The sequence below is a fragment of the Nicotiana attenuata genome, unplaced genomic scaffold (genome assembly GCF_001879085.1).
Source record: "Nicotiana attenuata strain UT unplaced genomic scaffold, NIATTr2, whole genome shotgun sequence".
In the NCBI taxonomy this organism is placed as follows: domain Eukaryota; kingdom Viridiplantae; phylum Streptophyta; class Magnoliopsida; order Solanales; family Solanaceae; genus Nicotiana; species Nicotiana attenuata.
The window spans coordinates 547,188-619,276 of NW_017670287.1; the positions used below are offsets into that span (position 1 = coordinate 547,188).

The 72,089-nt window shown below is 38.5% G+C and overlaps 2 protein-coding genes across 6 annotated transcripts; one reads left to right on the forward strand and one right to left on the reverse strand.

The window, feature by feature from the left end:
• The first annotated feature begins 18,412 nt into the window (after positions 1-18,412).
• On the forward strand, positions 18,413-19,042 carry LOC109237255. The gene is made up of 2 exons (XM_019403539.1): positions 18,413-18,634; positions 18,722-19,042. Exons 1-2 carry the CDS (start codon positions 18,413-18,415, stop codon positions 19,040-19,042), a joined length of 543 nt encoding a protein of 180 aa, XP_019259084.1.
• Positions 19,043-39,864: 20,822 nt separating this feature from the next.
• LOC109237265 (pentatricopeptide repeat-containing protein At4g19440, chloroplastic) lies at positions 39,865-51,608 on the reverse strand. 5 transcript variants are annotated; one of them, XM_019403552.1, is made up of 5 exons: positions 48,686-51,608; positions 47,950-48,027; positions 47,767-47,818; positions 40,854-41,189; positions 39,865-40,670 (listed from the first exon to the last, which is right to left on the reverse strand). In XM_019403552.1, exon 1 carries the CDS (start codon positions 51,404-51,406, stop codon positions 48,887-48,889), a length of 2,520 nt encoding a protein of 839 aa, XP_019259097.1. In that variant the 5' UTR covers positions 51,407-51,608; the 3' UTR covers positions 39,865-40,670; positions 40,854-41,189; positions 47,767-47,818; positions 47,950-48,027; positions 48,686-48,886. The 5 variants fall into 5 exon arrangements, with proteins under 5 accessions (XP_019259097.1, XP_019259099.1, XP_019259095.1 ...); XM_019403554.1 differs by lacking the exon at positions 47,767-47,818 and having other exon boundaries at positions 48,712-51,608; XM_019403550.1 differs by lacking the exon at positions 47,767-47,818.
• Between the last annotated feature and the right edge of the window lie 20,481 nt (positions 51,609-72,089).

Below are 72,089 nucleotides of genomic sequence, written 5' to 3' on the forward strand. Positions count from 1 at the left end.
TATCTATAATGGATTAATAAATGGACATCCACAATATAACATGTTCATAACACTCCCCTTTGGATGATCATTAAAAGATAATATGTCTCGTTAAAACTATACTAGGAAAAACCCAGTGGAAAAATTTTTAGTGAAGGAAAAAGAGTACACATATTTAGTAATACACATTTCTAGCTGCCTCATTGAAAACCTTACAAGAAAAATCTCATGGGAAAAACCTTAGCAAGGAAAAAAGAGTACAACGCGTATTTCACTCCTCCTGATGAAAACCTGATTTCAAATATTTGAAGTCTCCGTATTTCAATCTTGTATACCATCTTCTCAAAAGTTGGCGAAGATTTAGTAAATAAATCTGCCGGATTGTCACTTAAACGGATTTATTGCACATAAATGTCACCATTTTTCTGAAGATCATGTGTGTAGAATAATTTTGGTGAAATGTGCTTCGTTCTATCTTATTTTATAAATCCTCCCTTCAATTGGGCTATGCATGTTGCATTATCTTCGTATAAAATTGTGGATCTTTTATCACATTTCCAAACCATATTTTTTCCGAATAAAATGAATCACTGATCTCAACCATACACATTCCCTACTTGCTTCATGAATAGCTATTATCTCAGCATGATTTGAAGAACTAGCAACAATAGATTGCTTTGTGGAGCGTCATGATATGACAGTACCTCCACATGTAAACACATACCCGGTTTGAGATCGAGCTTTACGGGATCAGATAATAACCTGCATCTGCATAACTAACAAGATCAGCACTACGTTTGTTATCATAAAACAAACCCATATCAAGAGTTCCCTTCAAATATCGAAAAATATGCTTAATCCCATTTTAATGTCTCTATGTAGGAGAAGAGCTATATCTTGCTTGTAAATTAACAAAAAATGCTATGTCAGGCCTTGTAGCATTAGCAAGATACATAAGTGCACCAATTGCAGTGAGATAGGGTGTTTCAGGACCAAGGAGTTCCTCATCCTCTTCTGGAGGTCGGAACGAGTCCTTATTCACTTCAAGTGATCGAACAATCATTGATGTACTCAATGGGTGCGCTTTGTCCATGTAAAAGCATTTTAAGACCCTTTCTGTATAGGGAGATTGATACATAAAGATCACGTCTGCTAAATGTTCAGTTTGCGGACCAAGATAAAGTTTTATCTTTCCAATCTCAAATTCTTTCTTAAGATGTTCAATTGCCTTTTGGAGCTCTTCTGGAGTTCCAACAAGATTTATGTCATCAACATATACAACAAGTATAACAAGTTATGATGCTATTTTCTTTATAAAAATACATGGACAAATAAAAAAAAATTATGTAACCTTCTTTCAGTAAATATTCACTGAGGCGATTATACCACATGCGCCCAGATTACTTTAAACCGTACAACGATCTTTTTAATTTAATTGAACACATTTTTCGAGATTTTGAATTTGCTTCAGGCATTTTAAATCCTTCAGAAATTTTTATATAAATTTCATTATCAAGTGAACCGTACAAATAAATTGTAACTACATCCATTAGATGTATTTCAAGACTTTTATGTAGGGCTAAACTGATGAGATATCGAAATCTTATGGCATCCATAACATGTGAATATGTTTCATCAAAATCGACTCCAGGTAGTTGTCAGAATCCTTGTGCGACAAGGCGATCTTTGTATCTTTCAATTTTATTTTTGTCATTCCTTTTTCGCACAAAAACCTATTTATGACCAACTGATTTTATACGAGCAGGTGTTTGGACTACTGGTCCAAAGACCTCTCTTTTAGCAAGTGCATTCAATTCTGATTGAATTGCCTCTTGCCATTCTGGTCAATCATATCTTTGTCGATATTCTTCGATAGATCGGGGTTCAAGATCCTCACTATCTTGAATAATATTAAGTGCAACATTATATGCAAAAATATTATCCGCCACTATTTTAGATCAATTTAAATTAATCCCATCACTAGTAGAACTTATTATAAGTTTCGCTCACTTGAGTCTGGGGTTCATTTATTTCTTCAGGAATCTCATAACTAATTAGATCTTGGGTCTCTTCAGGAGATCCCTTCATAGTATCATTTTGATAATTTGTTGATTTTTTTTTCCTAGGATTTCTATCCTTAGAACCTAAGGGCCTATCATGCTTCAGGTGTGCTTTAGGTTCACTTGCTCTCATACTAGTAGATGGTCTTGCTGGGACATTATTCGGATACGCACATCCTCCACAGGGATATGTGACTTAGTTATCCTTTTCAAATCAATAAACGCGTCTGGAATTTGATTTGTTATATTCTGAAAATGGATGATCTTCTGGACCTCCTAATTACATATAGGGGTACGTGGATCAAAATGAGATAATGGTGAAGCTTTCCACACAATTTCTCTTTTGATTTCCTTTTTCTCTCCCTCTAATTGTGGGAAATTTATTTTATCAAATCGACAATCTACAAATCGAGAAATAAATAAATCTCCCGTCAATGGTTCAAGATAGTGAATAATAGAGCGCGATTCAAACGCAACATATATATTTTTAACCTTCTTTGGGGGCATATCTTATTGCGCTGTGGTGGTGCTACTGGCACATATACAACACATCCGAAAATTCGTAGATGAGCAATGTTCGATTCATGACCAAAAATTAATTCTGACGGATAATGTTTATTATAATGTGTTAGTCTGAGACAAATAAGTGATGCTGCATGCAAGATAGCATTGCCGCAAACAACAGTGGGCAATTTTGTTTTTCATAAGTAGTGGTCTTGCTATCAATTGCAGGCATTTAATAGATAACTCTGCAAGGCCATTTTGAGTATGACATAAGCTACAGGATATTCAACTTTTATCCCAACTGATAGACAAAAATCATCAAGAACTTGAGATGAGAATTCTCCAGCATTATCAACGCGAATAGACTTTATATAATAATCTGTTGTGCCCTTAATCGAATTATTTGGGCTAATAGCTTTGCAAATGCCAAGTTTCAAGATGATAGTAGGCACATATGAGACCATCTTAAAGATGCATCTATTAGGACCATAAAATATCTAAATAATCCACTTGGTGGGTGAATAGGTCCACATATATCCCCATGTATACGCTCTGAAAAGGCATGGGATTCCGTGCCAACCTTCATTGGAGAAGGTCTAGTGATCATTTTGCCTTGATAACAAGCATCACAAGAAAATTCATCATTTGTAAGAATATTCAGGTTCTTTAATGGATGCCCACTCGAATTTTCAATAATTCATCTCATCATTATTGATCCAAGCGGCCATGACAAAGTACAAAAGTATTTGAATAAGTAAACTTCTGGTTTACGATAGAGTGTGCTTCAATTGTACTGATCTTTGAATAGTATAAGCCAGAAGATAAAGTTGGTAAATTTTCTAAAAATGCACTTCTGGCAAGAAATATTCTTTGTAATACAAAGATATTCCATATTCATTTCATCTATCACCTCAATAGATTCCCATTTCAGCGGATATCTATAGAACTCAACAAGTTTCTTCAGGACTTGGAGGAGAATAATGATTTGTCTATAATAAATTTGTTCCCTTAGACAGAGATATAGTGACTCTTTCGGAGCCTTCAATCAAACTTATATTACCAGAAATTGTAGAAATATTTGCGTTTTCCATATGCAAAGAAAAGTATTTCTGATCTTTGAATATGGCATAAGTTGTTCCGCTATCAATTACACAAATATCTTCATGATTGGTCTTTGATCCCAAACATAATTTGAGGATTCTTCAAAATGACATAAACAAAATATATTATAGTAAACATCATTATCAAAGCATAACTTTTATTTATGTATAACATTTACATAACCATACTATCTACTACAAACAATATAAATTAAAATATTTATATTTCTATATATTCATCACCGATCACATGACTTGTTTCTCCTTCTGGGAGTGCAAAGTAATCAGCTACATACAAATGCATGAAGTCTAAATTATCTTTAGAAATAAAATTTGCTTAAGCATTTTTCTCTGTCTTCTTTAGGGAGGCTTGATAAATCTCCCCAGGTGCTTTGGCGTACGACAAGTACGTGACCAGTGCCTTTTTCCTCCACATCTATAGAATGCATTTTCTGCATTTGTTGCTTGCACCGCTTCATGCTTTTGTTCCTTCCTTTTCCACTGATGGGGATTAGGAGGGTTCTTTGGTGCATTACAATTACCATGATTAGAGTTTCTTCCCCGACCACAGCTGGGGCCACGACCTCTTTCACGCTTAGCTTGGTGGAAGTTTGTCTCATTCGCTTCAGGGAATGGACAAGAACCAGTATGTCGACTTTCATGGTTTTTCATTAATAACCCATTATGTTGCTCGATCGCAAGAAGATGGAAAATATGTTCAGAATACTTTTTGAATCTTATCTCTCGATATTACTGACGCAGGAGCACATTCGAGGCATGAGAAGTGGTGAAAGTTTTCTCCAACATATCATGATCAGTAATATTATCACCACATAATTTCAATTGGGAACTAATTCTGAACATAGCAGAATTATACTCATTGATAGATTCAAAATCTTGTAGCCTTAAATGAGTCCAGTCATAACGCGTGCCTGTGGAAGAACGACCATCTTCAGGTGGTCATATCTATCTTTCAAATTATTTCTCAATATAAGTGGATCTTTAACAGCGAGATATTCCATTTTCAAGCCTTCATCAAGGTGATGACGTAGGAATATCATTGCTGTGGCACAGTCTTGGTTTGATGCTTGATTTTGTCCTTGATGGTGTCTGCCAGACCCGTCGCATTAAGATGAATTACAGCATCAAGCACCCAAGACATGTAGCTTTTGCCCGATATATCCAGGGCTACAAATTCAAGTTTAGAAAAATTTGACATTATTTAGAAAAAGAAAGTTCGTACCTATGATACTTTCAAAGTATTTGCTCGAGACGGTAGAGTCTCATGCTGATAACGTGTTATAAAATAAAGACTGTAAAGTAAATAGACTGAAAACAAGTATATAGAGAGATTGATATATTATTTAACTTCAAACTGATGGACCTAATGAACTGAAAACTCATCTATTTATAGAAGAAAGGAAGCTGCTGCGAGGCTTTTCTTGAAACCTGCATGTTTAATAAGAAGCTCTGCAAGAGCTACTCGAAACCTGCATGTTTAATAAGAAGCTCCCACAAAATCATTTCATTGAGTTGCTTGCAACCTGCGTGCATCAGCTGCTTGTAAATAAACTTCAATAGAGTTCTAAACAGATAATCTTCTTCAGGAAGATTATTTATAGTGGAGTAATAAATGGACATCCACAGTATAGTATTTTCGTAACAATATCTTATTAAAAGTTAAAACTAGTGACGTATACAAAATTTTGCATAAGAAGTATTCTTATATTTTCTTCTGAAAATTAAGAGACATCAATAGTATTAAAGTTTTACTCATAGGTTACTTTTGAATTTACTTATATGAGAAATTTTTAACGAGATAATATATGTAATTACGTAAAACCTCTTAGCAAAGAATATTTCTGGCGCCACTAATTCTAGTTTTATGTCAAATTGTCTTTGATTAGAATGTCTAATATGCATGTAAATCAAGCCTATCATTGACCCCCGAAAGAAACATTGTTTTAATAGGTTTGTTTTGGGACTTGTCGCGGGGCTCGTCCATAACAGGCACTATCAAAATGCCTTGAAATTTACGTATAAGATTTAATTTTGTGAGGCGTACATCCAAACGCTCGTTATGCGTCCGAGACACGCCTAAGTGCTTACCATCCGGAACTTACTACTAAAAATTCGGCCAAAATCGATCGCGGTCGACCGACAGACTTCGGTCGTTTTCTTTAGGCGCAAAAATGCGGAAAACTATTTTTGTATCCCGCAAAATTTATTTTTTAGGAAACCGACCAACTTTGGTCGGTCTTTTATCTAAAATAAATTAAAATTAATATTGAAAAACCGACTGAAATCGATCGGTTATTTCGACTGGTCATTCTAAAAAACCAACCGATTTCGGTCAGTAATTTTATTTTTCAGTTATTTTCGCACGAAAATACAATTAAAAAGTATAAATAAAATAAAAGAGAGTTTTAAAATAAAATGCACTAATGGTCTAGTGGTAGAATAGTATCTTGCTACAATACAGACCTCGGTTCTATTCCCAGATGATGTATTTTTAATTTCATAATTAAAAATACCGACCAACTACGGTCGAATTTTTCGGCAAACTTTCTTTTTTGGAATTTAATTGATCGATCGAAGTTGGTCGGCTACTAACCGCCACGAATCGGTCGATTTTTGCCTATTACCGATAACATTTGTCGATTTTCAATTAGACATGTAAGTAAAATACCTTAAAATACCTCGCCTCCAGTGACGGAGGCAGGATCTTCACGAAGGGGGTTCAAAAAATATTTTTTGTAGCTAGTGGGAATTGAACCCATGACCCTATGTAGATTTTGAATCCCATTGACCACTAAACTACACTTTTGGATTGTGTTAAGAGTGTTCAAAACTTAATATATAGAGATAAAAAATAGATTTTGCCTTATCGCCCCCCAAATCCGCCCCTGCTCGCCTCACTTTCCCACCTTTTAAAAACACTTGAAAGAAAAAGAGCATATGAAGGAAACTAATGTAATTTAAGATTCTATGGAGGACCTTATCGTAACAAGGACAAACTACAGGCTTCATTAATGTAAAGGATTACGAATCAATGTGTTTTGCTTTTTCTTTTTCCTCTTCTTCCCCCCTCCCCCCCCCACCCCGGGGGTGCGAGGGGTCGGCTTTGGTGGGAACTTACTATATAAAGGGCATCTACGGATAACGAAAAGCTATCAGAATAAACATCAAATAGTACTCTTTCAGAACTTTGGAATATATTCTTGTTTGTTGACGATATATCAGTTTTCTTCTCTCTCTATATATATAGGCAAATGGCAGGGGTATCGGTGGTTCGATTAGATAGGACGTCATCAATAGAGAATGAACCTAGAACTCTCAATCTTCATCAAATTCAACTTGCTAGGGCAAGCCCCTCTTCCCTTATTAATTTTTTTCTCCTCTCGTTTCATTTTGTTTGCGCGCGAAATGATAGTTTTCTTATATTAATGTATAGTATTGGCATAAGAAAGTGAGAATTAATATAATAGATCTGCTTAAGATATAATGTAGTTCTTGTTTTTTTTCACCTATTATTTCCAACTGACAAATTCTTAATGATTCTTGTATTTGGATGCAGGATGCAACACTTTACGTAATAAATACAAGAGGTTTAGAAGAAGCTATGAGAATTTTCACATCACAGGAATAGGCTTAGTCTTACGTATTTGCATGAAAAAATCTAGCTACCTTAAATGGCGAGGAATAGGATTTGATTTAAAAGAGAAAGGGAAAAGGTATTTGAGAGGAGAATATTAAAAGGGGGTGAGAGAAAAATAATATTGGTGAATACAAGACTAGGTTTACGTGTTCTATTTTTAGTTTTCCATACGTGTACTATTTTATTGCTTATTATTTACGTAGTGTAGCTACATGGCGCGACTGGAATGCTCAGGTTATATTAGTTGTTAACCGCATTTTGAGTTTGCCAATTAATAAAAAGTTGATAAAGAGAGAGAATGAGTGCCCCGAACAACTTTATTTTAAGCTAGGAATTAATATTTGCTGCATTTACAACTTATACTATATTATTTTATAACAACTTTATTTTAAGCTAAGAATTAATGCTACATTTGGCAGTGCGTATAGTGACGTTTGTTTTACATTGCGTTGACAGGGATTGGAACCAGTAGTTCGTTGTGTACACGACAAAGAGGAAGATATAATGATGGATGAGGAGTTGGAGGATTCAACGAATTATTTCCCAGGAATTAAAGAGATTGCCACTGCTCCTTTCTAATGTAAATTAGCTTCTTTTAGTGATTGTATCTCAAAGTTGAGTAGAAAAGAGTGGTTTTTGTGCCAGATCGAGGCCTTTAATTTTGGAGTTCTTTTATTCTTTTTAGTCCTCTTGCTCGAAAGCGTTTAGGAAAATGGCTATACTTGCATTTATATTACCAATTCCGTTTCAATTTATGTAAAATTATTTCGCTAAGTACGAAGTTTAAAAAAGAAGAATACACTTTTAAACTTGTGATGTAAAATAAATTACGTAGATTTTGTGTGATTGTAAATTGTTGCATAAAATTAAATGGTTTTCAAATATGAAAAGGATTTGTTTTTTTAACACGAATTAAAAAGGAAATAATCACAAACGGAGGGAGTATTAAAAATCCACTAATTTCTAACTTTGCATATTCCTTTAATCTTGGTCTACGTGGAGTGAAACTTCTTTATCTTACGGTGATGCTTGTTAGTATTGTTTGGTTAAATCGGTCATAAATATTCTTTATGCCTGTTGCATCCCTAATGTATTTTTCTTTTTTGGGATTTGTCTTTTGTCCTTTTTTTTTTTTAACAATTTGCACCCTAACTTCTTTATTCCCTTGTAAAATAATAAATTATATTTTTTGATTTCTACTAGGGAAAATTAGAAAATACAATAAGAAAATAAAGGGGGCAATTTATGAAAAGAAAATTCTAACAGAAAATGGCAAAGTCGGTGTAGAAGGGATAAAAAAAAAAAGAAAAGGAACAAAGAAAAATAAAGTGATGGAAAAAGCTTAGTGCACTAATACTACTAGGTTACTACTGGAGGACTTAAAGTTCAGAATCTATCAATGATAACATCTCTTCTAAGTATGATGAATCAGATCAGATGGCACGTGGAGCATTATTAGTGATGATGATTTTTGTTTACCCTAAAATCGGATAACAATTGAATTTATATAATTGAATTTATATGCGGTTTTAAGGATACGTGATATAATTTGGTACAAATTGAGGAGAATAAATTCAGTATTGAAATAGACGTTAAAAGAATAAATGCAGACCACACGAATTGAACAGCCTTGGCCCTCGAGTTCAGTCACCCTTGAACCAAATATGTTTCACTTTCTTATGAACAGAATAACAAGATAATGAAAGCTAGAAAATGACAGTATATTGCTTAGTATTGCGTGAATATGATATGTTTACAAATGATCAGACCCCCCTTTATATAGTAGGGGAGTCCTACTCTAGGTACAATTCTATATGAGGTAAGAAATTCCATGATTAGCTAATTAATCGGCCTCTTCTTGATACGTGCTAGGATTCGCGCCGTGATCCTCGCCCGATTGCGGATATTTTAGCTTTCCGTTATTCAGCTCGGTAAGCTTCCCTCGATCTCTATCTTGTTCGGTCTTGATCTTGATCATCTTGATCAATCTCGATCTTGATCGGTCTCAGGGCCACGAGCTCGGCAACCTGACTTTGCATCATGATTCGATATAATACGAAGCTGAACCTTGGCTTATCGCGTTCCAGTCACAGTCAGTCATACAAGAAGGGCAAGCCCGATTTTGACCGTATACAGATAGCCCCATCATTTCTCGGAGAGAAGATGACGAGAAACGATATGAACTTTTCCAATCCCGTCTCGATATGCCATGACGTAATCGACGATCCCGACTATGATGTCAGTGATAGATCGATACTGAAACATCCCGTCGGTTCGATTACCGAGGCATTAAATACCTATCAGTTGCTGGTCGGCCACCACCGGTTCTGAACCGCCACCAGCAAGCTATAAGTACCGCCACCTTCTTCTACTCAAACTTTACGCTCAAATTTCCCTCATTGTTGCTTCTCTTCAAAATCTCTTTGCTTTGCAACTCTCGCTCCCAAATCTCTTGAATCGTAAGAAAATCGCTTATCATCCTAATTCCCTTCTCTTCTACTTTACAATGGCAAAAGCTTCTAAAATCATATTGCAAAAGGAGGCCGCCTGTTCTTCACGGCCCGCCGTCGACTGAGCTACGGCGGAACCTCCCTTTGAGGATTTCGTTCCGGGAGGGTGCCCTACTGTCGCCGATTTTAGGATTGAAAAAACCTCCTCAGTACCTGGTCGATGTGAACCGGTCTCGAGGTACATATATATGATAATCAATGATCTCCTTGACAAAGTTAAAGATGAGTGCCACTGGGTCGATAAACATGTTGTGATACCTTCGCCCGAGGAGTCGATCACTACCCATGTGGAGAGTTTCCTAAGTGTTTACACTTACCCTTTCACGTTGGGTCCCTTAGACCCCATCATCTTCGCCTTCTGTAAGAGGTATGACGTGACCCTTGGCCTGATCCATCCTTCCTTCTGGAGAATAGTGATTCTCCTCCGATTCTTCGTGAACAAAATCGAGGGATGTCCTTTCACCCTCGACCACCTTATGCGCCTTTACTGTCCCCGACTTTATCGAGGAGGGTTGATTAAGCTTGCTCGCCGGGCCGTCAAGGACCCATTCTCGAGCATATATGAGGCTCGCGATCGAGGTTGGATGGGCCGATTTTTCCGAATAAGGACTTCGGACCTAATCCCAACTGAAGACATGCCGTTTTCGGAGAAATGGAACATGAATCGTGAGTAGTACTTTGCCTTTTTAGTTTTGCTATTTTACCTCTTATCTTCTTTCCTCATCTATATTTTTTGGTGTTGCAACTGTGACCTAGGTGCCGGAGGTAGTCCCCGATCTCAAGAAATGGGTTGAGGGCCTGGTGTTGCAGAGACCATACTCCGAGCGTCCTTGGATGTAGTTATCAAAGGGTCGATGGGAGGCCCGTAATCATGGTATTTGTCTTTATCAGAACGGTTATCGTTTGGGGATTCTTTTCGAGCTTATTCATCTTTTTTCCTTTGTAGTCCTCGGGAAGGATGTAGCAATGAGGCCCCCATTTGACGAAGAATAAGTCCTTCCCCAACCAACTGCTCCGAAGTAGGCCAAAGAGAAGAAGAGAAAAGGGGCTCCAAGTTCCCCGAACTCGGAAAAGCAAAAGCCAAAGAAAAAGCAAGCTCGTAAACACAAGGGGAGCACCATCACTCTATCCTTGGACTCAGTCCGTCAGCTAAGGGATGAGTCCGAAGAAGAAGAAGAAGAAGGATCCAATCTGGTAGCCCGTGTGCGGGATGGTGCTTCGATACAAAAGCCCTCCGTACCGGAGGAGGTTAACGAGGGAGCTTCGGTCGAGGTTCCCGAGCCAAAAAGAGTTGAGGCCACTACATCCTGGGCTGAGATGGTCGAGAGAGAGACCGGGGGCGAGGCTTCCCGAGTGGCGGAAGATGTTCCAAGGGACGAGCTCGGTGTGATTGATATTTCTGGGTCCCCCCAGATATCGGACGCCACGATCCGTGAGGACAATATGTTGGAAGGTCGCTCTTGCGAGGGTCCTCAGGGGACGGTCGATATCCACAACTTCTTGGATGGGGTTGAGTTCGATGCTTTGGAAGATGTCACCGGGCTCGGTGACTTACCGATGCCGAAGAAAGCACTGTCCCTGGGCACTCCTGGGTCTTCGTCGAGCCCAAAACTGGTGGACCGATTCCCAGCCCAAGTATTAACCCCGACCGTAGGCAGAATATAGTGTTTTCTGTACCGGAGGATGCCCGGGTCTTCTCCCCCCCCGTGGGGATTTCCAGCTATCTTAGATGCTTGGTAACCGAGGAAGATCAAGCCATGATGAATGCGGTGGGAGCCGCTTGCCTGTTCAATGAGGCCTAACATGCTCTGAATCGGGCAACTTCGAGGGCCATTCCATTTTCTCTTTCAAACTTGGAGTTGTAGGTAATTCTAACATCTTCTTCCTTGCTTGTAGGCTTCGGTGTTGCATCACGAGGCTTTCCTACGAATCCGGGAGGAGCGCGAGGCTGAGGTTCGGGACCTCACTGAGAACAATGACACCTAAAATCTTCTCAGTGAGAAGCTTCGGGCAGATTTAGTGACGGCTCGGGATGAGCATGCTGAGATGGCCGAACAGGTATTCCGAGTGCTTCACGATAGTGAAGACAAATTGGAGATAACGACTAACGATCTGTTTAAGCAGGTCCGGCAGAGGCTCGAATAGATTGAGGATCTTCAGAAATAAATAGATGCAATATGAGCCGAGGCTGAAGAGTTTAAGAAGAAGATGGACATCTTAGCCTCGAAAAAGGAGGCCGTCCAAGCAGAGTTGGAGTCGGCCGGGTCCCAGCTCCGGGCTGCAAGAGAGAAGGCCTCGGTGCAAGCTAAGAAAAATGAGGAGCTTCAGTCCCAATTAGCAAACTTGGCCAGTGAGCTCGAGGCGGCCAAATCTAAGGTGGCCGTGGCCAACACCAAAGCCAACGATAATACGACCCAATATAAGGTCGACGTTCAAGCCATCCAGGCACAGGCCAAAAACATGATGGATCATGCAAAGTGGAAAGCTCGAAGGGACGCTCTTGAGGAAGTCCATGCTCAGGGCTTCGATATACAGGATGCACTCTAGAACGCCAAAGCAGAGGAAGCTAGGGCTCGAAAGCTGGCCTTTCTCGAGGAAGACTTAGATAGTTTAAGTGAGTCTGAAGGCGGGGAAGATATCGAGGTTGGAGATGCTGCCTCTGATGAAGACCAAGCCATTTAGGCCTTTGTATTTTTCTTCTTTCCCTTTGCATCTCTTTGAGGCCATTTCGGCCATTGTAATTTTTTTGTTGAATTAAGGCACTTTGGCTTTCGTACAGATCATTGTGTAAATACAAGACTTTTTCCCTTTTGGCTTTCGAATTTTTTTCTTTGCTTTATTAATTGAATTCACAAAGGTCGGGATGCCTTAGCATAAAATAGCTTGGGTTGTGTAACTTCGAACAACCTTGCATGTACATTATTTTTGTTTTTGAGTCATCTTGGAGGTTCAGGGTTATCGGGAACCTTCTCTAAAGTAAGTAAATCAAACCATAGTTTGCCGAGGGTAGCCTTTAAAACCGGTTATGAAAATTTTGAAGGCCTATTTTATTACGGTTCTCGGACGTCTCCGGGCTATGTAAATGCGGACGTAGCCTTTTAATTCGGGCATAGCCCAGTGAGCTTACTTTCCTAAGTTATCCAGGCTTGCCTAAGATAACAGTCCCCGAGTGGGTATGGCCGTGGCCTTTAAAATTCGGGGGCTACCTAAGAGGTCTTATGCCCCCAAAGCTCAATAGTTCGATTTGTTCGAGTTTATTTATCGGACGACAGTCCCCGAATGTGGGAGTGATCATCCGAACTATGGTTGTAATTGGCCCTAGAGCTCGTTTCTATAAGAGATCGAAAGTACGAAATTGCAAAGTAAATTTTTTTTCTATGGAATAAGATAATTGCAAGGAAAATACTTCTCTTTATTCTTTGTGAAAAATGGTTACACATGCGTACATGTTTTATGCCAGGGCTCGAGCAACCTATGTGGGCACAATTCGTTTGACCGTTTGGACCTTACAACAAATCTCACATATCAAAACCCTGCTATTATGAAGTAATTTCCTCGCAAAAAGTTGACATCCGAGGGCAATGCCCTCCAGTATTCTAGGTTGATTGTAGAGGAACCTCAGATACTGTTAGTGCTGTCTTTGACATCGATTCGTGATCGGCCTCTGATTTTAAGTTAGCAGGATCCACTGTTGCCTCGTTAAAAACCTTGCCGAAAAACCCAATTGGGACAAAAACGGTTCAAGGGAAAAAGAGTGCAACGCCTGCTTTTAGACCTAACTGCTTCCTGCCGCTCCTTGTCGATCACCTGCAAGTGTTAGTCAAAAATTAGATAGAGTTGAAATGAGGTCGTACCATAGCAGTAATATCGTTTAAGATGAGTTACATTCCAATTGTTCGGTAGTTGTTCTCCGCCCATCGTTTCGAGCTTATAGGATCCTCTCCTTGTGATCTCGAGAATCTTGTATGGCCTTTCGCAGTTTGGACCCAATTTCCTTTCGTTTGGATTTTGGGTGTTTAATGTGACCTTCCTCAACACTAAGTCCCCGACATTAAAATATTGAAGCTTGGCCCTTTGATTGTAATAACTTTTGATCCATTGCTTTTGGGCGGCCAATCGAACAAAGGTAGCTTCGCGCCGTTCATCCAATAGCTCCAGGCTTGTATTCATGGCCTCGTCATTCGATTCCTTCGTTGCATATCGGAATTTGATACTCGGCTCCCCGACTTCGACTGGTATTAAAGCTTTGGCGCCATAAACCAATGAGAACTGGGTGTCCCCTGTACTGGCTTCGAAGTTGTGCGATACGCCCAAAGAACTTCAGGCAGGATCTCTCTCCATTTCCCTTTGGCGTCAGTCAACCTTTTCTTGAAATTTTTGATTATGGTTTTGTTGGTTGATTCGGCTTGTCCATTCCCACTAGGGTGATAAGGTGTTGATAAGATCCTTTTGCTCTTATGGTCTTCGAGAAATTTGGCCACTTTGCTGCCGATAAACTGTTTTCCGTTATGCAATTTCAGATGGTATTCCAAATAGACATATGATGTGGTCCCAAATGAAGTCGATGACTTCCTTCTCCCTGATCTTCTGGTATGCCTGTGCTTCAACCCACTTAGAGAAATAGTTAGTCATAAACAAAACAAATTGAGCTTTAGCTGGTGCCGACTGAAGTGGGCTGATGATGTCCATCCCCAACTTCATGAGCGGCCACGGAGATAAAACAGAATGCAGCAGCACCCTGGGTTGATGAATCCATCGAAGCATGTCTTTGGAACTTATCACATTTTTGCACAAACTCCTTTGCATCTTTTTCCATATCGACCTGGTAATAGCCGGCTTTGATTACCTTTCGAACCAATGATCCGGCACCTGAGTGGTTCCCGGATGTGCCTTTGTGGACTTCGCTCAAAACGTACTCGGTATCCCCCGGTCCCAAACATGTTGCTAGCGGACCGTGGAACATCCTCCTGAGCAAGGTTCCGTCCTCGGACAAGCTAAATTAGGCAGCCTTTATGCGCAGGGCCCTCGATTTCATTGGATATGAGGGAAGTTTTCCGGTCTTCAAATACTCTATGTTTTTATTTCTCCAATCCCAAGTCAAGCTCGTGGAGTTTATTTCGGCGTGACCTTCTTCTGCTACCGACCTCATGAGCTGTACAACCGCCCCCGAGTTGAGCTCGTCGTCTTCGACCGATGATCCTGAGTTCGCGAGGGCGTCAGCCTCACTATTCGAGGCACGTGCTGCAAGGTCCACTCTTTGATCCGATGTAATGTTACCTGTAACTTGTCCAGGTATCTTTGCATTCGTTCTTCTCTCACTTCGAACGTTCCGTTAACTTTGTTCAATACAAGGAGGGAGTCACACTTAGCTTTGATCACCTCCGCCCCCAAGCCTTTGGCCAGTTCGAGTCCTGCAATCATGGCCTCATATTCGGCCTCATTGTTAGTCAATTTTACAGTTCTAATACATTGTCTAACTATATTGCATGTGGGCAGCTTCGGTACGATGCTAAGCCCGGACCCTTTTACGTTCGAGGCACCGTCCGTAAAGAGGGTCAAATTCCCAAATATGTTCCCCAGTTTATCAACAACTCTCTTTCGACTTCGGGCATTAGGGCCAGCGTAAAGTCAGCCACGAAATCTGCCAAAATTTGAGATTTGATGGTTGTTTAGGGTTGATATTCGATATCGTACCCGCTGATTTCTACGGTCCATTTGGCCAGTCATCCCGAGAATTCGGGTTTATGCATTATATTTTGTAAATGGTAGGTTGTCACAACACATATAGGATGGCACTAAAAATATAATTTCAGTTTCCTAGAGGCACTTAGCAAGGCAAATGCCAACTTTTCTAGGTTAGGATATCTAGTTTCGGCCTCACCTAAGGTCTTACTAACATAATAAATATGAAATTGAGTACCTTGTTCTTCTCGGACTAGGACTCCACTTACCGCTACTTCTGATACCGCTAGGTACAAGTACAGTCGTTCGTCCGCCCTCGGCGTGTGAAGAAATGGTTGGCTCGATAAGTATTGCTTAAGTTCCTCTAAAGCCCGTTGGCATTCTGGGGTCTATGTGAAGATGTTTCTCTTTTTCAGCAACGAGAAAAATTGATGAATTTTATCGAAAGACCTCGAGATGAATCGCCCTAGGGCTGCAAGCGCCCAGTTAGCCTTTCTACAGCCTTCAGATTATCCACTACCGTGATATCCTCGATAGCTTTAATCTTGTCGGGGTTGATCTCGTTCCCTCGATTGGATACCATGAATCTGAGAAAATTTATCGGACCCGACTCCGGATGCACATTTTTTTGGATTCAGCTTCATGTTGTACTTCTTCAATATACTGAAGGTTTCCTACAAATGCTTTAAATGGTCCTCTGCTCGCATGGACTTAACTAACATATCGTCAATATAAACTTCCATGGTTTTTCCTATTAATTCTTCGAACATTCGGTTTACTAGTCGTTGGTATGTGGCACCGATTTTAATCTGAATGGCATTACGTTATAGCAGTATGTGCCATACTTAGTGATGAAAGAGGTTTTTCTTGGTCGCCCGAGTTCATCCGTATTTGGTTGTACCCGGAATAGGCATCGAGAAAATTGAGAGTCTCGTGGCCGGCCGTGGCATCGATCATACGATCATGTTAGGCAAAGGGAAAGAATCCTTGGGGCATGCTTTATTTAGATCCTTATAATCTACACACATTCCTAGTTTGTTCCTTTCCTTAGGAACCACTACTACGTTTGCTAACTATTTTGGGTATTTGACCTCCCGGATGAACCCCATTTTAAGGGGCTTAGTTACCTCGTCCTTGATGAAGGTATGCTTGATCTCGACAGATTCTTACTCGACAGATTCTTATGAGTAACACCAACCCTTTCAATCAACAATCCAGATAAATTAATTAGTCGTTTTAAGCCAAGAACGCAACACGATTGTTAGCTAACCCGTGACCCTGGAATATCATCTCCTATTGATTGTTATCCGAAATTGCTTTAAGTGTTGTGGTTAATTTCTAGTTATTTTGTTGCTTGATAGTTCTAGGTAGTAAATTAGTCACCTATATATTTTGTGGGAAATCTCTTGAATCGAAAAGTGGTTTGAGTTTGAATCAGTCAAAAGTTAATCATAAGTATACTCTACTCACTACTCTATTACTTGACGACCACGTGTACTTGCGTGAGTGTTTTTGGTCGCAACAAGTTTTTGGCGCCGTTGCCGGGGACTTAAAAATTAGCTAATTCACTGAGTTAAGCTTTTATTAGTTCAAGTTTTAATTTTTAGTTTGCCTTGTTTGTGTTAATGCAGGCTCTTCTCTTGAATGCGGACGAGTAGGAGCGCATACAACCTCCTTCCTCTTGAACCTGAAATTGAACGAACACTTCATAGAGTCAGGAAGGAAATTGAAGCTAGAACTAGAATATAAAGAGAGTTGTACATCGTAGTTCAACCACAACCAATAGAGATGGCCGGTAATGAAGAGAGTGCGGTGATAGAAGCCCTAAGGCCCAATCTTGCTAATATGATGCAGGCTATTGTGAAGCCTGATATCACAGGGCATTTTGAACTCAAACAGTACATGGTACAACTGATTTAGTACACTGGGAAATATGTGGGTCTATCTCATGAAGGCCCGCAGAGGCACATTCAGAATTTTTTGGAAATTACGGACACTTACAATTATCCGAACGTTTCCAAGGATTATGTCAGGCTGACACTATTTCCCTTTTCACTGCTTGGGGAAGCTAAGGAATGGTTGCAAAAGGAGCCTGTGAACTCAATCCATACTTGGGATGATCTAGCAAGGAAATTCTTAATCAAGTTTTTCCCCACTAAGAAGGCAAAGTCGTCGAGGAGTCAGATTCTTGGGTTCCAACAACGGGATGGAGAGACACTTCGTCAATCTTGGGAAAGATCCAAGAAGCTACTCAGAGACTGCCCACATCATTGTCAGACTAATGAGGTGTTGGGTCACACTTTTGTTGATGGGCTAGATGAGGCATCAAAGATGAATCTTGATTCAGCTTGTGGGGGTAGTTGCATGGCGAGGCCGTATAGTGAAATCCAACTCTTGCTAAATAACTTCACTGCTAATGATCATAATTGGCAAGGAGATGGGGACTCACGAAGAGCAATTAAACAGAAAGCAGGCGGGGTGACTGAGCTTGATGACTTCTCAACCATGAGAGCCGATATAGCAAAATTGGCAAATCAGATGAATAGGATGATAATGCAACAAACACAAAAGATGCAACATGTACAACAGATGTCTATTTGCTGCGAACTATGTGGTGACAGTCATACGAGTGACATGTGCCCCACAAATCATGAATTTATATACTATGTGAGGCAACAGAGTAGAGGTCCGATGAATCAGCATGCACAATATGGGAACACTTACAATCCAAATTGGAAGAATCATCATAACTTCTCATTGGGTGGAAACCAACTGACTCAGAATCATTATAGGCCCCAAGGAAATTTCAATCAACCTTAGAAGCCACCCCAACAAATAGAAGAGAGTACAAATCACTTGTTGAAGAAGTTGTTGCTTGACAATCAATAGCTCAGGACCGATTTCAGAAATCTTAGGCAAATGGGGCAATTAGCAGCAAATCAAAATACTAGACTTGCAGGAGCTCTTCCTAGTGATATAGAGAAGAACCCTCAAGTTAATGTAGTTACACTCAGAAATGGGAGGGAACTAGAGGAAGTGCCAAAGAAGAGAAAGGACAAGCCTATACCTGAGGAGGAGTTGATTCCTAAAGCAACACACGAGTCAAAGAAAGATGAAGCAAGTTCAGAACCAGTGGAGGCTGCAAGGCCACCACCGCCTTTCCCCCAGAGATAGCAGAAAAAGAATGATGATCGCATGTTCAACAAATTTATCTCTATGTTGATCCAGGTTCAACTGAATATTCCATTAGTGGATGTACTTCGTGAAATTCCAAAGTATGCTAAGTACATAAAAGATATAGTGGATCACAAGAGGAGATTGACTGAATTCAAGACAGTTGCACTTACTGAGGAGTGCACTTCAAGGGTCCAAAACAAGCTTCATCAAAAGCTTAAGGATCTTGGCAGATTCACCATCCCTGTGCGAATGGGTAATATTAATGTGGGTCGATCTCTTTGTGATTTGGGGGCGAGCATAAATCTGATGCCCTTGTCCTTGTTCAAGCAATTGGGTCTGGGAGCTCCAAGACCAACCACTGTGATGTTGTAGCTAGTTGATAGGTCCATAGCATACCCTATGGGAGTGATTGAAGATGTGTTGCTGCAAATTGGGAAATTCATCTTGCCTGCGGACTTCATTATCCTCTCTTGGCTACTGGTGATGCAATTACTAAAGTGAGAGAGGGAAAAATGATTTTGAGGGTGGATAACGAGGAAGCAGTCTTTAATGTCTACAAGGAAATCCAACTTCCCCGCCACTATGCGGAGCTCTCAATGATATCTGTAGTGGAGGTGGATGAGCAACTTCTTGACACGAGTGTATATCTAGACGATTCTCTAGAGAAAGAAATCATGTTGTTCGATAGCTTGGAGATTGATGATGAGGTTAAGGAGATGATGCATCATGTGCTTACATGCAGGGAATACACCCCTTTGAGCCCCTAAATAGGCCAAGTGGGCCTCCTCCAAAGCCGTCGATTGAAGAAGCTCCAAAATTGGAGCTTAAACCCCTGTCTCCTCACCTTCAATATGCTTATTTGGGTGGTTCTGACACTTTACCTATTATTGTTTCTTCTGACTTGTCTAAATTGCAGGAAGAAAAGCTGTTGACAGTGCTACGTGAGCACACGCGAGCAATTGGGTGGATAATGTCTGACATTAAAGGCATTAGTCCAGCTTTCTGCATGCATAAAATCCTCATGGAGGACAAACACAAGCCAAGTTTAGAGCAACAATGCCCACTAAATCCAATCATGAAAGAGGTGGTTCGAAAAGAAGTGATTAAGTGGCTTGATGCAGGTATTGTATTTCCAAACTCTGATAGCAAATGGGTAAGTCCCGTCCAATGTGTGCCTAAGAAAGGGAGGATGACCGTAGCGGTCAATAAAAATAATGGCTTGATTCCCAAAAGAACTGTCACTAGGTGGAGAATTTGCATAGATTATAGAAAATTGAACAATGCCACCCGAAAGGACCACTTTCCCCTCCCCTTTATTGACCAAATGCTTGATAGATTAGCTGGCTAGGAATGCTACTATTTCCTAGATGGTTATTCGGGGTATAATCAGATTGCTATAGCCCCAGAGGACCAAGAGAAAATCATATTTACGTGTCCCTATGGCACGTATGCGTTCTAGAGAATGCCCTTTGGTCTCTATAATGCACCTGCGACTTTTCAAAGGTATATGATGGCTATTTTTATTGACATGGCTGAAAGATTTGTAGAAGTGTTCATGGATGATTTTTCTGTTTTTGGGTGCTCTTTTGATAATTGTTAAATGAACCTTGATAAAGTGCTTGCTAGGTGAGAAGAGACAAACTTGGTACTAAATTGCGAAAGGTGCAATTTTATGGTAAGTGACGGTATAGTCCTGGGGAACAAGGTGTCCAAAAATGGTTTGTAGGTGGACAAACCAAAGGTGGAAGCGATTGAAAAGTTGCCCGACATCCGTCAAAGGCATTCGCGGTTTCTTGGGCAATGCAGGTTTTTATCGTAGTTTCAATAAAGATTTCTCGAAAATTTCTTCTCCTTTGTGCAGGCTTCTTGAGAAAGATGTCCCCTTCAAGTTTGATGATGTCTGTCTGAAAGCATTTGAGGAGCTGAAGGGAAGGTTGGTGACTGCACCAATTATCATTGCCCCGGAATGGGCGCAACCATTTGAGTTGATATGCGATGCGAGTACATAACAATCGGAGCTGTTTTGGGCAAAGGAGAAATAAAATCTTACACTCCATTTATTATGCGAGCAAAACGCTGAATCCAGCCCAGATGAATTACACTGTTGCTGAAAAAGAGTTGCTTGCAGTGGTGCAGGCGTTTGAAAAGTTCAGATCCTATCTAGTGGGAACCAAAGTCATCGTTTACACAGATCATTCGGCTATCATATACTTGTTTGAAAAGAAAGATGCCAAACCGAGACTGATTCGTTGGGTCCTGCTCTTGCAAGAATTTGACTTAGAGATCTGAGATCAAAAAGGGACAGAGAATCAAGTGGCTGATCACTTGTCTAGATTAGAAATTCGGAGCCATGTAGCTGAAGGAGGATCAATCAAAGAAACATTTCCTGATGAGCAGTTATTAGCAATCACCTCAAGTGAAGCCCATGGTATGCAGATTATGTGAATTTGATTGCAAGCGGGGTGACACCACCAGAATTGACACCCGATAATAGAAGAAGGTTCCTACATGATGTGAGGCTCTACATGTGGGATGAGCCATTCCTATATCGGCAGTGCGCAGATCAGTGGGTACGAAGGTGTGTCTCTGAGGAAGAGATGAATCCAATACTGCATGACTGTCATGCTTTTCCATACGGAGGTCATCACGGTGGGGATAGAACCGCCCAAAAAGTGCTACAATCAGGTTTTATTAGCCAAAATTATTTAAGGATGCACATGCCTTTGTTAAAATATGTGACAGGTGTCAAAGAACCAGAACAATCACGAAGAAGCACGAGATGCCTTTGCAAAACATTCTGGTAGTAGAGCTTTTTAATGTTTGGGGGATTGATTTCATGGGACCTTTCCCATACTCTAATGGGCACATGTACATCTTGGTGGCGGTCGACTATGTTTCTAAGTGGGTGGAGGACATTGCTCTTCTTACTGATGACGCAAAGGTAGTGGTAAACTTAGTAAAGAAGCACGTCTTCACATGCTTTGGGACTCCAAGAGTGTTGATAAGTGATAGAGGAACTCACCTCTGTAACAAACTGCTGAATAATGTTCTTGCAAAGTATGGAGTTAAGCACAAGGTTTCCACTGCCTATCACCCCCAAACGAGTGGTCAAGTGGAAGTTTCAAACAGAGAGGAAAAGTAGATTTGGAGAAAACAGTAAGTGGAAATAGAAAGGACTGGTCCGGGAAGCTGGACGGCGCATTATGGGCATATCGAACTGCATACAAGAATCCCATAGGTACTTTTCCTTATAAGTTAGTTTATGGAAAGGCGTGCCATTTGCCCGTCGAGCTTGAACACAAAGCCTATCGGGCAATCAAAAGCTGAATATGGATATTGACTTAGGTGGTGAGATGATGTTGCTGCAACTCAACGAGCTTGATGAGTTTCAATTGCACGCATATGAAAATGCCAAATTATATAAAGAAAAGACGAAGAAGTGGCGTGACAAGCACATCCAACATCGAGAGTTTGAGCCAGGTCAAGAAGTTCTCTTGTTTAATTCAAGGTTGAAGCTTTCCCCGGAAAGCTTAAGTCTCGTTGGGCAGGTCCATTCATTGTGGTAAGTGTGAGGCCTCATGGAGCGGTGGAACTGCGTGATTCGAGCTCAAGTGGTACCTTCTTGGTAAATGGCCAGAGAATAAACATTATTGGGGTGGTGACATTGCACGTCACAAGACCTCAGTGGACTTGGCCGATGCTTAAAAACGTGTTGAGTCGTTCCGCGACGTTAAATCAGACGCTCGTTGGGAGGCAGCCCAATTTTTACTGCTTTCGTAGCTTAGTTTTTTTATTTTCTTCTAGTTAGAGACTTAGAGTAGGCTAATTTTTTGTTTTCTTTGTACTTGCAAAAATCTTAGGTGGGAATGGTGTGGGGTGAGTGTAGCGTATGTATTGAGTGCTCGGGTAGTCGGGATTTTATCAATAAAAAAATTGTGAAACGAGCGCCCAGGAAAGCGCCCCACGCTGCCTGGGGTGCACTTTCCAGTGTTGCTCAAATCCCCTATGCCAGCCCAGCGTGGGGCGCTGGGCTGGGGGGTCAGGTAAGCACTTTTTTTTTTCATTTTCTTTGTCTAATTAAACGACCCAACCCATATAACCCAACCCAATTACCCATATACACACATAACCTTACCCATACCCAATTACCCAAACATTTTCCCCACTTAAATTAAAACAACAAAAATCCAAAACCTCTTTCTCTCTCACCGCTGCTCTCTCCCCTTCCCTCTTAAATTCTTCAACTTTTCTTGCTCACTTTCATCTCAAGACTCAAAGGTATGTTCTTCTTGTTTTCTCTTCTCTTGTATTTTGAAATTTCTTAGTGTATTGTTAGCTCTCCTTCTCCAACAAACCCCAATTCCCCAGGTCTCTTAAACATGCTTTGTTGTTATGGTGAGTGGTCTTAATATGCACGAAATTGGATGCAAAAATTGGTTGTGAATTTGTGTTTGAAGTAGTAAACTATAATTCTCTCTACTTCATGTAAATTCGGGAGGGCCACCTTGCTCCACCATTGTTGAAATAAGAGAAGCAAAATTGATGCCCACAAGTTGTTTGCTAAAATGCCTAAGAGAGTAAATTGAACATCGGTGAATTCTGAGTAGCCGAGTGTAGTTATATATGATGTTGGGCGAAGTGTGGGGTGTTTGGGGGCGTTGTATCTTGTTGTAAACTCTTGTAAATGGTTAGTGTACTATATTAGTGTATTAATGTGAACTTTAGCTTTGCTTTCTTGCACCACAATTAAGTTACGTCCATGTTAAACTACTTGAATCGTATGGCATAGGGAAGTCTTGAGTACCTATAGCCTTGTGATGACACATTGGTGCATTTTGAACCAATATTATGGGTCGATTATGCATAGCCTTCAGTTTTAAGTGTGGGGTCATCTTGCCTTTCACGATGACCTTAGGTGAAAGTTCTTGATTCATTCTCATATTCATGTTTATCGTGTGTAGGTTGCTATGGATCGTGACAGTGCTGCCAAAGGAAAAGGGGTGGGGAAGTCCTCCACTACTGCTCCCCCTCCAAAGAAACACAAGCAATGCGAGAGTTCTTCCCAGCAAGCTAAGGGAAAGCAAGTTGCTAGCGAGTCGACGAGGCCACCACGGCCTCGGGTGGAACTGGTTCGAGATGACGCCATCAAATGGCATGATACTTTTGTTCCATAAGGGAGATATGTCTCCGAAATGGGGATTAATGTAAAGGCCTTAGAATGGAATTTCGCAGATGTACTTGCCAGATTGGAAGAAAAGAAGATGGATAAGCTCCTCGAATGTCCGGGCCCTGCAAATCTAAGCATGGTACAAGAGTTGTATGCCAACTGGAACGAGATAAAGGACAAGTCATGGGTCAGAGGAAAGGAAATTCCAATGGATAGGGAAGCCTTATGTCGCTTTTTGGGAGTTGATAGCCCTAATCCATGAAGGCTACGAAAGTTCGTCAAAAGTCCACGCTATTAGGCAATACGTCACACACTTTGTGGCGTTGATTCTAATGCGAAGTGGACTCGGACTAAGGGAAAGTTTCACCTTGAGATGCTCCGGTTCGGCTTCAACAAGACGGCCAAGGTTTGGCAGAACTTTGTGTAGGCTAGATTAATGCTCGTTGAGCATAACAGCGAGTGCACTCGAGTTCGAGTGTACGTAATCTACTTTCTGATGACCGGGCACCCCATAAATGTGGGTGAGATCATGGTTGGGGAGATGGCACGCACCCGCTTTGGAGGGAGGATCGAAAGGTTCTTCTTTGGAAACATCCTGACGCAGTACATGCTATCTCGTGGGGTACCGGAGTACCCTAGCTATGATGAGGTAGTGGAGGCACCCAAGGCATTGATAGACATCACATCTTTGCTAGAGTCCACATCAAAGCTTACCTAGACTACTAGGAATGGGAGGGACGAAAATTTTAATAGGTATCTTTATAATTCCCTCAATGTTATAATGAGCAAGCTAGGGGTGTCAGATGAAGAGCGCACACAATTGCGAAGTGATCTCTCCAATTCGTCCAAGGAGATGTTGGTCATAGCACCAGGCAATCCCATTCATCCATCTGAGGATGAAAACACTAACAAGGGATCTGATGATGAGGATGCGGATGATGATGAAGTTACGGGGCCCATGGATTTGGTACCCTTAGGAGATGATGATGAGCCCAGAGCCGCAACTGGTGGGCATTCCAAGGAGGCAGACTCTTACTAGCAGGGAGTTCTTTCTTTCCACCTTACTCTGTTTTGAATTTGTTATGCATCGGGACTATGCATTGTTTAAGTGTGGGGTGGGGGAATACTTCTTGACTTGAAATTGTATCAAATAATTTTTTTTAGTGTTATTGTTTTGTTTTGTTTACCTTTTTAGCTTAGTTTAGAACTAACATAGTCTAATTAGCTAGACTACATAATAATTAAAAAAAATTAGAAAAAGCTCGGACTTTTCCCGACGATGGATATGCTGGAAAATTTTCTTGAGGGATTAAAGTCCGATTAAAAATACCGAAAAGATTTTCTTTTGTTTTTAGGATAGTTAGGTAGTATTCCTTGGTTTTTATTTGGACGCCGGCCCTTTTTCAAGGGTGTAGCTCAAACCGAGTGTTTTGTTTTGTTATTTTTTTAGGAGTAGGATAAGGGAGAAAACTGAGGTGCTGTGAGGTACATGTTGACATGTTTGGTGTTGGCAACTTAAGTTATGGCATGCGCTCTGTCTTCCTGAATATTTGATTTGAATTTTAGTACCCAAGTAAATTAAGTAGCCTACTCTTTGACGCCTTTTTCTCAGTTGGTTGACTTGTATGCCACCTAGTGCATTAGTGCTTAAATATTCTCAACTTGCTATGCTTGCTTGACTTGAGAGTCGACACATAATCGTCTTGAGTGAGTCAAGTGCCATGTGTGTGTAAGGATTATTATATTTTGTGCTATCTTGCGTAGTCTAGAACTTGCCCTGTGTGTTAACCAACACGAAATCATTAAGTTGTGCTAGTCTAGGAGATGACGTAGGCGCTTCTTGTTTGACCATAAAGGTGCTTGTCACTCATAAATAAAATTTTCCCGTTTCTAGCCCCTTTGAGCCTGTAGACCGTTTATTTGACACCCACATTACAAGTCGTACTCCTATTTTATTATTAATTCGAGATTGTTGAACCTTTACCTCCTAAGGCACTTAGTCGCTAAAAGAAGTAAGGTGAGAGATTGGGGAGTAGCTTTTGAGTGGAACCATGGAAAGGCCCTTAAGGTGCACTAAAATTGTGAAAGAAGGTCACTAGCCTATGAAGTTCAATGTATGGAGTGTGTGGAGAAAAAGAAGAAAAAGAAAAAAAAAAAGAGGGAAAATGTTGCAAGAATAAGAAAACAAGAGTTCAAATAATGTAGAAAGACACACACCTCCTAATCCTTCTAACTCGTGCTAGTGAAACCATTGAGGTGCTTAATTGAAAAGATGACTATGTTATATATGGTGTATGATAAGTGAATGGGTTGAAAAGAAAATGTGCTCAATTTGTGAGTATAGTGTATTAAAGTGCTTAGGAAGGTTAGTCACTATTCCTAAATATATCCTACCCGTCCCTTAGCCTACATTACAACCTTAAACTCCTAATTGATCTTAGATTTTTCTAGCTTAGATTAGTAGAGATGTACACTACGGGCAAGATTATGGTACGACCACCGGATGCACATGAATTCTTTATGTGAGTGAATGAATTTTGTTCAATTGTGTGATGTCCTTAATTTATGTTCAATGTCATATTTGAACGTATGGAGTACTTCTATATTCACTCTTGGTTGTGGTGAGGGCAATTGGTCTCATGACAGATTGGTGATGTTGTACACTTCTTTATGTTGGGTGAGTGTGTGAGTTGAGGATGCTTAGTGATAACGAGTCGTCTCTTAAGGTAAGGTGGTTGTGGAGAGGTTGCTTGAGTTGGTTGAATAACATTAAGTATACTTGGGCTAGTTTAAAAACGGGAAGAATGTGAAATTCGTGTGGTTATGCTTAATTGTCGATGTCGATCATAGTCAAAAGGTAGGGTGTTTGATTGAACTAATTGTGAAGTGCTCTTTCATAGTGATAGGTACGTTTTGGGGTGTTAATATAGTTCCATTGCTCGAAGACGAGCAAGAGACTAAGTGTGGGGTGTTGATAATTGGCTTAATGTATGTATATTTGGATGTATATTGCCTCACATTTTGCTCATGTCTCGAAGATTTGAGATGTATAATATGATGATTTGTGCTAATTTATGGTATTTCTATGTGTAGGAATCATTCGGATGCAATTTGGGATGAAATGACGCGAAATTGGGAAGAAAAGGCGAAAGTGAAATTTGAGGGCCACAGGCAGCGTGGGGGCGGCCTGTGCCCACTTTACAGAATGGCTAGGAAGTTGAGCGCCAGGTCCAGCGCCCCACGCCCTGGACGCTCAAAGCGTGAAGTTTTCCTGTTTCGACTAGGACTCAGTTATTTCGACCCCATGACGCCCCCAACTCATATAAAAGTCAACCTAAACCAATTTTGAAGGGGAGGACGTGACTTTGAGAGAGAAACAAAAATACGAAACACTCAGGAGCACGAATTTGATCAATTCTTCCATTCTTCCCCTAGTATTCATTGATGTTATGTCTAAAAGCATTATTTTTGATGATTGTATGAACATGAGTGGCTAAGAACCCTATTGTTCTGGGGTCATGGGTGCTACATGAATGTTAATGTTTGAAGTTTAAATTGACGAATTTGGTTTTATCATATTGGGTTGATTATTTAATTTTATTTTTAATTATTTTGTTGAGTAGCTAACAGCGAAATACTATCTACGAATCTAGAGTTGAACTTGAAAGTGAGAACTCTACATTGCATATAGAAATATATAGGGCAGGTTCTTGAACCCGGCCATCAGGGAACGGATTCGCAATTAGGATAGAAATATACCTAATTGCCTTGCTTGGTTGAAATACAGGATGTGTAAATGCATTCTTGTTAACCTTAATTCCATGGACATATAGGCACTAAGTTAGCTTGAATAGGCGAGTAATAACTCGACAGATTCTTATGAGTAACATCAACCCTGTCAATCAACAATCCAGATAAATTAATTAGTCGTTTTAAGCCAAGAACGCAACATGATTGTTAGCTAACCCGTGACCCTGGAATATCATCTCCTATTACTTGTTATCCGAAATTGCTTTAAGTGTTGTGGTTAATTTCTAGTTATTTTGTTGCTTGATAGTTTTAGGTAGTAAATTAGTCACTTATATATTTTGTGGGAAATCTCTTGAATCGATAAGTGGTTTGAGTCTGAATCAGTCAAAAGTTAATCATAAGTCTTCGTGGGAACAATACTCTACTCACTACTCTATTACTTGACAACCACGTATACTTGCGTGAGTGTTTTTGGTCGCAACTGCTGCATCAACATTAAAGTTATACTCTGACATTCGTGGTGCCTCCTTGGGTCCCATAGATCTATCGAAGCCGTTCTTGCTCATGAGTCCCCGTGAGCTTGAACCTCGATCATTTCTTCTTTCATTTCGTGCAGAGTTTCGCCCAGATCTGATGTTCCTACCGTCTCCATTATATGGTTGATATCGATCTCCATTCGACCTTGGTTCCCGGCCAATATCCCTCTTGATTCTATTGACGGGTCTGATAGGATAAACGAACGCAGAAGCAGCCCCCAGTTGATCATCCTCGACTCTGATCTTCGACTGATACCGATTATGCACATCGGCCCAAGTGACAGCTGGGTATTTGATCAAATTTTGCTTCAACTACTGTGAATCCATTGAACTTTGAACGTTGAGACCTTGAGTGAAAGCTTGAACAGCCAAATCGCCGGCGACCGGTGGCAAGTCCATCCGTTCCATTTGGAATCGGGACACAAATTCCTTGAGCATGTCATTGTCCTTCTGTCTTACCTTGAAAAGGTCCGATTTTCTAGTACCTTGATGGCCCCGACGTGTGCCTTTACAAAAGAATCTGCAAGCTTAGCAAACGAGTCAATATAATTAGGCGGTAAATTATGGTACCATATCATAGCACCCTTTGACAGAGTCTCCCCGAATTTCTTCATCAAGACGGATTCGATCTCATCATCTTCCAAGTCATTTCCTTTGATTGCACACATGTAGGAGGTGTCATGTTCGTTTGGACCAGTCGTCCCATTATACTTAGGAATCTTGAGCATGCGGAACTTCTTGGGGATTGGTTTCGGAGCCGCACTCGGGGGAAAAGGTTTTTCTACGAACTTTTTGGAATCCAGTCCTTTCAATATTGGTGGTTCCCCCGGGATTTGGTCGACCCTGGAGTTATAGGTTTCCACCTTCTTTTTGTTTTCCTCGATCTTCTTTTCCCCGGTCTCGATTCCCTTTGTCAGTTCTTCAAGCATCTTCATGATAGCAGGATTGGTCTCCGATTCCTTCTCGTTCGATTTCCTCGAAACCGATTCGACCCTGTTTTGGGATGGCTCGAGTTCGACCCTGCTCGGTGTGTGGTTCTAGTTTTGGAGCTTGGCTATTGCTGCATGTTGAGCCTGCAACATTTCGAAGATCACTCGCAGGCTGATCCCGCCATCTTCACCATGTGCGCTCTGAGTAGCTGATCGGGCATCCTCCCGGACGTTGCCTTCGGGATCGACGGCTAATTTCCATTGATGGCTACATGTGAACTGACGTCGATAGGATTTACAGCCGAAATTCCATCGAGGCCAACAGGGGGTACAATATTCCTGGTTCTATGTTCTCATTTTCGTCGTGGTGGCCGAGATCATTGTCAATGTGTTGAGGTGCTAACTGAAAGTTTGACATTTTTAATCCTGTAATCAAAGATACTTCAAAGAATAAGTGTAAAATAGTGTGTGTTATAAAAGTTTGTACCAGGTAACCACTATTATCCTTAGCCCCACGGTGGACGCTAAATTGTTTATCCTAAAATCGGATAACATTTGAATTTATACGCGATTTTAAGGATACGTTATATAACTTGGTACAAATTGAGGAGAATAAATTCAGTATTGAAATAGACGGTAAAAGAATAAATGTAGACCATACGAACTAAACAGCCTTGACCCTCGAGTTCAGTCACCACTGAACCAAATATGTTTCACTTGCTTATGAACAGAATAACAAGATAATGAAAGCTAGAAAATGACAGTATATTGCTTAGTATTGCGTGAATATGATATGTTTACAGATGATCAGACCCCTCTTTTATAGTAGGGGAGTCCTACTATAGGTACAATTCTATATGAGGTAAGAAATCCCATGATTGGCTAATTAATCGGCCTCTTCTTGATACGTGCCGGGATTTGCGCTGTGATTCTCGCCCGGTTGCGGATATTTTGGCTTTCCGTTATTCGGCTCAGTAAGCTTCCTTCGATCTCTATCTTGTTCGGTCTCGATCTTGATCGTCCTCAGGGACACGAGCTCAGTAACCTGACTTTGCATCATGATTCGATATAATACGAAGCTAAACCTTGGCTTATCGCGTTCCAGTCTCGATCAGTCATACAAAAAGGGCAAGCCCGATTTTGACCGTATACAATTTTGTTCATAAAAATGAGATTTTTTTCTGTATAAGAATGTTTTGAAAAACAAATTTTGAAAATCTGAGAAGCAAATAAGAACGATGAGTAGAACGAAAACGGAACTACTTAAAATAATACTTGGACGACAATTTATGCATTAACTAACCTATTTGGTTTATTGTGTTAAAAGGGAAGCCCGATGCCGCTATGCGCGGGATTTGGGGAAGGAACGAACCGCAAGAGTTTATTGTACTGGATCTTACCTTGTATTTTAACAAGAGACTATTTCCACGGCTCGAACCCGTGGATATTGTGTTATGGATGAAAAATACGCAAATATTAGAACATCTAGGGGATATCTTCCTAGTATGAGGAGAAGGGAAGTTCTGAAATTTTTTAGGGTCGTTACACAAATAGTCGATTGGAATTAACGTTTACTTTTTTATCTATTATAATTGTCTCCTAGCTAGTCTTAATGGGATTCTTTTATAATGAGAAAGTTTGTCTTGATCTCTTCCTTATTTGCAACTTCCATTAGTATCACCTGGCTGAATAAGGTGATTATTAAAACTAGTGGATTCTTATTCATACCGAAGTCTGGCTTGTATTTGCACAAAATGTATTTGATTTTGACGATTATATCTTCTTAACTATGTACACCTTACTTAGTTAATAATTAAAGGAATTAATATGAGTGATCAGTTCTCATTCATGCTCAAGTCTGATTTTGACATCGTCTAATATCCGAGAGAGATATATTTGATTTTGATTATTTGTCATTTGAAAGACAATAAAGCACTATTGTCACAGAACCTTAAATTCAACGACCTTATGTCCACTGCTTCTCGAGTTGGCTCATCTCTCTTTCCTTATTGATTATTGCAAAAAAAAAAATGTAGAAAAAATGTCTCGTACATATGTTGGTTCTGAAAATTTATACGTCTTTCTTAGAGACGGGACCAAAATTTAAATTTAATAGATTCAATTTTTATATTTTTATTATCGAACCATTGTACTTTTCAAATTGCGAACTCAAATTTAATATTTATTACAGTATTAATAATCTTCTACATTCTAATAAGAGGGAGTTAGCAGGCAACTCGACGACATGTCTGCTTGGGCTTCTAAGGGGTATTTGGTCATTTCAGTTAAAATGGAGCTATATGATTGGTTGATAGAGAATCCTACCGTAGGCACCTTTAAAAATTTTGAGCGCTTTGATAAGTTTAGCCCTCTGCTTATATCATCAGCCATCACCACATACTTTCTTTGTACAACCACACATGACCACACATCCCACCTCATCTCCAAAGAGACGACAAAACTCAGATTTTAACAAAATCAGTTTGCTAAATTCAATAAAATATTTGCAATAGATAATGCTTTCCGCTTTCAGGAATAAATAAGCTCATTTGATCATTAATGAATTAGTTTGGGATTATGTTAAAACTATGATGAATAAACCTTAAATTATTTTCAATTTCATGTAATTGTTATCGTCAATACTAATAAAGAAAATGTGATTTCGATCAATTTTGTTCCTGTAACAGAGAAAATAACTATGCACTATTATACTAATCTCTTTCTCAATAAATTTAGTGGGTGTTTGGACATAAGAATTATAAAATTCCGGAAAAAGGTGAAAAACAATTTCAAGTGAAAATGATATTTGAAAATTAAAGTTGTGTTTGGACATAAATATAGTTTTGGGTTGTTTTTGAATTTTTGTTGAGTGAAATTTTGAAAACAATTCATCTTCAAAATATTATGGTAAAATACTAATTTCGAAAAAAAAGTGACTTTTTTCGGGAAAAAAAAAAACATGGCCAAACGGGCTCTTAGTGTGGTATATTCTCTTTGATTCAAAAGGGACTAATTTAAACTTTTATTAACTTAAAAATACTAGGAAATATAGTTAACTACTAATAAGTATTGATAAGAAGACAATTATATAATACATTCTATCCAATAGGTCAATCACGTAAAATGAGACCAAAAGAGCACTAACAAGATCACTTATTAATTTATCAAGTTCAAATCAGATTTTATTTTAAGGTCTGTTTCATTAATTTTTAGAGCTAATGATAAATTATTGTATTGTTAAATATATTATTTGTAAGTTTCACCACAAGTAAAACAATGTACAAACTTAATACTTTAGAAACTTACACGTTTCATTGTAAGAAAAATAAAAATTATTATTTGAATTATCACTTTTGATGTTGGGTACCCTGTTATGATAAAATACGATAAAATATTCAATAAAGAGAATCTAGAAAAAATCAAATATAGTATATTCAGATTTTGAGAAACATTATTAAAGAGCATAAGATACATTATTACATTTAAAGTTATAGAAGTTTATAGTGTATTTTATTTTTGAGGAACAATTAATCAATTAAGAATTTAATGTTGTAGAAATTATATATATTTACTATAGGTTGGATTTTTTTCCAACTTAGGACATACTAAAAAATGAAGGGAGGAAGAACAAAATTAAATACAAATAAAGGGAGAAATAATTTGAAAAAAGTATTTTAAAAAAAAAAGACGAGAAAGTACATATGTTAATAATTTTGTTGTATAAGATTTGGAGTTTAATACCAAAAATTAGGAATAGTATAATCTAAAACTTTACGTTAGGATAATCGTTATTATCAGCAAAAACGAATTTGTTTCATAACTATTTTTATTGGTGTACGATTAGATATTTAATTACCCATGCATGCTTGCAATATCAAAGTTTGTTGGAAAAGAAAAAATAGGAAAATTTGTTAAGACATAGGGTGTGTTTGGTATAACGGAAAATGTTTCCAAGAAAATATTTTCTTGGAAAACAAGTAGTAATCTTATTCGTTTTTTGATTTTTGGTACGCAAATTAAGGAAAATAACTTCACAAGAGTATTCATAAATAATTTAGATACAATAAACATGAAGCCATAAACTTTAGAACCAACTACCTTTCGAACCCACAAATTTCATTAACTTCTGAATCGCTAAACTTTCGAAACCGCGAACTTTCGAGCCCGTAAACTTTTTAATTTCTAAACCCGTAAACTTCCAAACACATAAACCTCCGAACTCATAACTTTGAAACTTGTAAAATTTTGAACCTTTAAACTAAAGATGAAAAAACTAAAACTAAAAATATATTTTAAAAAAATATTTTTTTGGGGGGTGGGGGTGACGGGGGTGGGGGTGTGTGCAGAAAAACAAAAAAAAATAGAAATTTTAAATTACCAAAATAGAAAGTAAAAAAAAAATTGGGCGGGGGAAGGGGGGGTGTGTGCAGATAAACAAAAAAACATAAATTTGAAATTACAAAAAAGAAAAGTAAAAAAAAAAAAATTGTGCGGGGGGAGGGGGGGGGGGGCGATTGGGGGTGATGTCGGTGTGGGTGGTGCAGAAAAACGAAAAAGTCGAAATTTGAAAATTACAAAAACAAAAATAAAAAAAAATTGTGCGGGATGGGAGTGGGGGCATGTGAGGGTGGGTTTGGCGGGGTGGGTGGTGTAGAAAAAATAAAAGAATAGAAATTTAAAATTACAAAAAAAAAAGGTAAAAAAAAGATAATTTTTTTTGCCGGGGAGTGGGGGGGGGGGGGATAGCAAGTGGGTGATGAGGAAAAAAATTAAAATTTGAAAAAGAATATCGTAGGTGAGGTTGGGTGGGGGGGTGTGGGGTGAATTGGTGAGGGTGGGGAAGGTTGTGAAGGACCTTATCTTGATAAGAAAAAAATTCCTTCAATTGGAGGAAAATAAGTTCATTTTTCAAAATATTTAAGCCAATCAAACATGGAAAAAATTAAAAAATATTCTCCGAAAAATATTTTTTCCTTCGTACCAAATACACCCATAAACTACAAACAAATTACATCTTAGCATAAATTGTTGGGCACGTGCTGGAACGGGCCGAATGCCATCTAGTTGTACATATATATCTCACTTCCTTATAAAAGTTGATGGGTTCAATTTGTTAACCACAATCGCCACTTGGGTCTTTCTTATTGGCTCTTAGAGTCCACTTTTGGACAAGAAATAACTGCTAATTATTGCTTATCGCGTCGGGTCAAAGTAAAAGTCTGCCAACAAATAGACCAAGAAAATTTCTTCCCATTCCACCAAATTTTAACCTTGTACAAATAAAATATTCTCTAACAATATACTCTATTACACGTGTCCTGTATCAGATCATGTCCGTCTAAACTGTCCAGTTAACCTTGGACATTCGTGTACTAGTCTTATTGGTTAATGTAAATAGGAAACAACACGTAAGAGCTTCTCACTTTCTTCTTTTAGAAAAAACATATATTTCCAAATTAGATTCACTTGTAGACTTTAACTGAATATGGTAATTCCATCCACGAACACGTGTCTATTATAGCCGTCCTTAATTCCACGTTGCCGAAAATGTGGACATTTATTTTGCCACGTTGCACTTTGTGGTGTTCTAGCTTATCCTAACTTCATGTTTTTATTTCTTTATTTGTTTTTGTTTTATATAATTATTTTTAATCACGTGACACCTCCTTATTTGTTGAAACTTCAAATTTCCCCTTCTAATTTCAAAAATTGTGCTAACGTCCCATGTGTAACATATTTACATTTGATTTGAGGGGCACTACTTCAAAATGGATTTAACCTCCAATGAAGGGGGGAAAAGGACTAAATATAAATGTCTCATTCTGCCCAATGATATATACGAGAATTTAAAGGAAGTATTATTAGCATATTTTCGTGAATTTTATATTTGGCTATGAGCCTATGATAGTATTAATCATGTCCCAAACTACTACTCATTTATTTTGTATTATTTGTATAAGTAATGTCATCCGATCAAATATATATATTTATATTATCTTTTAGAGACATATTATTTAGATATACATATGTAAGAAAAATTATCAGCAAAGTGATGTTGATAACAGACCTTAGCAACGCCTGATCGAACTTTGTGTGTCTGAACGTGTTTATAATGTCATGTATGTAACGTCGAGGATTACATTGACCATAGAAAAAAATCAGAAATAATTGCTGAAAACATATCATTTCTTTGCTTTTGGAAGTTAAAGTAAATATCTGATTAATTAATTCCCTCCCTTCCTAGTTCTACCCAGAGGCGGCTCAACACTACGTGTGGCCTAAAGCGAAATTTAAAAAGAGGCCTCAAAAGACATTCGAGGTTAAGAAATGGTTTTTCATATCTAATCCTTTGATAATTTCATTAGCTTAAGATTGAATATTTGTCTAAAAGCACTTAAAGAATGGAAGAAGATTCTACAAAACCATAGTTATAAACAAAATTGATTCAAGTTGAAGTGAGTTAGACAAATTAAGAAGTTGAGCCCATCCACCACGCATGAGGTAACAAAAAAGAATAATAAAAAATAGGAAGTAAATTGCAAATTTAATAATCTACAGTTATTAATATAAACTTTAAAACTTGACAACAAATGATTAAAACTAATTTATTTATCACTAATAATAAATACATAATTATCTATATTATATATAATTTGAGTAAATTTGGGGCCTTAAATTTTTGGGGGCCTAAAGCCACTGCTTTAGCGACTTTAGGGTTGAGCCGCCACTGGTTCTACTTCCTGCTAAGGCTTAAGACTGGAAATATTAGATTTTTTACTTGGCATATTCAAAGAGTTTCGAGTTTTGTACGCTAATGAAGATAGATAATAGAAAGTTTTTAGCAAAAAGCTAATAGTTATACTAAGTTAATACACGATTTGTATAATTTAATATTCTATTAGGGAACTTATGTAATTATGACAAACTAGAGGCCTCATTAATGTAAAGCATTCATTTACGAATCAATTTTTCTTTTTCTTTTTCTTTTTCCTTTTCCCTCAGGGATTGAGAGAGGCGGTGGCGGCTTGGGTGCATGAGAGCTATACTATATAAAAGGGCCTCAAGGGATCGCGAAAAGCTATCAGAATTAACATCAAATAGTATTCTTTCAGAACTTTGGAATATTTTCTTTGTTTGTTGACGACAAATTAAAACAGAAACATAATATTCGACCAAATATCAGTTTGTTCTTTATAAACAGCAAAAATGGCAGGGTCATTAGATAGGAAGTCATCTATAGAAAATGAACCTAGAACTCTCAATCTTCATCAAATTCAGTTTGCTAGGGTAATTGCTCTTCCCTTATTCATTTATTCTTCTCCTCTTTTTTTTTTTTTTATTTCTTTAGTAATTTCATATTCTTTTTCTTGCCAGATTTTTCATACTTATTGTGAAACTTGTTTTCATTATCATGGTCAACAAGGCAATTTATTTCCTTGGTTGGTTGGACAAAAAAGTAGGAAAGGAAAAATTTTATGTTCATATTTGTAAACAAGAGGAAATTAAAATAGCTGCGCCTGCACCCGGGGAGGAATTTATTTTACAATTTTCTTTCTTTGTGAAATGAAATTACAAAATGTAAAATAGCTTAACTCAATTATTTTCCACCATAAACGGATTTTGTACACACATGCGGACTCGCAGATCTCATTTTGTTTACAAAATTGATTTACTAATACTAGTTCTTTTTTATAATATTGGACTTCGAACAAAGTCTTAATGGTTCTTGATTTTTGAAGCAGGATGCAGCACTTTACGTTATAAATACAAGAGGTTTAGAAGAAGCTATGAGAATTTTCACAGAGGTAATTTCTCAATTCTCAAGCCTCAACAACTTCTTTTGTTTGGTATTTGTTTTACTATTGATTCCTGAATATTGTTTTATACTGGAATAATCAATGAATGTTGAAAACCGTTTAGCCTAAGATTACTTTGAACGACAAATCAATTGTTGCATATTACTCCTCGTCTCGAATTATTTGTCGTGATTGTTAAAAATAGTTGTCTCAAAATATTTATCATTTTAAAAGTTCGAGATAAAATTAAGTATTTTTTTGGCGATCATACCAGCACTAACGCAACGGATCCCATTATAATTCCGAAGTTAAGCGCGCTTGGACTGGAGTAGTACTAGGATGGCTGACCCCATGGGTCCTCGTGTTGCATCCCTCTTTTTGAAACAGCCTCTTTACTCTTTCGAGGTAGGGGTAAGGTCTCCGTATACCTTACCTTTTCCAGATCCCATTAGTGGAATTTTACGGTGTTGGTGTTGGTCTTGGTGTTCAAGATGGAGATGGCATATAAATAGAGTAAATATTCAACAAAGAGAAGTTATATCTTAAGACGTAAATAAGGATAAATAGTCAGAATTTTTTTTTTAATTAATATTTTTTAAGATCGTGTAAAAAAAAAATACGATAAATAATTTGAGAGCTTTGAGACCGAGGGAGTATTGGTACACATTCTTCGATGTAAAAAAATTCTAGCTGAGGGAGAATCGTCAGAAAAATGATCGAGGGGCTGTGGGTGTTTGGGGGGAGGGGGGTGTTGGGTTTGGCCAAAATCATAGTAGTAAAGGTTAGGTACTAATTGAGAGGAGAATACCAACCAAAAAAAATAGGTGCGAGAAAATACAATATTGCTGAATACTACAGGACTAGGTTTACGTGTAGTATTTTCATTTTTCCTTAGTGGTAGTTGATAAAGAAAGGGTATTTGTTTATTTACGTAGTGTTGTTGCATGGCGCAACTGGATTGCGTGGTTGTTAGTTGTTAACCACCTTAGATCAGTTTGCCAATTAATAAAAACTTACGTGGTCCACAACACTTTGCTTTTGGCTAAGAATTTTTCATGCACTTATACTATTGTGCATCGAACTATCTTTTTTTAATTTAAGTTGCTATCTTCCAAAACAAATACTACTCTTAAATTGTTTTCATGTTCTATTTTAATAGATCATGTTGAGATGATTAGTTTGTAAATATCAATTTATTGAAGTGCAATATGGTTTATCAGTTTTATGTATGCCTTCACAGGGATTGGAACCAGTTGTTCCTTGTGTACGTGACAAGGACGAGGATACCGTGATAGATGAAGAATTGGAGAGTTCGTTACATCCTTCAATTAGGATTAATCCAGTAATTAGAGACATTGCTACTGCTCCTTTTTAGTGCAAACTAATTTAGCTTCTCTTAGTGATAACTATATCACAAAGTTGAGTTGGAATGAGTGGCTTTTTCGCCCGAGGCATTTGGAGTTGTTTTATTCTTTGTACTTTTTTTGTTGTCTCTGTACAAAGTATATATATATATATAATGCTTGAAATAAAACATGTTAGAGTTGTCCCTATACCATTTGTTGTGAACTTATTGAGTAACTCAGTGGAGGCCATATTTGGAAATTTAAATAATTATTTGTGGGACCCAGGTTGAATGTTTAGTTATAAGTATAGCAGAGGGGTAGAGTATTCTTTATGCTGAAGTTGTCAAGTGTCAGCTCTGTGTTCTCATCTCTGTTCTTCTATATTTTTTATCTCCAATTCTGTATCAGTCTAATTCACATCCCCTTTCATTCTTAGATTTTTGTTGCTCTATCCTTACTATCGTTAACATCTACATTGTAATCACAATTACTGTTGAGTTAATATAATCAGTTGGTTGGGTGTAATATCGGGTTTGTTACACCATTATAGTTGGCTGGTGCTCCTAAAGGTCATGGAAAATGGCTGTCACCTCATCCATATTACGGCGTATATAAATTCTATTCGATATCCATTAATTTGTATCCCCCTCTTTTAAAAAAATTTCCACTATTATTATTTGGGAAGTCTACGAAGTTTTTCTTTGATTACATTTTTTTTAATAAGTTATAAATATTTTGAATTATGAATTACTATGATTTATAATACTATTTATTATGTACTCAAAAATATAAGTTTTATTTTTAAAAATTTTTTATGTTCAGGTTCACTAGTTAAGTACTTTGATCCTCATACTCCGAGTCATGTGAATCTTTTTGAAACGTAATTTCCTTTTGGTCTTGGCCAACGGGACTTTTCACTTGTTGGCAGAGTAGAGATGTAAAGTTGCATATCTTTTTAATGTGATCTCGTACTGTGCGTTTCGAGTTAAGAGTTGTGCTATCTTTCGTACGACTTTACGTCGTTAAGGGGCCGTCGTTTGTTCAAATGCATAATATGTAAGAATTATAATCCTGGCATTATAATCTGGATAACTTATCTACTTCTAATATGGTATAAGTTGTATCAAAATTTCAGTATAAAAATGATATCGATTTTAGCTATTCCTTCAACTAAATACCGGGTAAATATAATCCATCTAATCCCTATAGCCAAATGGCCCCTATGTGATTTCTTTAGTCAATTTTCAGTGTGCTGCTCAACTGATTTTGCAACTCTTCCTCTGGTTAAAATTCTTGTATCACAATGACACCACATAAAATTAAGTGTCAAAGAATTCTTAATTATTGTTTAAGTCACAATTCGAAAGGCTATAATTTCACTATATGGACCGATGAAAAAAGCATTATGTTCATATTGGGATTACGTGTTACCGTTATGCTCCAGTAGAAGGGCAGTCAATGTTATTGAACAAATCACAATCCTTATTCTTTATTTCTATTTGCGTAAGATGTAGATTGACTTCTGATTTCGTCCTATTGGAGGAGGATAGAAACATGATTAATCGATATGAAACATAGTGTAGGGAATGATTGATTCCTTTGGTGAATTGTAGCAGAAGCATAGACATTGAACATTCAGTACGAGTACCAATTGGTCTAAACTAAAGATATACTTCCTCAAAACATTTTAATGAAGTCTTTTGAGTTCTGGCTCGTCTATTTTCATTTTACAGAATACATCTATTCATACTGGCTACAAATATCGTTCTCACAGCATTTTTCTCAATACAAACTTGACTATACAAATGTGATGACTTTAGACCAGTATATCACTGGTGCAGCCAAAGGTCAGTTGCTAAACTAAGTAGACGAAGAACATTTGGTAGCCATTGAGATGGTAATCGAAATACAGAAAATAGTGATCACAGAGTGAGTCCTATCATAAGCTCTGTGGTAGGGGCCACTTGTTTCAAAGCCTCGCCCTCCTTCCTAGGAGCTCTAGGTTACATAATTTTACATGTACCACTAATGGAACCACAACCACATCAATTCAACCACTGAGGACTCGGAAGTGTTTCCTTGTAAATGGTCTCTCGCTGTTCTACCTGTTTGCTGGTCGAATCTGAGAAATCCACAAGCAATACAGCCTCAAATCATAGACGGCAAAGCTAATGCCCTGGTTGTGGTAGCACAAAAGAGCAGTCTCTCTGGAAGAAATCTAACCATTAAGACTTGGCAATTCAATCAAACTCACACTTACGCATGTGGAGTTGTATCCACAACGTTAAACATTTACCCATGCCTTGGGTGATGCCGGTTCCTTCAGTAAGTTTTTGTTAATGTGGTATGATACAATTGAAAAGCCTCTCTTACTTGCAAGATCATCAATAAAACTGTTTCGTGCTCCACTAACATGCCAATCCCAAATATATTGCTCAAGTGACTGCTATGTATTGATGCACCACGCATTGAGAGCCTACAAAAGCAACGTCCTCTCATTGTATCAACAAAAACAGAGACGTACGTGAGCTTATATCAAGAAGACTAAGCTTAATGTAATTGGAAAGGACCACAAGAGCTGCGAGATGGGAAGGTTACTCGATGAATAAGTAACGCAAGCACGAGGAACTGATGGCTAACTACATAGGAAATGCATTACCTATTAGCTGTGGGAGAAGCAAGTGTTGACGAAGCAAGACATCTATAGGAGATGATGTGAATACACGGCACAATCTCTTAGGCGACAAATGCAGCAGATTAATTTAACTAATGGATACGTAGTGACATTTGATGCTCTCCGAGATGGTCCTAGGGCAAGGTGGCCCTGCCGTTTTAATCATATCTGCATGAAGATTCCCCGTAGCTGAAGTAGGTCTTGGCTTTTCGAGTGCAGTTCTAGGCACAGTCTGCTCCATCATACAAGGGCACGGAGTTGGTTACAGCAACAAAAGCAAAGTGCTCAGGGGCCAGGGCAATCTTGGACTTATCTGCTATTCTGTGGCGGGAGAATAGAATCAGATCCCAACAATGTTTTTTCAACCTGTGACAACAGGTTATCTAAAGAAATAGATAGTTGCTTGTCTATGTAAGAAGAATTATTTGTAACATTAACTTGCAATAAAACAAAAAGTATGTCATAAGCACAGCTTGACAAATATACAAACATCTAGAAGGAATAAGACTCATTATCTTTCGTCCAATGCCAGTCAACAAGGATGTGAAGATGATACTGTCAATTGAAAAAGAATTATCAAGAATCTTTTATGGGTTCTTAATTTCAGCAAACTTTTGATTGCACATCTAAATTGAGTTTCAATTTGCAAGACCTAGTTTCAGACATTAGATTATGGGGGCATTACTGATAAAGTTTTATTAGTCTACAAATCAAAATTTAAAAAATGTCACTTTCATACGAAGGGGATACACACAATTGTCTTTCACTCAAAAGCATAACATTGTTCCTTTTTTAAAATGATAATTAGAGAATTCGAAAAAAGAAAATGATAAATAAATAGCCCTATTTTTTCTAGCTAATTCTCCTCTCGGCACACGTTAGTGGTGAAACTTACCGTATGCCTATGCCGGAAATGGCTAGGGGCAAGACGAAACAAACTGCGAACAAAATTCAATTATCAGAAGTGAAGATAGCAAAAGTGGATCGCAGAGCAATTGAGAAGCCTGAGCTATTGGAAGATTGGTAGGGAACAGGGCATATTTGAGGTTCCAAACCACAACAATGAGGGCACGCACACTCCGCCGATAAGGGGCAATGAAGCTCTAAAAAAATGTACCAGGGAGTAAGGAACACTACAGGGACAGTAGCTTCTGTATCGGGGATAACTAAGCTTATCTCAACAACTAGGGTTGTGAATAGCGGAGGCAGTGGAATTGTAATGCAATTGAAGGAAACTCAAAGCCCTAGGCCTGAGTCTGGAAGAGCTATTCCCGATAAGTTTCAGCAAGAGACCCCTACTGAAGAGATAATGAAGATTGATCAGACTGATGCTACCAAATGTGTTCCTACCTGGGCCAATATTGTCATCGGGAATAAGCTGGCCTCTAGGGGAATGAAACTGGACTTCATAGCTCCGCTAATACTATAAGGGCAGATAATTGTGGAATTGGACCAAGAGGAGATTGAAGAAGAAAATAAGAAGTGGGAGCATGCAATTATCTTGTATGTCATTGGCAACTCACCAACAATTGGAGCTTTGAGAGATTCCTTCCAGCTCAATGGAGGTTCGCTCAAAAATCACAATTCTATTATCACAATGAAGACTATTTGTGATCCCGTTCAGCTGCTACTAGGAAAGAAATGAGGCATTATTCTCTGGTCCACAAACTATTAACAATAGGTATGTGATAATGAAGCCATGGAGTTCTGAATTTAATTTCTATGATGAAGTGCTACGAATTGTGCCATTATGGGTGAAATTTCCCAATTTGCCGCTTAACTGTTGGGGAATACGGACTCTTAGTCGTATTGGTAGTGGCCTAGGCAAACCACTTTTTGCAGATGAGTGTACTACTTCAGTCGCTTGTATCTCGTTTGCTCGAATGTTAATTGAGGTCGACATTACAAGACCCCTGCCAAAAAAGGTGAAGGTGAAGGACCAGGGGCGGCGGAAGGGTGTTCACCCGAACTCCCTTCGCCGAAAAATTACACTGTATATAAGACATAATCTGTTATATATATATATATATATATATATATATATATATATATATATATATATATATATATATATATATATATATATTATGTTTTGAATCCCCTTGACATAACTTAAAAGCATAGCTTAGTGGTCAAGGGGGTTCAAAACTTTTGCAAGGTCATTGGTTCTATTCCCACTAACTACAATCTTTTTTAACTTTTTTTTTTTTTGAGAACCCCCTTATGGTTAATCCTGCCTCCGCCACTGTGAAGTACAGGAAAGATATTGGAGCAGGAGATAGTTTAATTGGGAACCAGCATATTGCTCCACATGTCTAACCATTGGGCATGATTGTAAGAGAGTGACAGAAAGGAGGCCTCAACCTAAGCTACCTAAAGGAAGGAATGTCATCACCAAACATGTTTGGCAAAGGAGTGAATCAATGGCAGATATTCGAAAGGTGACACATGTTTAGCAACAAGGTATACAAAAGCAACAGAAACAACCAGAGAAGGTAGCCAAGGAAACAGAGTTTCCTGTTCAGCTAGAGAAGAACAATGAACAACCTCAAACAGAAGGTGGAAAGCTGTTACAGGGAAATCAACTGCTAAATCAAATAAAGTAGCGAGTAATGAAGGTGACAACATTGGCACAAAGAATGGATTTAGTCCATTAGTTGAGCCAACAGGCAATCATACTTTGCAGGGTCGTCAATCATTTGAAAGGGGACAAAGTAGCCAGATAGGAGCTGGGGATATCACATTTTCTCTTTTCGTTCCGGTATGAGTCTGATTACTTGGAATGTAAGAGGAATGAATAAGTCCTATAAGCAAAAAGAGCTAAAAAGGGTTTTAAGGGAGAATTTGGGTCTTTTGGGGTCCTAATGTTTTTGACTTTAAAGTAATAGACATAAGCGCTCACTGCATCCATGGAATGGTGAGAATTTATACAACCAACTTGTTGTTTAATTTCACTGTTGTATATGGATACCACACAATACAAGATAGAAGGGATTTATGGGAGAGACTCAGGGAGCTAGCAGGAGTAAAATAGAGCCCATGGCTGGTAATGGGTGATTTCAACACTATATTGCATGCTGAGGATAGACAATTCAGGGCTCCTACACAAGAAGCAGAAGTTAAGAGATTTTAGAAATTTTTTGTATGATTGAGTTACAATACACTGGTAGGGGCAATGCTGAGGATAGACAATTTGGGGCTCCTATACAAGAAGGAGAAGTTAGAGATTTTAGAGAATTTTTGTATGATTGAGTTACAATACACTGGTAGGGACAATACCTAGACAAACAACAATGTGAATAGCTAGATCGATAGGGCGATAGTGAATGCAGAATGGATGAACTTATGGCCCACTTGGAAAATTATAGTGATGGAACCTTTCTTTTCAGATCATTCCCCTTTTAAACTTACTACTGAAGGGCGGCAGGGGAAGGGTGCTGGGCCATTCAAATTTTTCAACTGTCTAGCAGAGCATCAAGACTTCTTACAATTGATCAGGGATTGTTGGGATAATATTGGTACAAATATGTGTATGAGGCAGATATGGTATAAGCTCAAGGAGGTGTAGCAAGATATAAAGAAGTTGAACACAAGACAATTTACGGGGGTAGACAAGAAGCTAGAAGAAATAAGAAGAAATCTCCAGGTGGTACAACAACAAATGGGAACTCAGCTGTTACACGCTAATTTAATAGTAGATGAGAAGGCGTTGAGATCATAGTTAGAGAAATGGGGAGCAATTGAGGAGAGTATATACAAGCAGAAATCTAGAATCAAATGGCTTGTGTTAGGAGATTCTAACTCTGCATATTTCTTTGCTAACATGAAGAACAGGTGTGGGCAGAACTCCATTAGGAATCTACAGTCAGTTCAAGGGGCATTGCTACATACTAAAGCTCATACAAAGGAAGAAGTGGTGATTTTTAATAGGAGTCTTCTGGGCACATCTGTTGAATCTTTACCCATAATTAGTCCTATAGTTATTCAAGATGGGGCTATGGGGCTGTACTTAACAAAAATCAGCAGAAGCAGTTAATCAGTCCGATTAGTAGTGAGGAAGTAATTCAAGCATTTAACAATATTAATGATACGAAGGCCCCCGGGTGTGACGGGCTTAATGCGTATTTCTTCAAGAAAGCCTGGCCAATTATAGGTGATGAAGTTACACAGGCTGTTCTACAATTTTTTGATACAAATGAGATGTTTAAGCCCATAAACTGCACATCAGTGACACTAATTCCCAAGGTCAAGAACCCTTCAACTGTCAAGGACTTTAGACCTATATCTTGCCGCACAACAATATATAAAATCATCTCTAAAATCCTAACCAGAAGACTACAGGGAATTATGGATGATCTTGTTGATAACTGCCAGTCAGCTTTTGTCCCAAGGAGGGAGAGTCATTACAGACAACATTACTATGGAGCATGAACTAGTTAAAGGGTATTGAAAGAAAGGTTTACCACCTAGATGTATGATCAAGCTAGACATGCAAAAGGCGTATGATTCCTTGGAATGGGTGTTCATAGAACAAATACTTATTGTGTTGACTTTTCCTGATAGATTTGTTAGATGGATCATGAGTTGCTTGAAGACAGTGACTCTATTCTTGTTAATGGGAGGCCCACTACATTTGATGCCAAGAAAGACCTGAGGCAAGAGGATCCATTATCCCCTTATTGTTTGTACTAGCGATGGGATATTTAACTAGAGTGTTGAAGATCCTAAGACAAAAACCAGATTTTAACTTCCACCCTAGGTGTAGTAAAATACAGATAGTGCAATTTGCTGATCACCTTATGATGCTTTGCAGGGGTGATGTGGTATCAGTCAAACTAATGTATGACTGTTCCCAACAGTTTTCATTGGCTTCAGGATTGATAGTTAACAAGGCCGAAAGCTCAATCTTCTTTGGAGGGTCCCCGAGGATATTAAAATAGAGATTCTTAGCTTGTTGGACTTTCCTCAAGGAGCACTCCCGGTCAAATACTTGGGGGTGGCAGTTCCAAAAGATTGACAGTAATGCAATGTCAGCCTTTGTTTGACAAGATGGTTGGAAGGGTTACCTCATGGACTGCGTCCTATGCAGGGAGAAGTCAGCTCATTAAAAGTATTTTGTTCTCCATACAGACTTTCTGGTTACAAATTTTTGTATTGCCTAAGAAGATTATTACATTTGTTGAGACTGTTATGCAGTAAGTTTTTGTGGACAAGAGGTGGAAAGGACTTAAGCAAGAAAGCTTTCTGTCTTGGGACAAAGTGTGTTTACCTAAGTCTGCTGGTGGACTAAATGTGACTAATATAGCATTGTGGAAATGCGAAAGAGAGGAATTACACTTGTTAGTTGGTGCTACATATGTAAAAGCTCAGGGGAAGAAGTTGATCATCTTTTGTTGCATTGCCCTGTGTCTTCGGGTTTGTGGAGGGCAATTCTGAATCTTTTTGGTGTTCAATGGGTGATGCCAAGCATTGTAAAGGAAATGTTATATAGCTGGGCCGGTTTCCGTAGAAGAAAAAAGCAAAAGGCGTAGAAGTTCGCCCCGTTAGCTCTCATGTGGATAGTTTGGGGGGAGAGAAATAGGAGAGCTTTTGAGGGGATTGGGTCTCCTTTTTCATGTCTTAGGAATAGTCTTTTATCTTTGACCGCTTTTTGGTGCACTCATATAGCCCCTACTTGTTTAGAAGATTGGGCGTCTTTTGTAGAGAATCATGTTTTGATGTAAATACTCTACTTATATAGCCCCTACTTGTTTAGAAGATTGGACGTCTTTTGTAGAGAATCATGTTTTGATGTAAATACTCTACTTTTTGGTATACTTCTTGTATATGGGAGTTTTTTCTCCCTTTTGATTAATGCAATTTACCTTATAGAAAAAAGCATTGTGGAATTAAACATCAATTTGTAAGCATTATCGGAATCTCTGTAAGAAGAAAGATAGACTATGGATTCAATGGGTGCACACTTATTATATAAAAGGTAAACCTGTTTGGGGAATATGTGTTATACAAGCATCATGGATGGTAAACAAAATCCTTAAAGCCAGGGAGTTCTTGGAGCAAGCAGGCATTTCTTTTGATGAGCTAATGGAGATACAACAGTTCTCTATCAGGAAGTAGTATATAAAGATAAAAGTGGAGTTTCAAAAGGTACCATGGAAGAGATTAGTTTGTAATAACATGGGATGCCCAAAATGGATTTTTTGCTGAGAATGGTGGCCCATGGAAGGTTGTATACCAGAGATAGACGGGTGAAATGGTGAGTAACGGGCAATATTATATGTCCTTTATGTGTGTAGAAGCTGAATCTGTAATCCACTTGTTCTTTAAGTGCTCCTTTGCTGCTTCAATATGGAATCAATTGCTTAGATGGCAGGGTGTTGATAGAGAGGCAATCGGGTGGGTGGATGACCAAGCATGGGCAATTCAGTTCATGAATGGTGAAAATGCCAAGGCAGAGATTTATAGAATGAGTTTGGCTGGATGTGCATACTATGCCTGGCAAGAAAGGAACCAACGGATATTTAAGGATAGAAGGAGAGAAGCTGCAACTCTGGTGAGACAGATTGTTCAAGACGTACATGTTCGAGGTGCAGGCCATAGAAGAATAGCAGGCCAATTGAGAAGAATGAATTACTATCCTTAGTTTCTGTTAATTATGAATGTAGTAGTTATAACTGTTATAGATTTTGAAGTTTTGTAGTAGGGTAGATTGTAGAGTGGCGCATTCCTACCTACCTTGAGGGTTTTTAGAACCGGTTGTAAATACTTCTTTTTACCTGGTATATAAAATCTCGAATTACCAAAAAAAAAAAATTAGAGAATTCATTGATAATACACCAAGATGGTGCGCTAATTTTAAAAAGGTGTCATAGTATTTGGAACATGAGCCTCAAGAAACCTTAACATCAGCTTGGATATTGACGAATACAAGTTGGGAAATCCATTGTTTCCTAGATCAGTAAAGAAATGAGCTAAATTAGAAAGGATCTAAAACGTGAGCAAAAACAGACACAAAATTTAGGGGGAGGCACAGAAAAAGGGAGAATACTACATGTATCAGAAAGGCTTACAAAAAGATTACCATAGAACCATCCACCCGCTGCCTGGATCCTTTATCTTCACCAGCATTAGCAACTAACTCAAAGCACATGAAAGAAATCTGGACCCACGATGATGAGTCAGTTCTTAGGAATTAAAAAAGAAAAAAAGGCAAAAAGAAAATTTAGCAATACATGTCAGAGGAGGAAATGAAATTGATAAAAACAAAGAAAACTTTCACATAAGTTCCCACAGAAAGTAGAATACAGAATGTAAGTTCACGAAGGGACTTCTGTATTCTCACAACGAGACGAAAATTATTGGAGGTTTAAGGACTGAAAATGTGAAACAAATCTTTCAGCACTGAAGTTTTGAGATAACTGCTTAATGTTGAGGACAATGCAAGAGCACTAAGTTACTATCCTGATTAACGGATCAGAAAGCAAACAGGGGGAAAAATAAAACATGCATGGCTTTCTCATGCAGATTGAAAACGCAAAATCATATGATAAAAGATGAATACTGAATGCCATGCAACTAGATGACACAAGAAGTTCAAAAAAGCAACAAAGGATGGTTAAGGTGGCAACATGCTGGAACCGGTCGAAGATGTTAATGCAAGCACCTAATATTTCAATCTCCAATACTATTGTCTGGGACAGCTACCCTAGCTCTTAGAAATCACATATAATGGTATTAACATGTTGACACAACCCCATTTCCCCAAAAATGAAGGAATAGGTATAACAGGATATAATTGAGAAGAACGAATCATTTACGTTTCAAAGATGACAGACAGTCTAACCCAATGTGCAGAAGTGTGTCGTTGCCATGACTCCGTTATGTCCTTAGAAAATCAGACAGGTGCCTTTTACATGTCCAGCAGGTGCTCAGGCAAGTTTATAGCTTCTTTTGCATTAGAAACGTGGGGTTGGGACTATTCCGACCAGATGAGTGTCCGGACCTTGTGTCAGTTCATTTCATTCTTGGTTCGCGCTTGCTGATCTCCGGGGAAGCAAATTAACTAAAGAAGTATATGCAACTTCATCTAAACCAACTCCTGTAAGGGAAATACGATCTAAAAGTGAAAAGGCTTCTTCTACTTCCCCTTCCTTCAGAAACCCCTTCGTCAAAACGTTATAGGTGACAGAATCAGGAGTGATTCCCTTCTGTACCATCTCGGCAAAAAACTCCTTAGCTACTTTAACTTTACCAGCTTGGCAATACCCATCAATAATGACTGTATAAGTTATCTTATTAGGATTTATATTGTGTGATGACATTTCCTGCAAAATGCTCCTTACTTTATCCATCTGACCCAATTTACAATAACCTCCAATCAATGCTGTATAACAAACAACATCAGGTGGAACTCCCTCCGTACGCATTACATCAGTAAGGTTCATCGCGTCCTCCATAAGCCCGATATTGCTCATGCCATGTATGAGAGAGGAATAAGTGACAACATTTGGTAGAATACCCCTACTTCTCATGTCATCGCGAAGTTTAAGGGCTTCTGTCACATTCCCGTTTCTACAATAAGCTCCAATAAGGGTGTTATAAACAATTATATTTGGGACTAAGCCTTGTCTGAGCATCTCATGGAAAAGGTCTCTGCCCTTTCCAAGTTTATCAGCTTTGCACAAACCATTTATTAAGGCCCCATAGGTATATATATCACAGACAAGTCCCTTGCTTCGACATTCATCCCATAGCAACAGGGCTTCATCTATTTTACCCTTCTCGCCAAGCCCATGTAGCAGCACATTGTAAGTTGAAATGTCAGGTGCACTTCCTTGCTTTACCATTTCTTCTCGCAACATAAAGGCACCATCTAAGTTTCCGTCTTTGCAAAATGCACATATAAGACTATTATACGTCATGCTATCTATTTGAACACCACTATCTAGCATCGCTTTCAGCATCCGAACAGCCTCTTGTATCTTACCAGCTTCACAAAGCCCATGAATTAGAGCATTTGAGGTCACTGTATTGGCCGTGAGCCCTTTCATCAGCAGCATATGCCAAAGCTCAACTGCTTCTGAATGCTTCCCTTCCTTGCAAAGCCCACCAATTAATGTGGTCAGCAACCCATCATTTGGTTTCAAACTCCTTAATATCATTTCCTTAGTAAACCGTAGTGCAGAAAAAAACCTAGAATTTGTACACAGTACAAGGACAACATTATTAAATGAACCAGGATTTACACTCAATCCATGTAATAACATCTCCTCTAAGAGTTCTTCAGCATGACTAGCTTGATTTACCTTACAAAAGCCTTTGATCAGTGAATTGCAAGTAACCGAGTTGGGGAGAATTCCTTTTCTTAACATTTCATCCCTTACCTTTAAAGCTTTCTGGATATTTCCTGCTGAGCAATGGCCATTAATGATGGTATTATACATCACCTCATTTGGAACAAGCCCCTTGTTTGACATTTCTTTCAACACACAATCAGCTTCATCATATTTCTCAAGTTTCATCAGACAATTAATAATTATGCTATAAGTGACAATACTTGGCTTTACACCATTTAATATCATTTCTTCCTTCAGACGGAAGGCATCTTCTAAATTACCATTCCTGCAAAGCCCGTGAATGAGGTTATTATAAGTGACAACATTTGGCACGACACCCAAGTTTTCCATCTTTCGGAACAACTCTTTCGCCTCGTCCACCCTCCCTCCTTTACAAAAAGCATTAATTGCAGTGCTAAACAAGTAAACATCAGGTTTAACACCATCCTTCAAAACTCCGAAAACCTCATAACTCTTCCAAAGCTCATTCTCTTTCACAAGAGAACTCAACAAAAAGTTACAAGTTTTCAAAGAAGGATACAACCCCCTACTCGCCAATGACCTGAATACATCCAATGCAACATCAAACCCAACATTCTTGAGTTGGGTACAACATAGATGAACCAAAAGATCAAATGTCCTAACAGCAACACCAAAATCAGACAGGCGACTTAACTCCGCTAAAGAAACAGCTACCTCTACATGCTTTTGTTGGGGACAATCAAACAATGCTGGTAGTTTCCCATCAATTAACCTTATCAAAAGCAACCTAGCTGCATCATCATGATTCGAGGAAACGAGCAAACGAAGCAGAGTACAATAAGATTGAACACTGAAACTAAAACCATAAGAACCGGACGCTAGATGGAAAAATTTCAAAGCATTCAATGGTTTTAAAGATGAATGAATTTCCAAGAAAATAGCATCAAACTGCTGTGGAGTCAGATGGGTCAGCAAATCTTTAATCTTTAACGAATCCACATGTGGGTTTGAGAGAACTGAAGTAACCCATTTGCGCAAATTCAAATCAAATACCTTTTGCTGTTTACTTTCTGAGCTGGGTTTAGGCTGCTTAGAAGGTGTTTGATGTAATGTCTCGCTGATTTGATCTGAAGCAGCAGTATAAATCACACAGGTCAAAGGACGTTTGATATGTGAAAATATAGCAATAGTTTTGGGAATTTTCAATCTTCTTACGTCCATCTATATTACTATTCTATAGGTATAAAATTTGTATAAGAATCTGTATTCATGTGCGAGAAGAGAAATAGGCCTTTTTGAAAGAGGGTTTAGGTGGAGATGGAAGTAGAAATGGTGGCAATGATGCCATGTATGTGGGTTGTGTTGGAGGAAGAAAGGCCACGACAGTTTTGGCAATGGAGTAAAGGGTTTAGGTAGTTTGAACGGAGAACCGCAGACTCAGGAACTTTTGGGCCTCTGAATGAAAAGTCAAATTAGGACCAATACCTAGGTTGTTTTGGGCTTGTCCCTCAAAAATACAATGAAGGTTGTATTGTAGTCGTAAAAATTGATTTTTTTAGAAAAATAGCCACTTTTAGACCAAGCTATTAGAGTTTAGCCAGTATTTAAAAAGCTATTAGCATTTAGCTACTTTTTCACACAAAAATACCCCCAATACTAAAACACAGAACAACTCCAGCAATCGATGCTGGAGTTCGAAGCTTCCATAAGTGAAACCCTAATATACTATGCTAGAGTTGAAAAATCAACTACATGCGAAATTGTAGTACGGTATATTGGAGTTCATAATTTTATTGGTGTAAACTCCGGCTTATTATGCTAGAATTTCAACCTAATTTCTAAAACAAAAATCCAAACTAATAATAACAGTATAGTTCGGTGTCGTGGAGGCAGACGAGGAACTTCTTCCCCCTTTCATGTTGTCTTTATCAACCTATATTTTTCTCGTTCTCTTTTCAAACTTCAAATATTATCATAGAATTCACTTGTAGAAGTTCGATTTTATTTATTATAAGTGAAACTCTAAATACTTTTTTGGAGTTCAGTTTTTGTAACTCAAAACTCCAAGGCGGTATTATGGAGTCATAATGATGTTGGGCTATACTAATAATTTATTGAGAATTTTACCTGGCTGATCCTTTTTTTTTTATTAATTAATAGCATCACTCCTTCTTTATTCCATAACTAGTATTAGTACCCGCGCGAATGCGCGGACACTATTTATGTCAAATATTTAAATTATTTGGATTGTATATAAATAATCTTAAAATTTACAATTTCTCAGTAAATATAGATAATCATTGGATATTAACTGCATGAAAAAAAATAAACCATTTCTTCTATTTTTCTTTTTTGATAGCATTTTTGCCGGTGTCATTGGACCCTAAAAATAGTCGGGAAGCAAAATAATAACTCATATTTATGGCAAAACAATCAAATGTTGAGATAATGAATGACTCATTGGATAAGACTTAACTCTTTTACTACTACTTGTACTCTTATCTGGTGTGTTGATATCACTTAAAAAATACTTTTTTCTTAAAATTTCAGTTTCTAAAATGTTGTTTTTCAATAATAATAATTTTTATAATAATATAATTGAAAATATTATTCTTAATTCAAAACTCATTTAGTTGGCTATCTAAAAATATAAAGATTCTTTAGCTAGTGAATTTTTTTTACTCCATTTTGATATTTGACATTAGCCATGTTAAATATCTCAGTTATTTGAATTATATGTAAATAACCTTAACATTTAAACCTTCTAAATAATTATAGATAATCGTCATATATTAATTAAGAAACACTACTTGAAAAAAGACTAACATTTTCTCAATTCTCGTAGTGATAATTTTATTTTTGAACTATTCTCATAGGTGTCATTGGAACCTAAAAATAGCCACAAAGTGAAATAATAACTCATATTTATGGCAAAGCACAAATGTTGACACGATATAAACGATTCTTTGATTACGACTCGATTCTTATACTACGACTTGAACTCTTATTTGGTATGATTTTATCTTTCAAAAAATATTTCTATTTTGAAATTTCAATTTCTACAACTTTATATATATTATAATAATGATTATCTTTATAATGATGCAAGTGACGATATTATCCTTAATTTAAAATTCACTTTAATCGGCTATATAAAAATTTAAATAATTCTTTGGCCGGATTTATTTCAGTACGACTCCACTTAAGTTTATCGATATCTCTAGCCCCAGAATTTGAATTTTTAATACCCTATATATACAAAAAAAATTGTTCTTTGAATCATTAAATGTTAAATAGTTGATTATTATTATAAAAAATGCATGTATTGTCTTTAAATTGTCAAGTAGTTTATTTTTCGATACCATACTTGGCTTAACCTCAATGCAAACTACCCAAATTGCATTCCAGTTCAAATTCGAATATCATATCAGTTTGTTAGTAATAGTGATTTTTTAAAAACGACACATAATGTAAATTAAAAAAATATATTCTAAGATATCCTTATCTTATAATCTATGTATTTGAGTTGAAAAAAATATATTTGAAATCGATGAGATTAATTTTCAAATTTTTTATACTCAGCAAAGATGAAACATAAGAAGAAATTTGTTGTCATCTTTTATTTCTCGTTTTTAGATCTTTCTAACATTTTTTCAATATTTATTTTCTTTTATCTTATTTTTTATGTCATTATTTCTTTTGTTACCAAAAATTAATTTATTTCACTATAAAAGGATGAGTTTTAATAAAAATTGTCTACATATGAACTTTAATTATATTTTTAGTCTTTGGTTGAAATTATTTTATATTTTTCTTTTGGCTTTATCTAATCAGCCTAAATAGGTGCTCACCCGATCACTTAAATTAAAAAATTGAATGATGTGTAATTATATATATGTGACGACCCGGCCCGTCGTTACGTGAGTTACCGCCCCATTTTTCCCATTTTCTGCTTCCTTATGTTTTATTATAAGAGTCTTGAGTGAATGAGTCGATTTGGATTGGTTTCGGATGGAAATGAGACATATAGTCTCTTTAAGGAAGGTTTGTATTGGAAAAGTCAATCGGATGTTGACTTGTGAGTTAGAGGGCTCGGATGTGATTTTCGGTGATTTGGTTAGCTTCGGGGGATGATTTGTGACTTAGGAGTGTGATCGGAATTGATTTTGGAGGTCCGGTGTAGAATTAGGCTTGAATTGGCGAAGTTAGTATTTTGGCGAATCCCGGTTGATAGGTGAGATTTTGATCCGAGGGTCAGAATGGGATTTCGAGAGTTGCTGTAGCTTCGTTAGGTGATTTTGGATGTGTGTGCAAAATTTCAGATCATTCGGAGGTGTTTTAGTTGGGTTTTTGATCAAATGCGTAATTCAGAAGTTTTAGAAGAACTTAGGCTTGAATCCGATGTAATTTGATAGTTTTGGTGTTAATTGTGGTGTTTTGATGATTGGAACAAGTTTGAATGATGTTTTAGGATGGGTTGTCACTTTTAGTTGAGGTCCCGGGGGCCTCGGGGTGATATCGGATGGCCATCGGGATGAAATTTGGACTCATGAGATTGTTGTGTATCTGGTTTCTGGTATTTCCGCATCTGCGAAAAAGGAATCACAGATGCGGTTGCGCAGGTGCGGAAGAAGGCTCGCAGGTGCGGTCATTTGGCCTGGATGGAAGATTGCGCAGATGCGGAAGGGGAGCCGCATCTGCGAGACCGCAGATGCGGTGGAAGAGTCGCAGGTGCGAAAGGGTGAAGCCATGGTGTTTCCGCAGAAGCGGACAATTATCCGCAGAAGCGAGGTCCGCAAATGCAGATAGAGGACCGCAGAAGCGGTCATGGACTTAACGAGGATCTGCAGAAGCGGAGGTATAACCGTAGAAGCGGTAGCCGCAAATACGGTAAAGGAACCGCAGATGTGAAAATCACTGTTCAGAGAAGGGTTTTAAAGCTTATTTTGTTCCGCGAGCTTAAGTTCATTTCCACCATTTTTGATCGACCTTGAGAGCTCTTGGACGGAAATTGAAGGGGATTTCGACTAGGTGTGATTGGAGGTGAGTTCCTTGACCTAAATACGTGATTTAATGGTAGAATTAACGTGGAAATTTGTGGAAATTCATCAAAAGAGGGTAAAGCTAGGGCTTGGGAATTTGGCATTTCAAAGTGGAATTTGAGGGGTCAAAAGGACTCCGATTTTGGTAATTTTGATATGTATAGACTCGTGGCGAGATAAAGAATCGGATGATGTTAATTTTCTGATTTTTCGAGAAGTGGGCCCGGGGCTCGGGTTTTGCCAATTTCGTAAATTTCGATATTTTTCGAGTCTTTTCGATTGGATTATATTCCCTTAGCCTATTGTAACGTATTCTTTGTGGTTTTGACTAGATTCGACCCGCGAGGAGGTCGATTTGCGAGGCAAGGACATAGCGAGCTAGGATTTTGGCCGGCTTGAGGTGAGTAATGATAGTAAATGATATCCTGAGGGTTTGAAACCCCGGATTTGCACAACGTAGTGCTATATTGAGGTGAAACACGCGCTTAAATGGCGAGCGCGGGGTTGTTTACTACTGGGGATTGTGACTTGGTCCGTCCCGTTTGATATTTTACTGCGTATTTGATTAAGCTGATTTGTTTATCATCATGATTTGGGCTAGTTGCCACGTTTGGGGCCTCGTGCCGACTTGTAGAACCCTTAGGGGTATTATGACTAATTTTCCTCACTTTACTTAGTAAAAATCACATCCTCAGTCATGTTTCTAATTAATTAAACAATGTGAACCGTTTTTATAAGTGTTAATCCTAAATGAGGGAAGATATATGGGCTGAGATCCCTACCCTATACCATTGTATCCTAAAATGACTGAGAGGGGTTGAGAACCCAACAGTGAGTATATCATATATATGATGGATCGGGCTGCACGCCGCAGCAAATACTCATATGGATCGGGCTGCACGCCGCAGCAAATGTTTATGTGGATCGGGCTGCGCGCCGCAGCAATATTGCGCTTGGGCTGTAGGAGCCCCTTCGGAGTCTGCACCCCCCCAGTGAGCGCGGGTACCTATATGGATCGGGCTGCACGCCGCAGCGATGGATCGGGCTGCACGCCGCTGCGAGATATGGATCGGGCTGCACGCCGCAGTGGTTATTATATGATACTATTCTGAGAGTAATCTGAGTTACTGTACTGAGCGGTTGATATTGGGCCCGAGGGGCAGTTTTACTATATACCACTTAATAGTTGTTTTACCTAATTTACCTGCTTTTAAAACGGAGATTTCACATGATTTCACGAATTTTACTGCTTTAAGTGATTTACTGCCTGATATAGAACTGCCTTGTGCTGTTATGTGTTTTCTTATCTTCAGCTATTATTTATTATTATTACTCACTAGGTCGGAGTACTCACATTACTCCCTGCACGGTTCAGTTGGATGATGACTTGACTTACGATGTGGAGCCAGTGGCTATTTTGGGTCGTCAGGTTCGGAAATTGAGATCAAAGGATATAGCTTCGGTAAAGGTGCAGTGGAGAGGTCGGCCCGTTGAGGAAGCTACTTGGGAGACTGAGCAGGAGATGCGGAGCAGATATCCTCACCTATTTGAGACCTCAGGTATGCTTCTCGACCCGCTCGAGGACGAGCGTTTGTTTAAGTTGGGGAGGATGTGACGACCCAACCCGTTGTCTCATGTATTACAGCCCCGTTTCCCCCATTTATTGCTCTTTCATGTTTTATTATCAACAACGGGTGAGCTAGAGTTGAATCGAATTGGTTTGGATAGGAAATGAGACACTTAGTCTCTTTAAGGAAGGTTTGGTTTGAAAAAGTCAACCGAACGTTGACTTATTAGTTAGAAGGCTCGGATGTGAATTCCGATGATTCGGTTAGCTTCGGAAGGTGATTTATGACTTAGGAGTGCGATCGGAAGTGATTTCGGAGGTCCGGAGTAGAATTAGGCTTGAATTGGCAAAGTTGGCATTTTGGCGAATTCCGGTGGATAGGTGAGATTTTGATCCGAGGATCGGAATGGAATTCCGAGAGTTGCAGTAGCTCCGTTAGGTGATTTTGGATATGTGTGCAAAGTTTCAGGTCATTCGGAGGTGTTTAGGTCGGGTTTTTGATCGAATGTGCAATTCGGAGGTTTTTAAGAAACATAGGCTTTGATTTGATGAAATTTGAGGATTTTGATGTTAATGATAGTGTTTCGAGGGTTCGAGCAAGTTTGAATAAGGTAATAGAACATGTCGGTGCTTTTGGTTGAGGTCCCGGGGGCCTCGGAGTGAGTTCGGGTGTTTAAACGAGAGTTTTGAGGTGTGTTGCAGGTTCAGCTTTTCTGTCATCTGGTATTTCTGCTCCTGCGGAAACGGACCGCAGAAGCGGTTCCGCAGGAGCGAGTGGTGGATCGCATAAGCGGTTCATGGCCTGGTGGAGTGTTTCCGCAAAAGCGGAACATTTTTCGCAAATGCGAGTCCGCAGAAGCGGACAATAAACCGCAGAAACGGTCTTGGGTGGTTCGCAGAAGCGGATGAGGAGACGCAAAAGCAGACGTTGGGTTTTTAATGAAAATCCGCAAAAGCTGGATGTTGGCCGCATAAGCGGTCCCGCATAAGCGGAAACGGGACCGCAGAAGCGAAATCAACTGTTGACAGAAGGGTTTAAAATATTATATTTCATCCGCGAACAAGAGGTAGTTTCCACCATTTTTAAGCGACTTGGAGAGCTTTGGGCGAGAAATTTCGAGGGTTTTGACTGAGAATTGATTGGAGATTCTGCGTGCGAAGAGGATGATTCGAAAGGCAAAGGCATAGCGAGCTAGACTTGTGGCTGGCTTGAGGTGAGTAATAGATGTAGATGATGACCTGAGGGTTTGAAACCCCGGTATATCACATTGTGACGCTATATTGAGGCGAGACACGTACTCTATGACGAGTGCGGGGTCGATTGTGACTGGGATTTTGACCTAGTCCGTTCCGATTGATGTTCGTACTGTGTTTTTGACTAGAAATCGTTTGGTAATCATCCTACTTGGATTTTTATGAATATGTTCGGGGCTTTGTGCCTATCATTTGCATCCTTCAGGGATCCTTATCACTGCTTCCATGATACTTAGCATATTTCATGATATCAGTCCTGAGTTAGACACTGCCTTGAAAGGTTAGTAAATAAATAAAGGTTACACACTTAGCTCTATAATTCCTAATAATTGAAACTAAAAATGGACAAGTTGACTGTACCCGAGTGGCTTGCATGCATATATATATACACACATATATATATATATATATATATATATATCTGGACTGAGTGTGGATCGGGCTGCACGCCGCAGCGAATGTTACGATGATATTGCGCTTGGGCTGTAGGAGCCCCTCCGGAGTCTGAACCCCCACAGTGAGCGCGGGTACCCAAATGGATCGGGCTGCGCGCCGCAGCGGTCATGTGCATTGCATTGCATTCATGCATTATTACCTATTTGTCTTACTTGTCTTGGTATTGTTGTTGTTCCACCGTTTAATATGCTGAATCGCTGATTATAGCTTTATATTGTAATATTTCGGAATTTCATACTTTCAGCCATTATATATGTTTATTACTCACTGAGTTGGAAGTACTCACTTTACTCCCTGCACCATGTGTGCAGATTCAGGTGCTCCGGAGACTTAGTGGAGCTGTTTGCCGTTTTCGTGAAGTTTATTTTCAGGAGTTGTTGAGGTAGCTGCCTGACGTCCGTAGGACCCGACTCCTCCCCTTTATTTCATTTGTCTTTCCATATCCTAGACTTCTTTATTACTATGGATATATTACTCTGTTACATCTAGAGGCTCTAGACTCGTGACTCCAGATCTATTGGGGAATGTTTGGATATTCGTTATTATATTCCGTACTATTTTATCTAGATTCGGATTGGAACTTTGACATTTGCTATTTTAATCGTATTATTTGTTAACGGATTGCGTGTTTGGGTTGAGAGTATTTAATTTGGTCGGGCTTGCCTAGCATTAGTGTTGGGCGCCATCACNTATAAATTTAAAATTATCTTTTAATTCAAATTCCGTTTATATATATATATATATATACATATATATATATATATATATATATATATATATATATATATATTATATTTGTATTTAACTAAATAGTCAAATATAGAATAAAATTACCATATACTATTGATATTTATTAGCTTGCCACTTGGCTTTACCATAATGTCAATTATATATGGTAACTTTCTTGCTTTATTATATATATAGATGGCAGATCATTTTACAAATTTAGCATATTTTAAAATTATGTGATGAGGAATTAAGGGATACCATTAAATGAGGAATTTAATAGCAAACTTTTCTTTCTCTCACGTTGGGTTTTATTTATTTTTATTTTTTTGGTGTGTGTGTGTGTGTGGGGGGGTGATTTGGCCGTTTCTTAGTCTATGCAAGATCTTTTCAAATCCCATAGAATATTTTACCCCATTATTTTTTTTTCTCTCCTTCACTCTGCTTCTTCTCTTATATATACATTTTATATTTGTATTTTATATAAATTTGTATATTTGGCCTATAAACAGTGCACATATTCGATGCATGTATTATGTATATTTCAAGGTATAATTTATGTATTTTTTGATGGAATTTGAAGATACTTTGTATATATTTGACATAAAACATTTTCCGAATTTCTCCATGTCTATGCAAACATAATAAAATATAATGTATATTTCAAAATAATATATATTTAATATATTATTATTATTATTATTATTATTATTATTATTATTATTATTATTCAAATAAAGAGAATATGCCATGTATTTAATTGTGTTTAGGCATAAAGTGGTATGTACTTCCATCTTCAAAATACATGGTATATTTTTGTTTATTTAATTTATTTAGATATAAAAATGGTATGTACTTTATACTTGGTTAGGTATACTACTTGGGTGTCGAGTTTAGGTGTGAAATGAAAGATATAAGAGTATATATATATATATACACTATTGATTACATATGTACATATAACAGACGAGATATTTCAATTGTTTGATTTCTGTTAGTTGCTTCTCATCTCTTTATATAACAATAGATGACATATGGAATGTATGGAATACGGAATATGAAGATTGTCTGGCACTAAGGACTAATTATCTTAATTAAGGAGAAATAGGTTACTGAAACTATGAATGATGCGTGATTTAAGGTACAATATTTAAAGAATTTTGGCTAGGAATATAAATATTTTCTTGCCTTATGTGTAAAAGACCTAATGCTGCTACATTAATGAAAATTTTCCTATAATTTTGCCTAATTATATTTTTTGCTCTTTATTTGATGTTATTTTTTAAGTTCCTTGGTATATTTTTTACTGATAATATGCCACGTAAGAAGTATCATTGTAGGTGATATTTTTCACCAATTCATGAGTGGTATGTACAACACTATAGTTCGAAATGTAAATATAGGTAATTTCATATGTGGCACTTGAAATAATATGGTCTAGGTATTCATGAGGAGTAATTTTATTCAGAAGTATATAAAAAGAAAACTATAAATGAGGTAATATAATACTTGAGAAAATAATGAGTTCGAACTTATACAAGTAAAACTCTAAGACAATATTGTGAAGTCCAAATTTATGGTATATTAATTATTGAGATGGTCATCTTATATCAGTACAATCTATCTTATTTCCTACATTTCTTCGGCCAATAAAAAATGAAACAAAAATGCTATATTTAAACTTTATAACATAGAAGAGTTTGAAACCCGCCATCTCTTTCGCAAATATATTTAAGATATGATGAAGGAGATGAGAAAGAAATTTTAGTGGAAAAATAGTTACTTTTTAACTACAATAGGTAAACATTAATTAACGGTCTAAATGCTAACCAACCCATGCCATTTTATTAATAATATGACATACTCTCATTCAAAGTGTCATTAATACATCCCAATAAAATTTTTTATTTACACATTAACATCCAAAAAGTGACGACCCACCCGCATCTCCTACCCCTACTAGAAATAATGGTCAGCAACAACAGTAGTTGCTGCCACCGCTGCCAAATTAAAGGCCACGATTGCCTGCTCCTTTATTCGATCCGAATAAGCTACATCACACGGCCTCTCCTCCAGAACATTAACTCGTAAATGAAACTCAATTTTCGAACGAAAATATAACCAACGTTCTTGAGGCATCCTTCATACTCTTTTTAGCTCATTGCTTAATTTCATCATAGTCCGCCCTCAGAAGCTCTTTCCTTGCAATAAACCCCTTATTCACTGCCTCTTTTTGTTATCATAACTCTTTGACCTAAAGATATTTTGTTGTTTCATAACAGTTTGAGACAAAAGTTTTAAAAAAAAAAGATAGTCTAGTATTTTTCAAGCGGTTGAAACCATTTGAAGGAGGTGATGTTAGAGTGGGGGCTAGGGTTTCTCGAGTGTGTTCTACCATATTTTTTTCACGTTAATTGATAATTACATTGAAACTAAAAAAGAAATTAGAGAAAATAACAAGCAAAAGCCAAGACTCCTTTCTCAAAAGGTCATGTATATCAATTTCTCATTCATTTATATCTTCTCAACTTTCCTCAACACTATCTTATCTAGTTTTTAATATATAATCTTTATGAAAATATTGGCAAATAAGAAATGACTAATAAGCATCTCAACACAAGGAACAAATTCACTTCGTATGTCCATATTAAAACTACCAAATAAAAGAAGTCTTTTCATCCAAAAGCTTAACAATTGAGAAAGCCCTAGAAGTTCATTGCAAATGTAGATTCCCATAGAAAACTACAACTGATGCTTCAGAACATCGCTAAAACCATTTTCAGCAAAATTGGCTAGTTTCACTACATAGGCAATATTTACCTCTACTACCTAGACCTGTTCCTCCGCTGAACAGAATTTTGTCATAGCAACCTAAAGTTCCTCTTTGATTATTGCATCAAGATTCTCCACCGATGTCACGACCTAAATTTCACTATAAGTCGTGATGGGGCCCAAGTCACCATTATGCAAGCCAACGGTGAACTACCAACTTAATTGTTTATTTTATTATTGTTCAAATCACAAAACCCAATTAAATAATATAGCAAAATCTGGCACTCATAGAAACCCGTGCTTTTCCTTACCAATTTTCGAATATAAATAAATCATAAAGTGAAATAATAATAATAACGTGAACTATAATAATAAACCTCCACTAGGACCCCCCCCCCCCTCCCGCAACTCGGTGTCACAAGTGCATGAGCATCTACTAGGAAATACAATAACGTACAACATCTATCTGGAATACAAGATAGATAGGATAATGTAAATAATTATGGTGGAGATTTCATATGCTGTGGATCATAACATGGGATGCAGCTCACCGTAAAGTCCCCGCAATAGCTGCGCCTTTACGCCCAAAAGACCACTAGAAATATATACCTGCGCAATAAGTGCAGAAGTGTAGCATGAGTACGTAAATCATTGCGTATCCAGTAAGTATCTAGCCTAACCCCCGAGAAGTAGTGACGAGGGGTCGACATCGACACTTACTAGTGGTCCAATAAATCAAGTACAATAGAAATTAAACAAGTATGAAACATGGTAATAAAGCAGTAAAAACAAATACAGATACATGATACAATCCTCATCTGAACAGTAAACACAAGTCCTCAAATATCGGTTACCTTCTCAAATGGAGTGTATAATATAATCCCCACCAGATAGGTCATCACAACTCAAGTCAGAAAAAACTCACAGATACAATGGCTTCTGGTCAAGTATTACTCACGATCCTGCCGAGGCGAACGTCTCGATCCCATAAGAGTATTTCATGAAGTTTCCAAGGCGAACAGCCCGATCCTATAAGAATTTGACGTGATACTGCCGAGGCGAATAACCCGATCCCATAAGAGTATTTTATAGAAATGCCGAGGCGAATGTCCAGATCCCCTAAGAGTGTATTACAATATCCTGGCGAGGCGAACGGCCCAATCCTATAAGAGTGTGTTATAATATCCTGCTGAGGTGAACGACCCGATCCCATAAGAGTGTGTCACAATATCCCGCCGAGACGAACCGCCCGATCCTATAAGAGTGTGGTACATAATCCTGCCGAGGCGAACAACCCAATCCCATAAGAGTATAGTACATAATCCTGTCGAGGCGAACGACTGGATCCATTAGAATAATAAACTTTAACGGGTCCTTGAGCTCACTCACGAATATACGTGTGAGCTATGAAATTTAAGGAAGCTTTTCGATGAAAACACACAACTGTAACGACCCGGCCGGTCGTTTTTGAAATTTACGCCCCGATCCCCTATTAACTGCTTTTCCCAAGTTTATTTCTGCTATTTTGATTTGCTGGGATATTCGGTTTTGAGTTTCGGAGAGTTTTGGGACACTTAGTCCCTAAATGATAGCTTAAGTGTTGGAAAGTGGACCGTAGTCGGAACAGTGTGAAGACGGTCTCGGAACGGAAATCCGATGGTTCCGTTAGCTCCGTTAGGTGATTTCGGGTTTAGGGGCATGGTCGGATTGTGTTTTGGAGGTCCGTAGCTAATTTAGGCTTGAAATGCTGAAAGATCGAATTTTGAAGTTTCCGGTTAGATAGTGAGATTTTGATCCGAGGGTCAGAATGGAATTCCGAGAGTTACAGTAGTTCCGTTTTGTCATTTGGGATGTGTGTGCAAAATTTCAGGTCATTCGGACGTGGTTTGGTTGGGTTTTTGATCAAAAGCAGAATTCGGAAGATTTTAGAAACTTAGGCTTGAATCCGATGCGTTTTGGTTATTTTGATGTTGTTTGGAGTGTCTTGAAGATTGGTACAAGTTTGAAAAAGGTTTTAGGATATGTTGATGCCTTTGGTTGAGGTCCCGGGGGCCTCGGGATGAATTCGGATGGTTAACGGAGGAAATTTTGGAGTTGAAGTTGTGCAGCAGCTGTTCTTCTGGTATTTTCGCATCTGCGGTCTGGGAACCGCAGATGCGGAGCCGCAGAAGCGGCGTAGAGGGCCGCAGAAGCGGCGTAGAGGGCCACAGAAGCGAAATTGGGATTTTCCTTAGGAACCGCAGATGCGTAAAATTTCCGCAGAAGCGGAACCGCTCCTGCGGTTAGAGGTCCGCAGATGCGGAAGTTGGTATTTTAATGAGAGTCGCAGATGCGACGTTGTGTCCGCCGCAAATGCGGGAATCGCTGGGCAGAACCTATATTTTGTTGCCTTTGCGAAATCGAGCCATTCTTTCACCATTTTCATCCAGGTTTGAAGCTTTTGAGAGAGACTTTTGAGGCAAACAAAGAGGAATAACTTGGAGGTAACATTTTTGAATTCATAACTCGCTTTTATTTGATTAAAGACCTAATTAGTGATGAGAAAATTGGAAAAAATGGGTAATTAGGGCTTGAGTTTAAGAGGTCTTCAAATGAGGATTTGAGGGGTCATTTGGACTTTGATTTCAGTGTTCTTGGTATGTATGAACTCGTGAGAGTATGAGGATTTCCGAAAATATAAATTTTACCCGATTCCGAGACGTGGGCCTGAGGGGCATTTTGATCATTTTACCTAATTTTGCGTATTTGCTTAGAATTTAATTGTACAATCAGTTATTTGAAGAGTTATTTACATTATGAAACTTAATTGAATAGATTTGGGCCATTTGGAGTCGGATACTCGTGGCAAAGGCGTGGTTTCGGGTTGACTTGCACTTGTTCGAGGTAAGTGACTTGTCTAACCTTGTGTGGGGGACCTTTCCCCTTAGGATTTATATTGTGGTAATTGAAATGCCTGTACGTGAGGTGACGAGCACGTACTTGTGCTAATTGTTGGAAATCTGTCTTTTTTCATTAAAAATAGCCTTGAATTGTGTTCTTCCTTTTCTTGCTTACACTGTTTGGACACTAAACCTGCTGTAGCTTAGAGAAGCATGTCTACTTGACTAAATTGCTCTAATTGCCTTAACTGCCTTAATTGTATTACGTGAACCGTGCTAGGTTAGGATTATCTGCTCCATTTTGATATGAAATTGATTGGATTGAATTCTTGTTGTTGCTGTGTATTTACTTTGGGACTACGGAACCGTATTTCGGGAGATCCCCCTGCACGTTTACTTTGGGACTACGGGACGGTATCCCGGGAGCTCCCCTGTATGTTTACTTTGGGACTACGGAATTTCATTCCGGGAGATCCCCCTGCATATTTATGAGTTGGACTACGGGACTGCACCTGGGAGATCCACTGGAGATGATATTTATATTTGGGGACTACAGGACGGTATCCTGGGAGATCCCCGGTTGTTATCTTGGAGCTGAGTTGTGTTCTCGTACTGTGCTTTACTTGCCTCTGTGATAGTTGTTGCTGTCCTTTATATCTTGTGTTATTTATTTACACTGTTATTTTACACTGTTAAACCTTATATCTTATTTCACCTCAGTAGGGCCCTGACCTTCCTCGTCACTATCCAACTGAGGTTAGGCTTGGCACTTACTGAGTACCGCTGTGGTGTAATCATGCCCTTCCTGCGCATGTTTTTCATGTGCAGATCCAGGTACCTCTACTCAGGCTTACCATTCTTGAGGCGAGGCGATTCTACGGGACTTCGAGGTATATCTGCCGCGTCCGCAGACCGAGGAGTCTCTTTCTATTCCTGCATCTAGTATTTAGCCCTTCTGTACTTTATGTTCTTGATTAGACATTCCGGAGATTAGAACTATGTAGTGTCTTTCTCAGCTTGTGGATCCGTGAGTTTCCGGGTTTTGGGATAGTGTATCAGATTTTTGAATAGTTGTGTGTTTATGCCAAGCAGTATTTAAATACTATTTCTTTCAGTTATTCGGCTTTTGATTATTTATTCCGCAAGATTAGTTGTTTTTCCGTATTTTTAGGCTTACCTAGTCGTAGAGACTAGGTGCCGTCACGATAGTTTACGGAGGGCAAACTGGGGTCGTGACAACAACGCAGGAGAAATTCGTAAGGGAAGCATAATTATTCCGCGGCTAATCAAGTAGCTCATCAAATCTCTACAATAGCGAGTTCAGCACTCTAGGCAAGCCTAGTCTTAGGTCGTAACGCGAAATAAAGGAATTAAATAGGCAAGGATAACTCAAATAGTACAATTAAAACATGGCGTGAATCTTAGTCTACCCCGACATAATCAGGAATTCTAGCATACGCACAGACACTCGTCACCTCGTACATGTGTAGCTCCCACAACATGTAGCATATAACAAGAATAACACCTACGGGGTAAATTCCCCCTCACAAGGTTAGATATGAGACTTACCTCGCTCTGAAGTTCCATAACCGGCTCCAACACTTCCCTAACACCTCAAACTGATGCCCATCAATCCAAAACTAGTCAAACAATGTGCAAACCAATAAAAATATACTCTAATACTTATAATTAATCAATTTATAAAAATTCCCAACTTCGCTCGAAAAGTCAACAAAGTCAACCCTCGGGCCCATGTGCCCGGATTCTGAAAATTTTCGAAGACAACATTACCTAATACTACGAACTCAAATATGTAATTTATTCCTAATTCCATTTCTAAAATCGTGGTCAAATCCAAATATACCAATTTCTAGGGTTTTCTCTTAAAATCCCACAATTTTCATAATTTTTTCACGTATAATTCCGTATATAACTCATGTATTTAACTTGCAATAAGTGAGAATCACTTACCTCATTTTTCCCGATGAAAATTTCCTCAAAATAGCTCCCCAAATTCGGCCAACCCAAGTGAAAAATGAAAGAAAGAGCCAAATCTCGTACTTAACAAAGCATTCTGCCAAGTGATCTTCGCATCTGTGAAGCTAATGGCCGCTTCTGCTGCGTCGCTTTTGCGGCAACAAGTCCACTTCTGCGGAAAGCACTGGAGGCCCGTCCCTTCGCACCTGCAAACAAGGTCTGCTCCTGCGACATCGCTGGTGCGACAATCGACCCTCGCTTATGCGCTCCTCTTCACTTCTGCGCTCCAAGGAGCCGTATCTGCGCCATCGCAGATGCGGTCCAAATGTCACTTCTGCGATTCTTCGCCAACCCGCCTTTTCCTAATTTTGCGATGATCAGCCCGCCTCTGCGAAGTCACTTCTGAGACCAAAATTCCGCAGAAGCGGATACACCAACACCAGAATCCCTTCAGCAGAGAAATCATGAGACGAAACGATCTGAACCACGTTCGTAACTCCCCCGAGACACTCGGGACCCCGTCCAAATATACCCACAAGTTTCATGACATAACGCGGACCTGCTCAAGGCCTCAAATCACATCAAACAACATCAAAACTATGAATCGACGATCGAAACCTTTCTTTAAACTTTTAAACTTCGCTGTACACGTCCGAATTATGCTTAAACATCCTGGAATGACGCCAAACTTTACGTGCAAGTCATAAATCCCAATACGAACCTATTCCAAGGCTCGGAATCCCAAACTGACATCGATAACACCAAAGTCCACTTCAAGTCAAACTTAGGAAAAACTTTCAAAATGCCAACTTTCCACAATAAGCGCTGAAATGCTCCCGGGCTACCCGATACTCAACTTGAACATACGTCCACGTTCAAAATTATCATACGAACCTATTGAAACCTTCAAATCCCGATTCTGAGGTTGTTAACTCAAAAGTCAAACCTTGGTCAACTCTTCCAACTTAAAGCTTCCGAATTGAGAATTTTCCATCCGAATCAACTCCCAACTTCCAAAAATTTATTTCCTACCACGCGTACAAGTTATAATACATGAAGTGAAGCTACTCGAGGCCTCAAACCGCAAAACGACGCGCTAGGGCTCAAAACGACCGGTCGGGTCGTTACAACCGACTTCTTGTGTGTATCCGTACTCTTTTTTGATTCAGTCAATATAACACTTAAGGCATCAACATACGTCTTAGCAAATTCAAGTTCACTCTTCAAAGCATCACAATCAACTAAAGACAATTTTTGAGTATTTTCATCGTCCACCGCCATGCCATTTTTACTCTTCACACAAAGTATTTTAATTTTTTATTTTTATTTTTTTTTTTTTTGCAAAAAAAAAACAACAACCACATGAAAGGAATTTGAAGAGTCATAATTACTAATAAGTGAATTCCATTTTTTATATTTTTTTTTCTACAAAGTGCATTTCTTTTTTCTTATTATGACATTTTAAATTTCTAATTGATTTAAGATAAATTTTCTTTTAAGGATTTTGAGTAATTAGGTACCTAATGACATGTTAAGTTTGGCAAACTAAGTTCAAAAAATTTAATTTAAGCCGGTCAAGGCGGTTCAATAATATTACTGAACTAAAACTAGATTTACTAAGATGCCTTAAACTTTTTAATTAAATATAAATATACAAAAAGATTAATGTCGCCTTTTCTACTTTTTTTTATAGGATAGTGGTCTTAATTAAAAGATATTAAGCCTTTAACTTTATATAATATTTATTATTATATTAGTAAAGGTTAATTTATGTTAATAAGATACTAGCCCTGTATTTATAATATTATCTTAGATATTATTAAACATTTACTAATATGAAGATTTGTATAGTATAATTTAAGATTTTGAAAATATTTTTATTGTTAAAAAAAGACAGTCTTTCTTTCCTATTCTTCACTAAAGATTTCATATTTTTTCTACAAAGTAACAATTCTTGAGGTCTTAAAATTTTGGGGTCCAAAGCAAAGGCTTTACTAGCTGTCTCCCTCGACCCTCGTGCCACCCCTTAAATTCGTTATTAAATTGAGCCAGCAAAAATTATGTCATGATATCAAATAATAGATTTGGTGATTGTACATTACTAATGTTGCTTTTTTTTTTGGATTAAAATTGGTAAATGATTATTTTTTAGATTGGCTGTTAGTGTTTTGCCACCTTTTTCAACTAGGTAAGTAGCCACTCAAAAATACCCATGTATAAAATATGGAAGAACTCCAATAATCGGTGCAAGATTTCAAATATTCTACAAGTGAAGCTCCAACAAAGTGTACTGGAGTTCCAAAAACTCTCTACAAGTGTAATCCCAAAATCTATAACTGAGGCTTCAGAACTTCATTATAGCCATTTTCAGCAAATTTGGTAAGTTTCACTCCATAGGCAAGATTTGCATCTACAGCTTGGACCTGTTGCTTCGCCGAACTGAGCTCTGTCATTGCAACCTGAAGTCCCCCTTTGATTATTGCATCAAGATTCTCCACCGATTTCTTGTGGGCATTTATTGTCACGACCCAAAACCTAGCCTGTCGTGATGGCGCCTACCGTAGTACTAGGCAAGTCGACATTTTAAAATAATTCCAACACTTTTAAATGAAAAGAAAAACAACACGGATTTAAGTTCATCAAATTCTCAAAAACTGGATAGAAGGACAAAACCCAATACGGAAATTCCCAACATCGGGATGTCACTGAGTACCTGAGCGTCTATACAACACAAGTCTGGAAATACTGTCTATAATAGTCTGAAACTAAATATATAAAGTGAAAAGATAGGGAATGAGAGACAAGGACTGCGACGCCGGGTATCTACCTTGAAATCTCCAAACGATCAAGCTGTGTAGAGAAATCAACACCCACCGTGTCCGGAAACACCTAGATCTGCACACGAAGTGCAGAGTGTAGCGTGAAGACAACCAATACAGTAAGTAACAAGACTAAATAAAGGACTGAAAGTAGTGACGAGCTTCACAGTTATAGTTCAATTACAGTAATTTCAACATAGGAAGATAGACATGCTTTCAAGTTCGACAAGTAAGGCCAAAATAATTAATTCATGTCAAGTTCAATTCAAACAGGATATAATATCTCTCAGAAATTCCATGACAGTGATATATGCTAGCTAAAGTGCAACAATAATGAAATCAAACCCATCATCTCAGAGCAACAGTCACTCAGTCCTCTCATTCACTCCAACCACACAGTCACTCATTTCCTCTAAGTCGCTCAACACTCGTACTCAGCACTCGCACTCGGCACTCGCACTCAGTAGGTACCTGCACTCATTGGGAGTGTATACAGACTCTGGAGGGGCTCCTTCAGCTCAAGCTCTATAACAAGCCAATCATGGCATAAATCAATAAAACATGCTGCGGCGTGTAGTCCAATCCCACAAATATCCTTACAATCAGGCCCTCGGCCTCACTCAGTCCTCAACGTCTCCAGTCTCTCGGGCTCTCAATGATCATGAAAATTAGCCCAAACAGAAATGATATATTGTATCAACAAAGAACAATAGAGACTAAGATATGATATGCAAGTAAAACTGTGACTGAGTACAAAACAACAATTTAGCAGATAATTCAACATGTATGCGACCTCTAGGGTCCCTACAGTGCTAACACATAGTCTATACATGATTTGAAGTTCAATTTCTATAACGCATGGAATGTACGGATAACAACAGATTTTTCAGCTATATAGTTCCATGGAATGGACCAAGTCACAATTCCTACGGTACACGCCTATACGCCCGTCACCTAGCATGTGCGTCACCTCTAAAACCAATCACATAACACATAATACGAGATTTCATACCCTTAGAACCAAATTTAGAACTGTTACTTACCTCAAACCATGCAAATCCCTACTCCAAAACGCCCTTGCCTAACGAAGCGGCCTCTAAATGCCTCGAATCTAGACACAAGTAGTTTGATACAATTAACACGGGCTAAAGAAATCTTCCATAAAAGAAAATACTAAGTTATTAATCAAAAGTCAAAAATCGGCTCAAAAGCCGGCCCCCAGGCCCACGTCTCGAAATCCGATAAAAGTCACAAAATCCAAAAATACATTCAACCAGGAGTCCAATCATACCAAATTTACCAAAATCCGACACCAAATCGTCACCCAAATCCCAAATCAAACTCTCCAAATCCCTAGCCTCAAACTCCCAAATTCCACCTTAAATACAAACAAACTAGGTGAAAATTCAATGGGGAAACAAGATTATTGATTAAAATGAGCACAAGGGGACTTACCTCAAGAAAACCCTAGAAAATCCTCTAAAAAATCTCCCAATCCCGAGCTTGAAATGTTCAAAATGAAGAAAAAACGCGAACACTTGAATTTAATGTTCTGTCCAGCCTTTTCACTTCCGTGGTTCATTTAGCCACTTCTGCGCCACTGCTTTTGTGGTCAACCATCCGCATCTGCGGAAGTCACTAATGCTGACCAATCGCTTTTACGATCAAAAATCCCGCTTCTGCGCAAATCCTCCGCTTTCGCGGACCAGCCTCCCCTAAGCTCTCCTCCTCTTCTGCGATCCTCCACGCGCAGGTGCGGGTCTGCACCTGCGGAATTCTTTCCGCACATGCAATACACCCCAAATCCATACCCAAATCTTGCTTCTGCGCCACTCCAGCCGCACCTGCGACTTCGCAACTAAGGGTCTCAATTCATTTCAAAATCCCTTCGAACCCGAACCGACTACCCCGACAAGTCACATAATAGCTATAAAGTACAAAATGAGCAGTAAATGGGGGAACAGGGCTTTAACTCTCAAAATGACCGACCGGTCGTTACATCCTCCCCCTCTTAAACAAACTTTCGTCCTCGAACGGCTCTAGAAATGTACCTGGTGTCTTAAATAGGCGTGGATATCTGCTCAGCATTTCCCGCTCGTTCTCCCAAGTAGCCTCCTCAACTGGCTGGCCTCTCCACTGCACATTCACTGAAGCTATGTCCTTTGACCTTAACTTTCGAACCTGCCGATCCAAAATGGCCACCGGCTCCACATCATAAGTCAAATCACCATCCAACTGAACCGTGCTGAAATCCAAAACATGAGACGGATCGCCGACATACTTCCTAAGCATAGAAAAATGAAGCACTGGATGCACACTCGACAAACTAGGTGGCAAGGAAAGCTTTTAAGCCACCTCTCCAATCCTCTGAAGCGCCTCAAACGACCCAATATACCGAGGGCTCAACTTGCC

Excerpts from the sequence above, each read along its gene's own strand:
- LOC109237255 (XM_019403539.1), top strand. The coding sequence starts at position 18,413 with ATGGGGCAATTAGCAGCAAATCAAAATACTAGACTTGCAGGAGCTCTT. Across the intron at positions 18,635-18,721 it reads GTTCAGAACCAGTGGAGGCT|GTTCAACTGAATATTCCATT; the intron begins GCAAGGCCACCA and ends ATGTTGATCCAG.
- LOC109237265 (XM_019403554.1), bottom strand. The coding sequence starts at position 51,406 with ATGGACGTAAGAAGATTGAAAATTCCCAAAACTATTGCTATATTTTCA.